Source organism: Lepidothrix coronata, unplaced genomic scaffold, assembly GCF_001604755.1.
Source record: "Lepidothrix coronata isolate B3197 unplaced genomic scaffold, Lepidothrix_coronata-1.0 Scaffold19, whole genome shotgun sequence".
Taxonomy (NCBI): Eukaryota; Metazoa; Chordata; class Aves; order Passeriformes; family Pipridae; genus Lepidothrix; species Lepidothrix coronata.
In genome coordinates, this window is record NW_016690199.1 from 35,949 (window position 1) to 107,074 (window position 71,126).

General features: G+C 42.8%; 2 protein-coding genes and 1 long non-coding RNA gene across 13 annotated transcripts; 1 reads left to right on the forward strand and 2 right to left on the reverse strand.

The window, feature by feature from the left end:
- Positions 1-5,382: 5,382 nt before the first annotated feature.
- Positions 5,383-11,578, reverse strand: LOC108493723. Of its 2 annotated transcripts, none has more exons than XR_001873568.1 (4): positions 11,398-11,578; positions 10,280-10,419; positions 8,741-8,775; positions 5,383-5,660 (listed from the first exon to the last, which is right to left on the reverse strand). It is a non-coding gene; the product is annotated as an uncharacterized LOC108493723 (long non-coding RNA). The 2 variants fall into 2 exon arrangements; XR_001873569.1 differs by having other exon boundaries at positions 8,741-9,188.
- A 9,459-nt stretch (positions 11,579-21,037) lies between these two features.
- PCNX4 (pecanex homolog 4 (Drosophila)) lies at positions 21,038-37,822 on the forward strand. 9 transcript variants are annotated; one of them, XM_017807615.1, is made up of 12 exons: positions 21,038-21,228; positions 24,375-24,427; positions 25,072-25,798; positions 27,442-27,621; positions 27,710-28,224; positions 29,037-29,137; positions 29,286-29,408; positions 29,649-30,012; positions 33,195-33,298; positions 33,750-34,786; positions 35,319-35,505; positions 35,857-37,822. In XM_017807615.1, exons 3-12 carry the CDS (start codon positions 25,110-25,112, stop codon positions 36,106-36,108), a joined length of 3,552 nt encoding a protein of 1,183 aa, XP_017663104.1. In that variant the 5' UTR covers positions 21,038-21,228; positions 24,375-24,427; positions 25,072-25,109; the 3' UTR covers positions 36,109-37,822. The 9 variants fall into 9 exon arrangements, with proteins under 9 accessions (XP_017663104.1, XP_017663099.1, XP_017663108.1 ...); XM_017807610.1 differs by lacking the exon at positions 21,038-21,228 and adding an exon at positions 21,698-21,845; XM_017807611.1 differs by lacking the exon at positions 21,038-21,228 and adding an exon at positions 21,876-22,469.
- A 1,833-nt stretch (positions 37,823-39,655) lies between these two features.
- On the reverse strand, positions 39,656-57,230 carry DHRS7 (dehydrogenase/reductase 7). 2 transcript variants are annotated; one of them, XM_017807593.1, is made up of 7 exons: positions 57,085-57,230; positions 52,188-52,340; positions 47,130-47,236; positions 46,565-46,804; positions 42,196-42,318; positions 40,574-40,789; positions 39,656-39,869 (listed from the first exon to the last, which is right to left on the reverse strand). In XM_017807593.1, the coding sequence occupies exons 1-7, from the start codon at positions 57,212-57,214 to the stop codon at positions 39,834-39,836; spliced, it is 1,005 nt and encodes a 334-aa protein (XP_017663082.1). In that variant the 5' UTR covers positions 57,215-57,230; the 3' UTR covers positions 39,656-39,833. The 2 variants fall into 2 exon arrangements, with proteins under 2 accessions (XP_017663082.1, XP_017663083.1); XM_017807594.1 differs by lacking the exon at positions 57,085-57,230 and adding an exon at positions 53,210-53,255 and having other exon boundaries at positions 39,658-39,869.
- Positions 57,231-71,126: the final 13,896 nt, after the last annotated feature.

The window sequence follows — 71,126 nt, forward strand, 5'->3', positions numbered from 1 at the left end:
TGATGGAGGTTTTCTCACCCCAGCTGACCTGCTTGAGTTCAAGAAAAGCAGCTCCACCACAGCCCCTGCAGTGCAGAGCATTAGTGGGGTACCACCACCTCTGAAGCTGACAGTGCAGACCCAGACAAAAGTGGCCAAACAGCCTGCAGACAGTTCAGCAGGCAAACTATCATTAGCTGACTGACAAGAAAAGGGATAAACCTTCAACTAAAATCCCAGACAAGGATTTAAAGGCTCGCAACAGGGACATGATCAGTTCTTTGGCTGGGTTCAGCCAGGATTGTCTGCATTTACTCATCAATCTCTTCTGAGGGAAGAATCTCAGAAGAAACAAAATGTTCTCAGAGCATCATTGTTGAACTTCACTCAGAGCTTACTTCCTGCTGGGAATGGAAGTGCCTCTGCACACAGCAGTAGAGTTTGGGCCCATGAACTGCACTGGGGCTACAGCAGAGTTTTGATCCCATATATGCATTGAAACCAACAGAATGCTTTGATAAAAGAATGCAGGAGTGGCCCTCGGTTTTTCTGTGACCCCTGACTCCGAAGAGCGGCAAAGTCTCTCTTTAGTACAAACACACTGGCCCCCAGGCTTGCTGCATACACTCCCTGTAAGATACAAAATGAGAGCTTAGAGCCTGCAGAGCACAGACAGATCTGCTACAGAGGCCTTGCTTCTCAACTGTCCCCTGGGCAGAACTGGAAATGCTGGAGTCTGTGTCTATTGCCACCTTCTTTAATTCTGTATAAAGTTGATTGTCAAAAAAAAGCAAACAAAACTTTGACTCTCCCCATCTGTGCATGCACACAGACATTTAGAGAGTCCTGGTACTGCACCACTTCAATAGCTTTTGCCTGCAAAGTGTCACGCTTTTCATCTACCATTTAATTCTCCTAAATGGATGTTACTCTCCTTCCCATTATGGATCTCCATTGCTTCCATGAAACATTATTTGCATAAAAGGAACTGAATAATTGATAGAGGATGTGAGCAAGAGCCAGCAGACAGCTTGGTAGGGGTTTGCTGGTAATCCCAGCGAGTCCAACACATAGCTCATGGCTCGTTTAATGGGATGGAAGCTGACAGGGTTTCCTTGTAGCTCTGCCACAGAACTCAGCGCTGCTGCATGACCTCCTTGTACTCAGCTACTTTGCTTGTTGATCTCACTGCTCTTTCCCTCCATTAACAGGAGAATTCTTAAAGCAAGTGATACAGTCTGCTACAGTCTGTGCTCACCAAACGCTGCCGCAGCCGAGGCCTGGAGCATTTATTCTATTGCTTTTATAAAATAAAAAGGAACAAAAATCTTAAATTCATCATATTATTAAAGGCAAAGCCTGGGAACAGTTGTTATTTACAACTTTTTTTTTTTATTCTGAATTCAAATCTGAGTTTGATTTCAGGGCTCAGTAGGTGTGGCTTTTCAATATTAAGATTTGGGGTTTTTTTAAACAGTCCTTTAAAACTGTAAAACTCACTCTGTGAAGATTTTTTTGCTCCTATTCTGCAACATAAGTCTTTTACTGAAAGTCTTCTGCATTTTAGATGTCTCCACTTAGTGAGATGACTGTCAGAATGAATATCTAAATTTCTGAAAAGAGAAAAAGCCGTAGAAGTAATACATCTTGTAAATAAAACATGTTTGGCAGCTGTCTGAAAAAGATATCTAGAAATAAACTAAAATCAAATAATTTTTCTTTTAGAGCTTTCCACATTTCTATAAAGTCTGTACTTTTTAATGACAAGCAGCAGTATTAGGAGAGCCTGGAAACAGCTGGAACTATTAGTATTTTGTTTGGTGAGGAGCCGCCTCAGCTGCTCTGACAGGCAAGCTGCCATTTTCAGTGTAATCACTTTTGATTCTAAAGCACTTGCTTTGCTTTTAACTTTGTGCAAATCCCTCTTGATATTTCTCTTTTTAAAGCAGATGCATTTCCATGTGTCCATAAAAGTTACCCTGACAATTCAGCCCAGTGTTCAGAACGACTTCCCTGATTCCTGGTGGGGGATTCGTGAAATGAGGCTGCTTTGTTCATTAAGGATATGTGTACATAATGCAAAACATACTTTATATCCTTGACCACTGCACAGATGTTTTTGTTCTGAAAGGCACTCAAAGTTTCACCGACTTAATTAAGCTTTTTTTTTTCCAATTTGTAGAGCAATTTATTACGAACTCCTCCTATTCCTGATGAATATGCTATTCCATGGTTCAAATGTTACTCTTAAAGAAAGACTTTACAGTGTTCTTTGAAGAGAAATATTTGAGAGTAAAAAATATTTTTTACAACAGAAAATCATGAAAAATAACTGATCCAGATACGTCTGTTCATTCTGCAATTTTCTCTCTTCAGAACTGTGCCTGATGTTTTTTTGGAGAAAAGGCTTTCTGCAACAACAAACCACTGCACAGCACATCTTGTTAACGTCTCAATATTTTATTCCTCAAAATGTTTTACACACGCTTTTTCTATTCTTATAAAAACAACTCGCAAACAAAATACATATCAGTAGCATTTTTAAATTTCAATTCTTATTCCCTCCCATCAATTTGGCTGAAAACAGGTATTTGCAAACACTGGTAGCCTAATTTCTTATGGCCTTTCATTTTTTATGAAGTGTTTTCAAAAGACTTCAATCAACCTTAATGGTGCGTTTTTAGTTAAGGAAACAGAATGGAGAGAAGTCAATTTAAGCTCCCCAATGAACAAGTGTGTACAGAAGAAAAAGCCATAAATGGGTTTAGAAAACAGAGCCAGTACAAGCAAAATGCAGCAAGCAGAGCGCTCAGGGAAGCCAAGATATAATGGAAAGAGTAAAATACTGCAGAGCTTTTTAAACTATATACAATTGGAACAATGGGCTGGACCCAGACATCCATGTTAAACTGTTAGGAGATAGGTGAAAAGCAAGCTGCAATTCTGTTAGCAGGGCTGGAGAATATGAGAATGAAAGGGCTTAAAGCTGAAGCAAATGAATGTGGGGTAGTTTAGCAGCATTAGAAATCAAGTCAAAATTGGCATATTTCACTGTTTAATGTACCATGTGAAGAACCATCTTCTGGCTTTCTGTATTAAAGGATTATTAGTACCAGGCTCCCTAATGAAGCTGCTTTTATGCCACCTGTAAAATAATAATATCTTTTTTTGCACACTTATTTTTACCAAAATTCTGTAAAAGCACGGGGTAATTAAGTAATGTAGCCTCTGTGAGAATACAGTACAGATCTACAAAACATATAAAACAGAAATACACCTGGGAAACTATCACCCAGCGATCATTTAATTGTCTCTCATTATTTAAACATGCCATTAATAATACATAGAACATATTTTCTCAAAAGCATCACAACCGCACCGGTAAAAGGGTGACTACATAAATATTAAAAATCCAGAGACTGAAATAATTCAGCCCTGCTAAACCAGAGTGATGCACTCTGTCTGGGCCCCACCACTGCTTTCAAACAAACTCCCGTACAGGGTCCCGGCGATTATCGCCCCTTGTAGCGCAGCGTATCGGGTTCTACGTGGCTTTTATGCCTCTCACAGCTGAGTGCAGTTGTTTTCAGTGTCTGCCTCACGGTAGGATTCAATCCATTTGGGTGGCTTAATGCAAAGATTTCGTAATGTACACAGGGATGAGCAGCGCTAAGGCAACGAACATCGTACTCATTATTCTTTTAACGGGAATGTCAACAAGGAGAGGAATTAGAGGGGAAATCGTTGTAACTCCAAAAGAACATCTGACTAACCACTACAGATGACATGTTTTTTCCCTTTTTATCCTCTTCATGATCCATAAAGCGGGATTTTTCCAAAACAATTAATTTGGTTGCCAAACCCTTCTTAATTCTAAGGAGATTTAAAACTCATCTACTTGGAGTCTGTCTCATGGAGTTAGACACAACCGGATTACAAGCTATTCCATCATATGGCTGGTGTTAGCCCAGTTGCTGCTACGTGGTACCTAATTGGACTGTTTAAAAAAAAAAAAAAAAAAAAAGAAGGAAGACATATAAACCTCCAAGTCTTCTTTACACTAAGCCCATGCATCTCTGTATTTTATTATTTGTGTTACTTTCTCCTCAAAATAAAAGCTCAGCAGCCCGAAAGAAAGAGCTTCCAAAAACTCCTGAGTAATCTTGACATCCAGCTCCCACAATTAATTTGCTTTAAATTAAAGGGGCCAATCGACAGCACTGGGCTTTCCAATCCTACAGCAAAACGGAGGTTTAAGTGGTAAAATGGTCCTTCTTTGTGTCTAGTGTTGGAGAGCATATGGCAAATTTCCACCTAACAACAGCCTTGGTTTGCAACACAAACTAATTCCCATGTTAATTCTTTTAATTACTGTGTGTGTGTGTTTGTGCACACACGAGTCTCTGTGTTGTTTTGTTTCTTTAAAGGGAATCAGTGACCTTAAAAAAGCCAAGGCAGACTTAAATCTCAATTCACCCCTTTGTACCATCACTGACTTAGGGTTGGGGTCATGGTGGTGGCTTTGTCCTCTCTGCTGGTGGTGAACAATGTTCTGTGCTTGATCTTTGTGGGCCAAGATAGGGCTAACAGTTAGATAATGTCTATACTGGGTGCTGTGGCCTTGGGCCTCTGATGATCCAAACATGCTGAATACAACATGACCCTCATCTTGCCTTTATGTGGGAACTGTAGGGCCCAGGGAATACGGAAGAATATCCTGAAGTCTTGACCTGAGATGGCACTAGAAACATTGTCCCTTCAATGCTCTTACTTGGTAACAGTTTTCTGATTTATCAAACCTAAACCAATTCCAAAAACTAGAAGCTTGTGCCCTTTATCATTCCCTTCAATCATCCTGTCCCCTCCTAACTCTGTGGCTGGACATGATATTGACTGCACTGGATGCATCCTCCCTTCCTTTTTTTCGTGTTGGCTTTTTATGTCTGTTATTCCCAGGGTTAAATATAAACTGAATTCATAGGAGTAACACAAACAAAAGCAACCTGGAATGACCTGATTGCTCAATATGCACTGGCAAAAAGACATGAGGCAGCCAAGGAATTTGAAAGAAATAATGAATCAATTACAGAGAATGGAGTAGAAGAGGTGTTTGACTTGCAGTTTGAACTGATTATTCGAAGACTGAATATGGTGCAGTCCAGACAAAGTATCTGCCTGGGAAAACCCTACTCATTTTGCAAACAGAAGGCAAGAAATATTATAAGTCAAAGGGATGCTGATGCATGTGAGGACAAACCATTCAAATTCCATCAGAGCAGCTGAATTTTTACATGCACTTGAATCATCTGTTTAGTTTGTTGTGCAAGGAAATAAACTGCTTAAATCTAGATATTTAAATTCAGATAAGCTCTTTTAAACTATTTTATTAAAAAAAAAAAAAAAAGAAAGAAATGCACTGGCATCAGATTTCCACCTTTGGGTTTCAGTTTTCCAGCTTGTAATAAAAGTTCAGGTTCTCCTGTGTCTACCCTTGTCCCAGGAAAGGAGTTGTCCCATAGCGCCTCTACCCCGATGCTGATCCTCCTGGCAGAAGAAGGCTGAAGTGTGAGTTTAGGATTAATTCCAGCTCCTGAATCCAAGGTGAGATTTTTCTTCCCAATCTCCAACATGCAGCTTTGACACTCCCTCTGCTGCTCTGCTCAGCAGAGATCTGTTTTGCCCTGACACAGAAAAACACAGGGAAATTCCATTATCATTTCTCATCCTCACTCTCTCCAGGGCTCAGAGGGAATGCCCCTTCCTCACTTCCTTCTTTTTGTGCAGCTCAATCCACATTTACCAGGAATAAATAACGATACCCCCTTCCCATCACTGTTTTTTTCAGTACGTTACCAGAACCAAACAAACTGCGGCATTTCCTAAAACATAAATCGTTTTTAAAAAATTCAGGCTGGCCAGCTGTTTGGAGTCTCCCAGCTAGGAATGCTGCCTTCAGAACCCACACTTGATGCTCCAGCACGGTCTCTGTGTTGCTCACCCATCTGTCCATCTGTCTGTGTGGCGTGTCGCCAGCTCTTAAGTTGGCCCGATCTTTATCCAGGGTACCAAAGCAACACGGATTTGGACTGACAGCCTCAGTAACTGCAAGTGTCACTTCTTGTGCTCAAAGTCCCTCTGCAGTGACAGCACTGCCTTCCTTGCTAGGCTGCTATCTCAGGTTGGTATTTCGCTCCCGTTGGCCTTTCTGCTCTGTTTCAGAAAACGGCAGAGAGATGTGGATGCAGAGCCATAGAGCTACTAGTGAATATAAAATAACAGACCCTGCATTTTTATATACATCATTTTTACATATATAAATGTGTTTCTTACACTTAGGAGTTACATATTTGAGGTACACAGACACGTAAGAAAATTCAATTGTTATATAATATCGAAACTCAGTCACAAAACTCCCATCGGTCTTATTGCGACAAGAATTTGCCCCTAAGGGTAATTTTGGTAAAGCTGTTTTAAATCAAGCAGGACCCAAATTTGCAGTCATTAGTTGAGTAGTACCACGCTCCAAGGAAGTCCCACCAAAATAAATGAATTTCTAATAGAGACATTATCCATTGTGGTTCTGGGAACCGGGTTAAGGTTCTGAGTGCAGTGAGTGTGGTTTTGCAGTATTTTTCTTTCTTCTGTATAGTTCAATACAGGAATGATCTTGTTGGAGTTGCAAAAGGCTTCTTGTTGGGACCATCACCATTTATAAATAACTTCTAAAATCCCTGGCTCAGAAGCAGCTTGTTTTCTTTACAAATTCCTCTTAATTTCAGTGGGCATATTTGCTCTGCAACCCTCACAAAGCAACAAGGCACTGCTTTTTTTGTCTGAGATCTGAGCAGTTTATGACTTGGGTTAAGGAGAGCATGTACCAGATTGTCACTGTAACCGTAATTTATCTCTCAGACAATTGTTATACAGTGAAACATAGAAGTTTAAATCTTTAATCTGAAAATAATTGATTTAGGTCCTTGTTTGCTATGATGACCTGGTTTATGCAGAGTTAATTGTATCTGAGTGGAGAGATCTTACACTAACTTTCTATCAATTAGCGTTATAATTGAACATTTACATTTAGAGCCTTTTTCATTAAAATAAAAATCTTTAAAAGGAAAAAGTGCCCCATGGAAAGAAAACAGCAAGATAAGACAATTCCATTGGAAAATTGCTGTCAGGGAAAGCTTGCATCACTTCTGTGGATGTACCACAGCCCCCCCATCTTACAGCTTTCATGACACTGAGCAGAGGAGTCAGGGCTGGTTCAGGGAAGGTTTGTTGGGCACCACACGGGCAGTCAGATGGAGTGCAGGGTCCCCCTGTGTCCCTCTGCACTCCAACCTGTGCTGGGGAACAGCAGCAGCTGGGTCAGTGTTCTCTATCCTGGCAGGAGCCAGAGATAAGGGCAGGGCTCGTTCCCAGGCACCATTACTTACTCTGGCAAACCAAACCAGCTACAAGAGCTCTGCAAGCTCACTGTACTCCTGTCTGTGGGAAGAAGGCTACAAAAGTGAGACCACTTCAGCACTTCAGGAAATTTCTGAGTCATGTACCGAAACCTTCCCGAGCCTAACAGAAAGTTCTTTAAAAAGTATCACTGGTGAGCTGTGCTTTCTGCAGAGGGACAGGGGTATAATTAGACCTGGATAACTATTTCCAAATTTCCCTATTTTCATTCTTTCCATTTTTATGTCTTTGTTTTTATTTTTAGCTTGCTTGTATGCCCTGTTCTTTTGTTAGCACAGGGTCTCGCTGAGATTCTTCATCAGATTAAGCCTTAAGAGAAAACACATGCACAGCGTAGCTCACAGTTTCTCTGCTGTTTCTGTAGAGAAACAACACAAAATCTGCAGCGGCACAGAGCCGTCCTCAACCACCCTCGTCCTCACACCGGCATTCAGGCTCTGTCAGTCTCCTTCAGGGGCAGTAATAACGTTATAATGGGACCCGGAGACAAAACTGTCAAATTCTTTCCAAGACAATCTTCCAGGCTCATCAGCATAGACAATCATTCCTTTCACTTCTGGAGTAATAGGAAGATTTTAAGCAATATCTTTTGATTTGAGTTGGACTTGGAAAAAATGACATAGCTGGGGGCCTTATTTGAAAATGCAATGAGACTGAAATGTAAAGTGCAATTTCCCATGCAGTCTGCTGGGAGAATGAGGCACTTGTCCCAGTTCTCTTAATTGTCTCTGATTGCTGTTTGTGTAGCACAGTCACTTCCTCGTCTTCGAAATCACCTTCAAGGGCTCCAACATTTTTCACTTCACTGTTTTAAATCAAGAAGGGCTAAACGCCCACCCATTCAACCATTATGCCTCTTTTATGTTATTTGTGTGGTTTATGCTATTAGGCTTTAAAATTTTGTTTATTTAATTGGCCTTAACAAGTACTTAAGTAACAGGTTTGAGGACACATCAGTGGGACTCGGCACATGTTGATTAAGGTGTGCTTAACCTGACCAGTTAATACTTTGTACCATTTTCCCAGCAGCCTGTTACTGTTATGGAAGAAGTGCTAATTTTCCCAAAATGGTTAGACCTTGATTATTATGTTGTTTCTTTATTCACACGGCTTCATTATTTTGTTGGCTCTGCTCTGTGAGAGATGAAGTAGTGCTATTATTTCTACTCCCAGCTCCTTTCAGTCTCTTGCAATCATTTAGGCACACGTGTGACATTACTCAGATAAGCAATTCTGTTTGCCTTCAATGAGAGTGGGCAGATGAATACACTCTGTAAAATGAGCTGCTTACCTTCAGGGCTGACCACAGGATTTTCTGGCGTACACCTGGGAATGAAAACGAGAAACAGTAAAAATCACAGCTGTATGTCCCACCAAATCTGCTGTGTTTAAGTAAAGAGCTTTCATTCACAAGAGATGTTCTGTCAGCTGGAAGCTCTAGAGCCTCTTTCATGTTTTGGGGAGCCTGAAGCAGCCAGGTAGTTAAAGGAGGAGAAAAGGTAAGGTATTCACAATGAGTGGAAGCCAGGGAGGCCACTTTGGCCTCTAAAACTGGAAAGTCTGTTTCAGTCTGTGGCTGGAATATTAGAAGCTGGTACTTCCAAGTTAACCGACACAGCAGAAATGCAACTTAGCTTTTTACATCAAATTATTCATGAAAGTCAGCAGGAGCTGGAGATAAACTATTCATTCTGTGCATATCTATGTGAAAGGGACTCTCAGGAGAGCTCCTCAAGGTCCTGCCAAGAAAACAAGTGAAAACATTTTAAGAATGGGAGGAAACATTTATAATTGAAATCACCAACAGCACACTTTGATTAGTTAATTCTACCAGAATAAAGATGCCACCTTTCCTTAGATGAGGGGGTGGCACAAAGGAGAGCAGAGGAGGGTATGAGGGCAGGAGGAAATGTGGCTGTCACCCCAACATATTCTGCCAGCCTGCTTTTAAACATGACACCACAGGACCTCTGTGACCCTGATGCTCAAATCCTGACCCGAGAATACCCAGACACACCTGCCACCTCCCTCCTTCACTTCTTCCCTTGCTCTCAAACAATACTACAATGTCATCACACCACTGTCAGCATCTCATGGAGATGCATCTTATCCAGCAACTCCTACCACCTCATACTAATCCAAAGGGTTTCCAAAACCATGTATTAAGTAGCCCCTGATTCCATAACAGCACAGTTGCAAATGAAAGGCAACATTGCAGACAGAAGCCATCTCCTTTTTGTCCTTCTTTGCTGGAGAATTAAAAAGTGGAAATGGTGATTCAATGTCACCTTATTTTTCCATGGCTTTTTATTATTATTATTCCAACTACCATAGCAGTTCTGTCGGATCATGGCTCTGAAGGAGCTGACAACAACTACAGATGGGCAAAGCCCAGCAGACCACAGGGAAGGAAATAATAAAATAAGCCTGGTTAGCACGTGTTTGGGGAGACTCAGAACACCTGCACTTTCACCTTCAAGAAAATAAAACTCCATTAGTATTAAAGACAGTGCCAGTTTCAGATCACTTAAGCTAACTTTGTTTTTTCCCCACAAAAAGAAAGTTAGTGAATTTTCTTTAAAGCCCCTAGTCTAGCAACAAGGAAAGCGAATAAAGATGTGTTTAAAATGAAAGCTTTTGCTTTAAATACAGCATTCAAAATGAAAAGTGTTAACTGGTTTTTGTTCTTTGTCTTAAATAACATGTTAAAGTGTTTCTTAGCAGTATTGGTGGCAATGGGAAGAAGTCAGGGTTAACTTGGCAGAAACCCCAACCCACACTTAGCTGCTCCCTTTTGTAACAGTGAACAAAGGTTTTATTAACATCTTACCCCTTGTTGGGCTCAAAAGTCTCTTTTCAACAGAACAGGAGCCTTGGGTCTTCAATTTGCAGTTCTGTGGAGGGGATTTGTGCCTTCAGAATCGGCATGTTGTTCAGCATTTGCTTACATTTATCCCCTTCAAAAGTTATCTATGAGAAGCAGAGATTTTTTTTTTTTAAATCTGTATTTTTAAATAAATCACCGTGTACCCATAGTGTCCTCTTCTCTAAAACTGGATGTCCTTGCCCCAGACTCTGAGCATCAACCCTATCCCAGTCCAAACCCAAAATGATTAATTCACTGCCTCTTGAGGACCCACCATACTGCCAGTCCTTGCTCCTTGCTGGATTTAAGATGAGGCATTTTTGGAAGGATAATCTGCTGTCACCTGGCAAGAGATATTTCAAGACTGAGCATCTAATAGTCACTTTTACAGAGAATCCTGCAGTTTGCAGTCCTTCACAGTGAGGTGGTGATGACATCCAAGGCATTCAGACCTCCCTCACAAGCACAATACCCTCTGTTTGACTCGAGCCCTAAGGTCAGCCTTTCTCATGTGTCAAGGCTTCCTAATCCACTTTAATATCCAAACACGTCAGCATTTCCTGATGCATTTTGTGCTTTGCTTCAAGGGCACAAAAGCATGTTGTGGGAAATGTGTTCCCTTCCTTCATGGAAACAGCCTTTAACCTTGTTCATGCTCCAAGGAAATGCACCTTTGTGGCCTCAGGGCACTGTGAAGAAGCATCCCCTGTGCTTTTTGCGTCCTTTTGAGTGCTTGATCTCACTGAAAAGATGGAAACAAAGAGACTGGCGTGCTTTTTTAAATGGGAATCAAAAAAATCCCACTTATTTTGCAAGGATTTTTAGCAAATTTAATTTTTTTTTTCAAAGCAAATAGCAATTTCTCAGCTTCTTCAGCGAGGTCTGTGCTTCCAGCTTGTGTTCCAGCTGCTGTAAAACAAGGAATAAATGGGGCTGCTCTCCTACCTCGAGAGGGCACCACGAGACAGTTGAAAAAAGGAATGGAAGCAAACAAGCTTTACCTCAGGCAAATATTCCTGTCAGGAGGATGTTCAATTAGAGTAATTAGCAATAATCACATAAGCAACAGGATCTTCCCTTACCTCCCTTCACCCCTCGGAAGAATGGAGTCTGCTTCATTAAAACCTCCGCTTCCCCCTTAATCCCAGGGACCCGTTCATGGGGGCTTCCTTCAGAAGGAAGGAAGGAAGGAAGGAAAGAAAACCAGAGGACCTGGATTCACCAACGCAGCTTCCCAGTGCTGCTGCCAAGACGCCGGGTCAACGTGTTAACTGTAAATGGGAAAAAAAACCAAACGTATTAAGAATCATCTGACTTCAAAATGGAAGCTTTAAAAGAGGGGAAAACTGTTAGACATTAACAGGACCTATTAAACACACCGTGTGACTGCAGCTACACTTTCTGTGACGACTCTGACCCACTTACAAGAGATGAGCTCTGTCTATAAAGCAGGATTTGTTTTTTTTTTAATAAATAATTTTGTGTTTTCCTTCCTACCACCTGGTATCCAACCAACTTAGCTGGACAGTACCTAATTTGCAGGGAGAAAGCTGAAGTTTTGGCAGATTTGCTGAAGGTCACATGAAACCACGTGTGTTTAAAGAAAGGAATTTTTGACTTTTTTAGCCTGGGCGCATCTCAATCCAGCATCTTAAACTCAGGGCCATTCTTCCATCCTCCAAATCAAAATGTCCCGATGGGGAGGTGCAGGAACTTGCAGGGAATAAAGACAGAAAGGCAGCCCCAGGCAAGGCTGGGCTGTGTCCAGACACACAAGGAATGGAGCTGAGGGGTTCAAATCTGCAGCCCAGATCTCCATGAACCCAAAGTGAGTCATGCTACCATGCCATGAAGACTTTCTGCCCTGATTTGCTTCAACAGTGAAGTTAGGAGTGAGCATATCGTAAATACCCTAAATGAATTTCAGCAACATTTCTACTTTTTCTTTGCTACATCCCTTTATAAAGTTATTCTAGTTGTACACCCTCTTGACAAATCTAATTTTTGGTGCTATTGATAAATTTGCAGCATAAAACCTGAAAGAAAACAAAGAAATTTCAAACCAAAGGAAGTAAATTAAATAAAGTAAGTAAACTGTGTTAATTACTCCGCGAGTCTGGGTAAAGGAAGGTAGCTAGAAGGTTTTGCATGTGCTTAAATTTCTCCGTGTGGATGAAAGAACAAGCCTGGTTTCTCCTATCTCCAAACATTTGAAAATAAAGGCTGCCTCCAACACAAAGACATTTTCCTTACTCACTTCCAAGAAACCAGAATTGTTCTCTTAATGTCCTTAGTTCACTGTCTGAGACATCCAATATAGACTGGAAAGTTTGGATTCAAGGTAAAGCCCAAAGTAACAAATTTCACAGTTGGGTGTAAATCCCTGTCGTGACTCAATGACTGTCCCGTGAGAATGGCAAAAGTAAAGGAAAAAAATAGGAGTTCTCTGACAGCTCCATTAGGCTCCAGGTCCCTTCTATCCCCAAAATAACATGCAACAGGATAAAGACAAAGAAAAAAACTGGACATATTTAGGACATTCGGCAATCTGATGGCGATTCCAGTTGGTGACATTTCACAGCCAGGATTTTGCTGTATCCTCTGTACTCAGGACACCACATGGACACTTTGCTTCTCACCATTGGTGAGCTGAGGGCAGAAAAAGTGAGGCCTTGTTGTTGGAAAGAACAACCATGCAGAAAAAAAACAGGATACAGAGGAAACCGTGAATTTCAGTTATATAAATAAAGAGAAAATAAGTAGTTCATTCATAACCACGAGGATTCCATTCACACATGTTTCTTTTGGGGCAGAATTACTGTGATTGAAACAGAAGTGCTATAAATACCACATTTTAAGACTCAAATTACAACACAGAGAATTAAATAACTGCAGTTGCTCATTTCTGTATAGATTTACACAGGTAATACTTGTATGGATTGCTTTTGTCCTCGTTTCAGATTTCTGACATCCTCCAGAGCTCTGGATGATGATATGGTCCTACAGATGTGAGGGTCATGAAGTTAAAAAACTAGACAACTAATGATGTGTGCATTTTGTGGGGACCTCAGATACTTCAACCTCCATCCCTCCAACTCTGTCCCAAGCAGTTCTTTATAAAGATTTCCAAATGGCAAACAGCAGTCTCATCAAGGGCAACTCAGAGAATTGCAAAGTCCTGCACACAGAGATTAATAACCCCAAGTACCAGTAGAGGATGAGGCCAACTAGTTGAAAAGGAGCTTTGCAAGGAAGGCTCTGGGGATCCTGGTGTTCAACAAGCTGCCCACGAGCCAGCAATGTGACCTGGCAGCAAAGAGGGGCAACAGCCTCCAAGGCCACATTAGGAAAAATACCTACAGCAGGTCAAGGGAAGTGATCCTTCTCCTCTCCCCAACACTAGTGGGGGTCACATCTCCAGAGCTGGGTCCAGTCCTGAGCTTTCCAGTACAAAAGATACATAGACATACTGGAATGAGTCCAGCAAAGGGCCATGATGATGGTTAAAGGACTGGAGAATCTGTTATATAAGGAGAGACTGAAGGAGCTGGGACTGCTTGGTCTGGAGAAAGACAAGAGAATCATATTAATGTATATAAACACATGATGTGAAGGAGTAAGAAGAGACAAACTCTCCTCTGTGGTGCCCAGTGAGAGGACAATGGAAATGCAATGGACACGCATTGCAATAGAGGAAACTCCACTTAAATATGAGAAGTTTATCCTGAGAGGGAAGTCAAACACTGGAAAAGGTTGCCCAGAGAGATTGTGGAGTCTTCCTCCTTGATGATACTCAAAATCTGACTGGACACAGCCCTGAGAAACTTGCTGTAGTTGGCTCTGCTCTGAGCAGTACTTGGACTAGACAACCTTCAAAGGTCCCTTCCAGCCTCAACACTTCTGTGATTCTGTGACTGCCTAGCCAGTTTTTTTTTCCCAAGTTATTGATGTGTTTTGAAATAGGAAGAGCCACAAGCTGTACAAACAAACTTCTGCGCCTGGAAAAGCTGAATTAATTGCTAGAATCACACCAGTCAGCTGGAGAGAACGCAAGTTTCTGTTCCATGGCCTGCCAACATAAACATTATTGTTGCAGAATCCGAGCTGTAGCCGTGGGCTGTACGCCAGATTTCTTGATGTGTCTCCTGAACGTTGACATTGTATCAGCTCCCTGATAAGAGCTGTATGGGATAGCAATGGGAGAGGCTGAAATGGGGATTGAGCCCGTGCCACCAGTTCTCCTGCGCCAAAAGGGGTACAGATGCCTCAGCCCAGCCAGAAAATCACCCCGTGGCAAACAAGTGCCAGACACGGGAAAGAACTACGGAGATGGTTCCAGAGCACCCAACAGAGACACCTGGCAGAGCTGGCCTTCTTGTACTCTGGGGAAAACTGCCAGCAGCCCCCAGACCCTCCTGTTCATTTCTAGTCTTCCACCCAGCCCCTGGACGAGAAGCATTTCATGACCGTTCATTTCAGCAGAAATATCGTGCTATTCGGTGACTGTAGGGGGAGTGGGAGCAATGGCCAGGCACCAGAGCAGCAAGAGGGATAAGCAAGACTGAACAGTTCTAGAAGGTGTGGGCTGGCAGTCACATGTATATTTGCTGTGGCAGGAGAGGGAGAGGATGAAGAGTTGGCCCTTGTTAGCACCACGCGGTGCCATGGGCGTGGGGGACAGCGTCCTGGGGACATCCACACTGTGGTGCAGCCATTCCCACCAGGGTGGAACCATCCAAACCTCTTCATGGATGGAAAACAGGAACGGAGAAAGAACAGTCCCTCCCTTCCATTTCCTGGTTAAATGATGAGCTGTTTGGTCACAATAAGGGAGATTCTGTTGCCAGCTTTACTTGTTTGGCAGAGGGCTTTTTAAAGCTGCAGTTCCTGGAATACATTTAAGCTTCTATTTTTTTTCAGGCCTAATGATTTCAGAAAAAGCAATCTAAATATAATTCCTAAAGACACAGAGCTGAGAAGCAAAACTCTTCACATCTCAAAATCGTTGAGCCTAGCTTTTAAATCCATCATGTAAGTTAGGGGAGGAGGTCTACCTAATTATTTCATCTGCAAAGACAGATGAAAATACTATTCTAAAGTACGTGGAGTGTATTCCAAAGTCCAATTTTAGGTCTAATAGTGTGCTCTGTTACATCAATCATCATATGGCTGTAGGTTCCATAGATTCAATTGCAATGCTTGTCTGCCCCCTTCTATAATGATGACATGAAACAAAACAAACTGGAGATAGATACTAAGGAATTATTTGTTTTGAAAAATGATTGCACATTTTTAATCATGTTTGCCATGGTTAGTTAAGTGGACTTGTTCAGGAACAAAATAAATTTTAAGGTTGGTTTTATTTTTCATTTTGTAATATACTATGTCTCTGAATGTTGAACTATAATTTATTTCTAACCACGGTGGTGTTTTTGTAGGGCACACGATAAACATCCAACAAAGCACGTCCTCTGCATTTTCTTACTGCTCAAGCAATTTTCACTTCAAACCATGTTATTCTTTAGTCTTTGCTTTCTTGTCCAGTTCTGCACATCAGATGTCTATAATTGCCATCCCCCAAATTGCAAACACAGCCTGTTTATTTCTCACATCCAAAACAGAAGCACAAGAATAAAGGTTGACTAACACAACTATAATTGTTGTTCACTAGAACAATCCACCGAGATGCAAACCTAGCAAAGTTTGTAAGCATATATTTAATTTAAAACATGTTAGCATTTCCATTGCCTTTGAAAGAATATGTTTTTTGTTAAGGCTTCTCTATAGAAATTCTCACACTTGAATTACCCACAGGCTTAAAGACCTTCAGTGGATTGAGGTCTGAGCACCTCACAAACTGAGCAGACCCACTTGCACAGAAATTAAATTCCTTTATTGTCTTTACGTTGTAATAGACTCAAACTTCAATTTAAGTTTTGAAGTGGAGAATAGAAATACGACATACATGTTAAGTGAAATTTCAGATATAAGGGTTTCTAATCTGCAAAAAGCTTCACTGGAAGTGGTTTGTTCTCAGCAAATTACCTGTGACAAGTCAGGATTTCACTGATCAACCTCTCAAATATTCAGTGTCTGTTCAGAGGAGTATCTTAAAACTCATCATGCCCAGTCCTTGACGAGGAACAAGAATTCAATTCAAACTGAAAAGAGGCAGTGCTGAAAGAGGTTCTGACATTCAGAAAGGGTAGGAGGATAAAAGAGAGAGAAAAATGACAGACTCAGTCTGCACCATTACTAAAATTAGATCACTTCTTTTGTTCTCCTGAACCTTCTGCTCTATTTGCCAGGAATCATATTAGCAACAGAAACTGTGAGAATCTGTCCAACCTTATTAGAGAAGCTGGACACAAAGAAATTATGAAAATCTTTTCTAGATGTACTTGCACATAAAAAGAAAAAAGGCAGAGTTTTAGAATTCTGCAAGATTAGATCAAAACCCCATGTCAGAAAAACTGGACATCAAACTAACGAAGCTTAATTAACAGTATTGCAGTGTGCTAAGCACCAGCACGGCACAGGACTTTACCACTTGTCTCTCTATATATTGTTCTACTACTTAGGACAGACCTGGATAGCCTTAATCAGAGGCTGAGCTCTTCTCAAGAGCAACCAGTTCACCCAAAATGTTGCTCTCCTGTCTAAGCATGCTGTACAATACCGCCACCTGAGAGAACTGTGAAGGGCCAGTTCTTCTCCTGGGAAGTATTGGGATGGTTGGCAGTGAATCCTTTCTCCACATGGATCCTAAGAGTCTGTAATGCTGTAGGGACAAGAGATGATCCTGGTGTATACCAAGGCATCAGGGCTGAACTCCTTGATATTGTGGGAATTTCACCTGAGAATCCTCACACTGAGATCTTCCCTTGCTGCCCTGCTTTCTTGAAAACATAATTAGAAGCAACAGGTAAGGACTAATTAATACTTTAAGTCAGGCACACAAGGGAAATGCTTGTCCTTGGTTGATGGAATCAGACTCCTTCTCTGGTTTGATTGACTAGAATAGGAGATAATGGCTCTTCCATAGTCTTGTCTGCAGCTTCATGGTTAGGACATCTTTCAGGAACAGCACAGTGAGCCAAGAAGGTCCTTGGCCTCCTTCCTCTTGGGGTGGGCAGACACCAGCCCCCCTCACACAAAGCAGTTCCTGGCACCACACCACTGCTTTTTAGTATTTGTTAAGCAGGTACCAGCCCTACCAGGGGCATCCCTGCTCTGAGTGGATCAAGGCACTTCATGCACCATCACAAAACAGCTGCACTAAGACAGCAGCTCAGACCTGCTCCTGCAGAGATGTTCCCTAGTGACCCACATGGCAGCTCTGCACTCAGTGGGCACCCAGCTCCCTCCAGAGAAACCTCCTTCACTCCATTCCCAACACTGCACAAAGCCCAAATGTCTTACTGAGATCTCTGAATTTTCTTGGTCAAGAATATTTTTAAGTTGTTGCGAAGTTGGATGCCTTACGGTGGTGACCCAAACCTGGCCTTTAACAAGTAGCACGTGTGCGTATGACCATTTTTAATTGGGTGAAGTGCTCAAGGACACAGGACACGCTGCCTCGTAGGTGATACGAACATTCCTACTGCAATGGAAGCTACAAACTGTCCTGGAGCTCCAGCAGTAAAGGGTTGTGTGTCGCTGGGGCGGAGTGTCTCACACACGATCTGTCTCCGTTTATAACCACAACATCCGTGTGGCCACGGACTGTGGTGTAAATGACAACTGTGAAGGCTGCATGGCCACAGGACTGTTGCACCCTGTCAAACTAAAGATGCAGAATATCCCAAAGTCAATCCTGGGCTGTCACTTACGATTCCAGTGGTACCACAAATCTGCAATTTGTAATTCTCTCTCTGTCCCTTTCTCCTCAGATCAGTGACAGATTCTCAAAACACAGCAATTGAAAGAGACTTCCACGGGAAGCGAGTCTTTCCCAAAACATAAAATATTTAACTAGATTGCTTCCAGAATCGAGATGTTTTCGGCACTAGATGCAAAGAAGGGAAAAAAAGGAAAACCTTGCCGTGTTAAACAAAAAGAATTCCACTCCCAGATCCTGATTTTAAGAATATCCTACACAAACTGAAAGGAAATCTGCAAACTCAGACTGCTTTATCCTTCCCTGGGAAGAATACAGTTCTCATAAAATCCAAACCACGTTACACACAAAATTAAATTTATAAGAAACACATTCATATTTTAATATTGTAAAAAACAGCTAGATAGCAAGTCTGAAATGACTTGAAGCATATGCTTAGCTGCCAAACAGGGAGGGCAGCTGAATGGGAGCTGACACTTCAGTTGACGAAACTCATTACATGGATGTTCCCCTTGAACTCTTAGTGGTCACTCTTGAAAGTCATCAAAAGCCTTTGCCTTTGGGAAAACACAGGTATCTTCCACGTGTAGGAAAGGAGTACCTTTCCATAAAGTTTATTTTAAAGGGATAAAGTCACCCAGAAAGAAGCGAGCTCCTTTGCATGTTTTTCTGCCAGCCTAAGGCCGTGTGTCAAAAGGCATTACTTCCAAGGGAGCCACAGGAAAGTAGTCATGGATAACATACATCCAGCACATGCAGCTTTCCACAGCTACACAGACAGATACATCCCTGTAGGATGCAGGACAAAAAGACTGAGTAAAACATTGAGTCAGACTTCACTCTGACATCTCCTGTTTGGGAATGCCAGCCTACAGATTGCAGTATAACAATAATTAACTTTGGGCATCAGGAGAAAGAGAATAAACAATTCCATGATCTAATTTGAAAGTAAACTTCTTTTTTACCTAGCACTAATTATCTTTAAAAAATAATTTCCTACAAGCTCTCTCTTCCTTAATAATCAATAAAAGCAAGAAAGCATCTGTTTCTCTTACCCCTATAGCTGCACACAAAGATGCATCCCAAACAGGAATCACTTTTTCTGTTTACCTTTAAAGAGAAGAGAGGTCAGCAAGAAAAATATTTACACCTGCACTCATCACTCTCAACAAAGTAAACATTAAAAATATGGAAATGTGCATATTATTATTATTATTTGGGGAGTCAGGACTAATAGTTTTTTCACAAACTAAAAATAAGCAAGCCAAAAACAAAGTCCCAAATCCGGAAATAATTGCGTCATAACCAGCAAAGGACAGCTGGAGTTTGGCAAAATTCACCTAAAAGAGTTTACTCTGTTTTAGCAGGTTTTATCTTATTTTCAATGACCAAGAAAATTCTTAGAAGTCTTAAGAGAAATAAATTACTATGCTCCATTCTCCAGTAAATATCTTGGAGTTTGCACTGACTGAAATTCCGATTTATTCTTTTGAGCAAGAGCGAAATCACAGAAAATGATTTCTCAGAGTTTTGAAGAAGCTTTCTCTGAGTTCTGAAGCACAAGTGACAGAACTGGCAAAGAAACAAATACAGTGTCTGCCTCCCCCTGCTGCAACTGTTATTTAGGCTTTACATATTCCAGAAAGGAATCATCATCTTTACAAAACTGTAACTGAATTGGGAAACTGGGACAGGACGAAACTTGCCAACTAAAAAGTAAATACCTGCTACCAGCCTTTAGGGAATCGCACAGAGATGCTATTTAATGCTTGGAATACCTGTGAGATGTACAAATAATTTTAATTGGATAGCAACAGATACATTTGAAAGACAGGGTGAATAAATATTAGATCAAAAATACTGAAAAAAACTTGTATTTTTTTTAGATACCTTTATTTGTCTTCTGAAAGGAGTCATTGGTATCACTGAACTTCATTTAAAAGAAATTCAGTAGAGATAAATGAGCATTTTCCTTTCGTGGTGTTTCCAAGGTCTTACACTGAACATCGCAATCTAACTGCCTTTTTATTATCTCTGAAGAACAAAGATATACAGACCTACAAAAAGGTTATGATGCTTCTGATAAGACCTGATTGCAGTGAATCCTTTGTCTATCTAAAATGCCAAGCACATGCCTGTGTATTAAATTAGGGATTCACATTAAAATGGATATAACCTTTATAACAATTTATATGATGATTTTTAACAGGTATTAAGGTAGACATTAATGCCCTGGTGTTCTAATGAGTACAGCGAGTTATACATTTTAGTATTATTGGATGTAAATTATATTAAGCATGATGACTCCATTAAATATTCCCAATGTTTAATAGGCACAATTTGAAGTAGTAAGCAGCATTGCAGTATTGGGATTTATATTTCAATTTCCCAGAGAGTGCTCACGTTTTAATTAACCTAGAAGAAAACTGAGAATGCATTTTGTTCTACCTGAGGCTAAAACCAGTGTCCTTATCTTGAACTAGTTAGACATAAAGGAAGGTCATTAATAGCCAAGATTAAGGGAACTGTTAAGTATTTTGGTATTATGTCAGAATGCTGTGGATTGAGTATTTGTGATTAATGTTTTAGTATCATATTAGAATGTTGCATATTGGATCTTAATGTTAAATGTTGCAATAATTAAAGAAAAAACTAATGTGGTCGGGTTTGCACTTTTGTTAATGTGGGAAGATTATGAATAGGATCAAAAAGGCGATGAAAAGTAAAGGCTCCAACACTTCCACACCAACTTTCAGCGGGTCGGAAAGACACTTGAGGAAACCCAAGCTGCCTGGGTGACAAATTATTCACTGAGGGGGTTCCCTCGCCCTTCTCTCCACTCCGGGAGCTGCTGCTCCGGCACAGCTACAGAGACGCCTCTCACCGGATTTTACAGCACAAGGACGATGGTTGTGTGTGGAAGCCGAGCTGCGAACGCCCCACCTGGAGGGGGCTGGAGGGCAGGTTCTGTGAGGAGCGGCTGAGCGAGCCGGGGGGGCTCAGCCTGGAGAAAAGGAGGCTCGGGGGCGACCTCGTCGCTCTCTGCAGCTCCCTGACAGGAGGTTGTAGCCAGGTGCGGGTCGGGCTCTGCTCCCAGGGAACAGTGACAGGACCAGAGGACATCGTCTTAAGCTGAGCTAGGGGAGGTTTAGGTTGGACATTAGGAGAAATTTCTTCACAAAAAGAGCGATCGGACACTTGAACGGGCTGCCGTTCAAGGGAGGTGGCGGAGCCGCGGTCCCTGGAGGTGTTTAAGGAAAGACTGGATGTGGCACTCAGTGCCATGGTCTGGCTGGCACGGTGGTGTTGGGTCACAGGTTGGACTGCATGATCTCAGTGGTCTTTTCCAACCTAATTAATTCTGTGATGCCGCCGCGGGACGCGGGCTCGGGGCACAGCCCGCTGTGAGGGGGCAGGAAGGCGATCGCCCCTCACCGCCCCCGTGCCGACCCCGCCGAGGAGCCGCCCGGGGCAGCCCCGACGGCCCCGCGAACCGGAGCCATTTCCCGCAGGCAGCGGGTCCGCGCCGGGTGCCTCAGGCGGGCAAAATGGCGGCGGCAGCTGAGGGGAGGGAGCAGGGGCGGGGAGAGCACGGCCGCGCTCCGCCATCCTCCTCCTCATCCTCCTCCTCCCGCCGCCGGCTCGGCCCGGTCCCTGCTCCCCCTGCCCCGCTCCGAGCCCCGGCCACAGGTAGGTGCTCGCCTCGCTGAGGCTCTTTGTCGCGGGTTTGCCCCCCCCCCTGCCGTGCTGCCCGGCGACCCATCCTCTCCGGAGCTGAGATCACAGAGGTGTTTTTTGCGGTCGCTTGGTTGGGTCTTTTAATTTATGTGCCATCCGCAGATGAGGTGAGACCGAGGTGGGTTGGTGGGAAGAGTGGCGGCTCCGGTGGGAGCCCGCCTGGTCAGGGGCAGAGGTGCTTCGGGAGGAGGTGGCCTGTGACCTTTCCCAAACGTGGTCCTGAGATGCTCATCCCAAAGCTGGATGGGGAATGTTGTCCCAAAATGCTGCGTCCCCAGCCTCAGTGGGGGGTGGCATCAGCGCTGCTGAGCAGAGGGCCCCAGCCTGCTCTGGCTGGCTCCTGGCTGGAAAGTTGGCCTGTGGAATCGTTAACCAGGGATGTCTAACCAGTGGGATCTCTGACCGGGGGTGCAGGTGTCCGGGCACACAGGTGGGCACAAGGTGCGTCTGGGTTTGCCTGGACTGGGGATGCCACAAACTCTTCTTTATCTTCCACCACCGTCCACCCTCCTGTGCTAGCAGGGGGTTTGTAGTCCTCACTTACCCTCATGTGAAAACACCTGGAAGACCACCGGGGTAAGTATTTTTAAGACTTATGTGTTTCAACTGCTTAGGTGGCAGTCAGCTGTACACATATTCTGTAATCTGCTGGAAATAAACCCAAACCAAATTGAACTGGCCCACCACCAGCGTACATGAAGGATGATGTTCATTTAGACCAAAATTCGTGCCCTCCTGTGAATTTCTACCTAAATTTGAGGCAAGATTTGCTTTTTTTCCTTCTGTAATAGGAACAAAGAGAGGATATTGCAGGGGAGAACTGGTTAAGTGACTGTATGGTGTTGAAGCCCTTTTGCCATCCTTGTTGTGGCAGTATCCAAGTCGCATGGATCCCCGCTGGTGATGACAGGCTGTTGTGTGAATTGTTTGGGTAACCAGGCAAGTTGTCAAAGTGGGACCAGGCCTGTATGTCAGGAATGTATATTGAAGCCAGGTCCTGTAAACACTCACTGATCTATGGAGTCTTGTTGCTAGGGCTTTGCACTGGAATAAAGAGACACATGAGTCCCTCTTTGAAGTCCTCATGTGCTACCTGACTATCTGGAAGCCAGGAGGATGGTTGTGGATAGAGTTTCCGTAGTTTGTGAGCTTCAGTCTCAGGATTTTCATTTATAAATAAATTCACCTCTTTCCATGGCTCGTTTTGGAGTGGAGCCAAGCAGAACTATATTGTTTATGTGTGTAGATTTTTGTGTCTCACACAAAGATGCCTATTGTTTACCCAGAAACTGTAAGAGGAATGTTTTGTTAACATTTAGTTAGCAATATAAACTGACAAACACAAGCGCAGACCAGAAATCAAAACAAAAATAGCCCTTCTTGGAACAGAAAAACACAGCTGCCTGAAAACTGTTTTTCAAGGAAAACTATGCACCTATTGGTTCCAGGTTTGTTTTAAAACTCAGGTTCTGTCATTTATGTGCCTATAAAACTTCAGTTGCCTGTAACTTTACAGCAGCTTAGTCTCATACCCATGCACCCTCTAAACAATGCTTATTTTTCTAAAGAAGATTGGCTGAATTGTGATTTTTTTTTTTTTAAATTACATTTGAAATTTGTTTTTGGTTGGGTGTGTCACTGTTACATTTTCAAATTCCTGAGCTGACTGGGATGAATTCCCCTCTCCATTGTCAACATGTGTCTTTTCCATTAGGACTTGCTGCCTTCTCCTTACTTTAAGAAACTTTCAGTGGCTTGAAATACTGTGACCAAAAAATCCCTGTGTTTTAAATATTTTATATTTAAAAAAAATAAATTCCACGTCCTACATGGAGAGTAGTTACAGAGCCCGTGGGGTCCTGCTTTTCATGGTGGAGTGTATTGAATTAGTGGACCCTGAATGCAAATTTCCAGTCGTGATAATGCCCGTGAATGACCTTTAATCTCTCAGTTGTGGTGTTTCTGACTTCATTCTGTGATGACCAGCATCTACCTACAAATAAAAGGGGTAAATTGTTCTTAGAAGAGCCCAGAAGCATTTGGTATTTTAGAAAGAAGGGATCACAGCAGTTTGGCAACTCCATGGCAGCAGGGTGTTTAATTTTTAATGCAATGATGGCAATAGGGGTTTCTCAGACTGTACAGGTCCAGCAGAAGAAAGTCAGAATTTCAGAACTTGCACATCTCCTAATGCACACCAACATCTCTTTTTTAGAATTATTATTAATGAAGTGCTTTGGCACTGCGTTTCTGTGCTGGCTTTTTCACCCTATTTCTTAGCTTGAGTATTTCTACCTGTCATTCATAGACTCTTGCTTTCATGACTAGTAGCACAGAATTATATTTTAATATCATTGGTACCACCTTGCATTCATTATTTCTACACTGCCTGATCCCCTCTAAATGAGTATTTGTACCCGATTCCAGTTTGATGGGTCATTGTAAGTGTTTACAGGTTATCTTTTGTTTCCTTTTTTCCAGCTTTCTCCACTGACATACAGAAGAATATATGCTGACTCTGCTACAAACCACAAGTACTGTATTTATTTTTTTTTTATTTTATGTGTTTTAGGAAGCAGAAAGCGAACTCTTTAGTTCATTGTACTGCTGAGTACAGTGAGATCCTGTTCTGCAACTGGGCTGTGTAGGGAGGACACTAACAATGCTGATGTGGAAAGTAATTTTTAATGCTTCTACTAATATTTTCCTACATTGAGTTTGTTGCATAAGGCTTTGATTTTTACAGGGACCTCTGTGTGCCTGTAGCCTTGCACTTATGTGGCTACTCACTGAAATCCCTGACCCTTCTGTTTGTATAAGGAGATCCTTAACAGGATTATTTGGAATTAGAGCTCTGTGGCAAGATGCGATTGGAATTAGACCAGGTGGGGAAAAGTGTCACTTTTAGGAAGGTTGTTCTGGTGTGGAAATGAGCTGGTTTTATCATCTCCCAAGAACAGGTTATTTGTTTTATTCAGTGCCTAAAGCTTCAGATTAAAGAATATGTTCACGTTTTAAAATAGGTGTTTGCTTAGTAGTTGCATTCTGGCAGATTCTAACCCTGACGTGTCGGAATTCCACTGTAACTCAGTAAATAAAAATTAGACACGAGAATCCCCTGGATTCTGAGCTGCAGAATCAGTAATGTTTCCGTATTTTCCTTTCTGTTCTCTCACAGGAAAGATGGCCCTCAGCCAGCATTCCTGAGTCACAAGGATGGGGCCAGATGTACCTCTGCTCAACGATTACAAACAGGAGTTCTTCTTGAAGCGCTTTCCTCAGACTGTGCTGGGAGGTCCCCGGCTCAAATTAGGCTATTGTGCCCCTCCCTACATATATGTGAACCAGATCATTCTCTTTCTGACACCATGGGTTTGGGGAGGAGTAGGAACACTCTTGTACCAGCTGGGAGTCATGAAGGACTATTGCACTGCAGCATTGTCAGGAGGACTGATGTTTGTCACTGCACTTGCTCTCCAGATGACAAATCTACATGCAAAGCAGAAAACAGTGACAGTAGAGAGAATGCAAATTCAGAATACCCTGACAGATGAAGATGAGTTTGAATTTTCCAGCTGTGTAGGTTCAGAGACAGTAAAATTTATTATTCCTGGCAAGAAGTATATAATCAACACTGTATTTCATTCCCTTCTGGCAGGGGTATTGTGTGGGCTGGGAACTTGGTATTTGCTGCCAAACAGAATAACCTTGTTATATAGCAACATTGGAGGAACTGTTGTGATCTTTGTATTTGGATGGGTGACCATATGTATAGGAGAGTATTCATTAATCATAAACACAGCTACTGAAACAGCCACTTTCCAAGCACTGGATACTTATGAAATCACTGCTCTGATGAGACCTTTCTACATTTTTGTCTTTATTGCAGTGGATCTTGCACACAGGTAAACCTAATAATGCATTTAGCTAATTTAAGTAGTGGTTGTTCTGTGTATTTTTGATGAGAGAGATGAAATTATTCTTCTGAGGAAAATTTATTTTGGGATTTTAATCAACTGTAGGAACTTCGAAGAAAGAAACCAGATATGTGTATGGTGAAAATTGAGGCTCTGTGCTGTGTATAAAAGGTTCCTAAATTTTTATAGCATTCCATGTAAATTAGGAAGAACAGTTAAAGCAGTTTGTACATATGATACAGGTAAAATTGTCTTCTACCATGTAATTTTTAGTATTTTTGTACCAGAGCATTTCCATCACTATCCTTTTAAAAAATGTGTTTTGAAAACACATGTTCCTCACCTGGAATTGTAGATCTAAACACTGCAGACTTCAGGAATACTGCATTTATGTCCAGATTTCATCCCGGAATATATTCTCATTTAATCTCTGCAAAACAATTGCAGAGTGTTTTAAACAACAGGCAAAAAAAAAAAAAAAAAAGGACTCTAAATTTGGTTTTAATGAATGGATAAGCAAATGCGAGCATTGCTATATCTTGGTTGTATGGATTTTGAACTTGAATTTTTAAATGCTCTTGTAATACAAAAGAGCTACAAATAGGAGACTTCTATATTTCTGTTTTTCAGATGGCTTTTTCTTAACAAGTATTTGCAGAATCTCTTAAAGCAAGATGCTTTTAGATTTACCTTATGCATTCATTCTCCCTGTCGAGTGATATTTATATCACTTTGTCACATGTACATATTTTATGGTTGGGGTACTTCAGATGCATTAAAAAAAAAAAAAGCATGTTTGATTTTACTAGTTTTGCACTTGGAGATGTCTGTGTTAAAGATTTACCCTCATTTCCACTTCGGTTAAGTTAGGAGAATTATACTCCAAATTCTTCTTTTAATTTCCTGAGGAGAAGATTCAGACATTGTCTAAATTCCTGATAAAATTCCTTTGAGGCTTACTTGCTTATTTATTAAAAAGTAGAGAGAAACCAAATATCTTGGCAGTCCACCTTTAACTGAATTAGCTAGCTGGTGAACTACATATGACACAGAATTTATGCAGATTTCTGACACTGATCTTTGTATTTTTACAGGATGATTTTGACACTTTTATATAGAAAATAATATTTTATATTCCTAAAGAGAGTTTAGGTGTACAGGCAACACGCCAGTTCTTCCAGTGTTAAGACTTACCTCTTGGGTCTTGGACTGGCATAAAGTTTTGCTTTTGTGATTCTGAAAAAACACTTTGCATTTTTTTTGTTAAACTATTGAGGTTTTGGAGCCTGTGGACCTTTCTTTTTGTGTAAGTATTTCTTCAGTGTATTATCACAGCAGTATCCAAACAACTGGGATAATTACATCACTGCATTCATCTGCGTAATCCAAAGACTTCAAATCTCTTAAATGGAAAATTGGGCTGTGTTCTGATGTTCTAATTAATGTGTTACTGCCCCAAGCATAAATGTATGTCCTTATTTTTCCTTTTAAAGCATCGTAATTGAGGTTTTGTAGGTTGAATACGTAATGGTTTTACTTTGGGATTTGCTGTGTATTTAAACGAAAAGCCTTCCCACACATAAGTTACCCTTCCCTTCACAGAAGTCAAATCCATTTCTTCTTTTATCCAGGTTTGCTGTCAACGCACCCATTCTAGAACAGACAAACCAGATTTTGCACATCCTATTTCTTTTCCTGCCATTCTTGTGGGCAATGGGAATTCTGCCCCCGCTTGACGCACTTTTTCTGTGGGGAATGGAACAACTGTTGGAGTTTGGACTAGGAGGTTCACCTATGTCAAGTAACACAAAGTAAATGTTTATATGATTGTAAAATATATCAGTATTGTTCATAACCTTTTTCTTTTCAAGCAAATCTTTTTTATTTTCTCCTTCACAGGTTATTAGTAATGTTTCTCATTTCTGCTGGAACAGCAATAGCATCGTATTTCATTCCCAGCACTCTCGGTGTGATCCTCTTCATGACTGGATTTGGGTTCATACTGAGTCTTAACCTAAGCGAGATTGGTTTTGCCTTCAATCACACCATGATCAGCCACTTAGCCTCCAGCAAACCTAAAAATATGCACAGAGGTCTTAGGATGCAATTTGGGTGGAGGGAATTTATTTTCTATTTGACTGTGTTGACATTTGCCCTCACGGAAGCGAGTCTGCTGCACCGATTTGCAGGCTCTTCATCATTCTCCCAGGCCAGTCCTCAGGCCATAGCAAGTTACATTCTGATCCTATTACTTATAATTATGTGGATTCTTAGAGAGATTCAGAGAGTGTACTTGTTTGGAGTCTTCCGAAACCCCTTTTACCCAAAGGATGTCAGGACTGTGACTGTGTTCATGGAGAAGCAAAGAAGGCTAATGAAAGTTGGTGTTGTCAGGAGGATTTTACTAACACTAGGTAGGAATACACACTGTCTGTTGTTTGTTAGATGATGCTTGTAGGGAGATTGAAACAACACTAGAACTGCTGTATGTGCAAGATTCTATAAATGAGCTAAAAAACCAAATAGCTTGAAATACTTGTTGATGTCTTGGTAAATTGTGCATTGAGGTCAAAGTTACTGGTCCAGAATATTTGAAAGTGGTTTTATTTATTTTTTTTAGGGGTGAACCTAAAAAGTTCAGCTTTTTAAAAGCCCAGCTCAGAAAGCAAGGCCTTTTAAAGGATTTTAGTTATGGCTTAAGTACTCACTTTTGAAAAAAATGGCACTTGCAGATTTTTTAAAAGGTTCTCACAACAAAGTGATCTAAGAGTTTTCAAATGACTAAATATTTGGTTCTTACAACTTGCTAGGAAAGGGAACCTCCTTTCTGGTAGGTCAGGGAGAAATGCATCTGCTTTGAGGGAATAAAAATTTGATTTAAACTATTTCATAAAGAAGCATTAATTTGGGAAAGTGGATTGATGACTGCTATTCCATGTTTATTTTTACTTATTTGAGTATTCCCATTCTCTTGGAGAAACAAATAAAGGCCAGAAAAAAAGTGATAGCAAGTAACAACTGAGCACTGATGTAAATGTTTGCTGTCCTGGGCCATTAGTGCAAACAAGCTGTTCGATATCCTGGGAGTGTAACACAAAGAGGAGTTTGATAAGGAAGGGAAGAGTTTTTTTATTAAGATTTCCATTCTGCAATAAGACTGCTTACCTCTGTAGACTTTTATTATGTTTTTGAAAGGAAATCAATGATTGTTTTATTTCAATTCCAGTGTCTCCGTTTGCTATGATAGCGTTCCTGTCACTAGACCGTTCGCTACAAAACCTTCATTCTGTGTCTGTTTGCATTGGATTCACGAGAATATTTAGGATGGTAATTTGAATTTTAAATCTGTTAGCCTAAGAAATGCTCTTCTGCGTGATTTAAGTATTAAGGTGGCTTGGAAGAAACGTTCCAGGTCATGAAAGCAGAGATAAATAGATACATTTTTAAATGTGTGTCTAACATATCTCTGTTTTAGGTCTGGCAGAATACAGAAAATGCCTTACTGGACATTGTGATTGTGTCAATAGCACAAATGTTGGTGTTTAATCCAGACCTCTGGTGGAACAGAAGCCTTGATACAGGAATCAGACTCTTGCTGGTAATTGTCATAATGTAAATTTAAGCAGGTAGTTGTCACTTAAAGTCCTTATTTCCTTGCTTTCTCCTATTAGAGAATTACAGAGCCCAGAAGCCAAAAACTGTGTACTAAGATAAATAGTAACACCAGTCAATGATAGCCATGCTTAATTTTCATAAAATCATTGTAGCCAAGGCAGCTCTGGCGGTGCTGAATGTGACACGGGCTACAAATGACATGCTTGTTGTCTGTACCCCACAGGTTGGTCTCCTCCGGGATCGCCTGCTCCAGTTTGTGTCCAAGCTGCACTTTGCCTTGGCCATTCTCTTGACATCGTGGACAGAGAAGAAACAGCGCCGGAAATCCACCGCCACCTTGATCACCCTCAACGTGGTTTTCTTCCCCATCCTGCTGACCCTCATCGCCATCTCCGCCCTCCTTTCCTCCCCGTTGCTGCCGCTCTTCACGCTGCCCGTCTTCCTGGTCGGGTTTCCCAGGCCTGTCCGGAGCTGGCCGGGACCTGTGGGTGCCACGGCCTGTGTGTGCCCCGACACCGTGTACTACCAGCAGCTGGTGCCCAGCCTGGCTGTGGCCCTGCAGTCTGCACTGGCCACTGGGAGCCTGGGTAGGTGCACAGCAACACTGATGAAGCTAAATACCTTAGGAAAGGTGATTTTGCTGGAGAATGGGAGAACCGTGGTTTAAACCGCGTTTCACGGCGTGGGTTAAATCTGATGCTCAGAGATTGTTCAGTTGAGGAAAAAGTGGGTACTTTGATCCTTCTCGTACAGTCAGCCAGCGATAGGACGAAGAGAAACGGCCTCAGGTTGCACCAGGGGAGGTTTAAGTTGGATATTAGGAAAAATTTGTTCACTGTAAAGATTGTCAAGCATTGGAACAGGCTGCCCGGGCAAGTGGTGGAGTCACCATCCCTGGGGGCGTTCAGAAAACGAGTAGATGTGGCACTTGTTGCCCTGGTTTTAGTGGACATAGTGGTGTTCAGCCAAAGGTTGGCCTCTGATGATCTTGGAGGTCTCTTCCAACCCTAATGGTTCTATGACCTCTACTTGTTACATTCCCATAAAAAAAACCCCTGTGGTTTGTTCCCTTTAAGGAGAAATTAAATGGTGATGAAACAGTCTCAGTCCTAATGTTTTTATACTGAACAAAAAGGATGGAATGCGTTCATCCCACCTAACTGGAGGCAATAAATTGAGTTCTCTTGCCAGACAGCACAGAGAAGGATGTGTGTCACACTGCTCTCTGTGGCTGTGTCCTTCTCTGCAGCAATCCCATTGCTCAGGATCCAGAAGCTGGCTTTGCTGATTTGGTTCTGTTACTGGGTTATGGTGAATATGGACTGGATGTTTATAAAATACATGATGTAGCACAACTAGCAGTATTCGGTTGAGAGCAGAACCAGTTGGTAAGACTTAATGTCATATCTTGTGCAGGCAGTCGGGGCAGGATTGTAACAGCACTTGTGGGTTTACAGCCTGTGAAAGGCATCGTGAGGGGGATTTCACAGAATTACAGAAACAGAGGTGAAGAAATGCCTGGTCTTTTTCCCAGCTGGAGACAGGATAACTGTTAAAATTGCAAGCTCGTTGTCTCGAGGAACAGCCTTTGTGTAACCTAAATAATCAGAAGATTGCTGCCCTTAGACAAGAGGCAAGTATTTACATAAGCCTCTTAGGAAATGGCTTATGATTAGACAAAATGGACTAATATTTGAAGGCAGTGGAAGTTAGCCTTAATCATGCCTTTTTGAAGAATATAACCAAGTGCTTTACTTTTACATTTGCTGCACTGTTAGTACTGATTAGAGGGAGGTATTAAACTAGGAAGTGTTTTTCCTCTAGAGAGAGATACTTCAGTTTGCCTACAGCATCAGCCCATCTGTGTTTTATATATACAATAGATATATTTATATAATATATATATATTTATATCTCTCTTCTGTGTTATGTCTATACATATTTTTATAGGGGTTTTTTTCCCCTTTGCCATAATGACTGTGATGGCATGTCTGCCTCAGAATAAATAATTTAAAAGACTAGTCCTGAGGGGGGAGAAAAAGTCTCTTCTTTAATGGGAAAATCTGTGAATGAACGTCTTCAAGCAAGAAAAAATGTGGTGTTCTCAGATGAGTTCAAAATGAAGCAGTACCACTTTGTGTGTCACTAATTTAAACCCGTACTTTTTCTCTGTGTAAAGGAGTTTTAGTAGCTTTAACAGCTAGCAAGAAAGGAATTAAAATCTTTGCAAAATGTTAGCAAGAAAATGCACTTCATTAGCTCAGTGGGATAGAAAAGGTTACTTAAATTTTAACCACAGCTTAATGGTTGGTTTCACTCATTTCATCTTACAGCGTTCTAAAACTGAAATTCTCTGTGCAAGTGAGTGGTCACTGGACATGAGTGACAGCAGAAGCAGGTCATAAACTGGCAGCAAAGTCATGCTTAAGGATAGAACCATTGTTTTGGGGAAGTTGACATTAGGCTATAATTCAAATACAGTATAACAACCAGTTCTTAGAAAGTTTGGCCTTGCACTTTTTATTGAAATAGGTAGAAAAGAGAAAAGGTACCTTTTGTGTGGCTTTTTTGGACACAAGTGTCATTAATTTTTGCAGTGGGATTTTTGAGTACTAACTGCTTTGGTGTCGTTCAGAACCCCATTTTCAAATTCCAGTTTATTTTGTGTGGCTGTATTTTTGGCAATGTCAAGCTTAATACAGTGGGATCAGATTTATTTACGCACAGACACACAAAGGTGTTTCAGAATGACTGCAGATGATTTCCTCTGTATCTGCTGTTCGTGCTCAGTGTGCCTGATGTTGATTCACAAATATTTAAGGATGAGCAGGTGCTCTTGCCGTGTCTCTATTTATGTGTCGGTAAAATGGGTGTGGTGTTGTGTCACTGGTGAGCTGACACTTGGCAGAATCATTTACACTCTGGATTTCACATTGTAGGGGATATTTTAGGAAGAAATATAGAAGATACTTCAGGATAGTAGGAAGAAATTTTCACCTGTGAGGGTGGTGAGGCCCTGGCACAGGTTGCCCAGAGGACCTCTGGTTGCCCCATCCCTGGAAGTGTTCAAGGTCAGGTTGGCTGGGGCTTGGAGCAACCTGGTCTGGTGGGAGGTGTCCCTGCCCATGGCAGGGGGTTAGAACTGGATGATCTTTAAGGTCTCTTCCAACCCAAACCATTCTGTGATTCTGTGATTTCCTAATAAAGCTGGAACACAGACAATCAGTTTAGGAACTGGTGCTGTAGGTAACAAATCCTGATTAGTTATGTATTTATTTCTCCCATAACAAATAAACTTCTTACTCCACAGCAGATTGGGCCATTGGGGTACTCCTGTGCTATATCATGATTCTTTAATGCATTCAGTCATAAGAATTTTAGGTCTCCAGAGAACATCAGTGGGAACTGAGTGGTTGGAAACGCAGCCAAAGATGATCTTTAATCATGAAAATCATCTCTACAAAGGGAATTAAGGGTGGGGTTGCTTAACCCTAGTGCAGTATTAATATTGTAGCCTGCAGTTGTGTGAGGGTTTCCCAGTTTTCCACAGCTTTTCTCAAAGTTAACACTGCAGTTTCAAGATCCAGCTTTGCAGCTGGTTTCTTTAGGATTCTAAGGTCCTAGTTAGCCAGTTTTAACTGGTTGTGATGTTGATGCAGAAATATTTTGTGTTTGCAGTTGAATCCTTCCATTGGCAGGGAGAAAAGGTTTTCATCACTATGATACCAAAGTAATACATAGTTTTTGTTGTTTTTTTTCCCTTGTCTAGGTCTCTCTCTACCTGGATCACATTACTTGTGCCGCTTTCAGGACAGGCTGATGTGGATATTGGTGCTGGAAAAAGGCTTCACGTACTGTGGTGTTAACATTAAGGTAACTCTGCTGAGCACTGAGATATTCTTGTTTGGAAATCATGAAAACATTCTGCTGTGTAGCATTTCATCAGTGTAACTGATTTACCTGATGCTATAGTTAATTTTTTAAGATGAGGGTTATACTAGCCAGTCATGTGTAGCACATGTGGAATTTATCATCCAGCTTGTGACACAGTATCTTCAATAGAATGGCTGATAAGATCTGGATGGGGCAAAGATTCATTTAAGACATTGATCTGTGTCTAGTATTGCAGTGAGTGCTCTGTTATTGCATCTGCTCATCTAGCTGTTCTCTCCAGTTAGATTTATAGGTTCAGTGGTGGAAAGTATTGACAATGGCACTTATATTTTAATTCAGAAAAAATGTTGTTGGAAGCAAACAACTTGCTAGCATATAAAGACATGTCCTGGTGCAGACTAAGAGGAAGTTGTTTTCATGTGTGCTTTAGGGGCTAGAACTGCAGGAAACGTCCTGTCATGCTGCTGAAGCTCACAGAGTTGACGAAATTTTTGAAATGGCTTTTGAACATCAGGAGCGCACGAAGATTCTCTCTCCCAACCCCCATTTTGGACACATCCTGACTCCTTGTACTGTGGTACCTGTGCGGCTGTACTCCGATGCCAGGAACGTGTTATCTGGAATCATTGACTCTCATGAGAATTTAAAGCACCTGAAAGATGATTTCATTAAAGTGCTCGTGTGGATGCTTGTCCAGTATTGTTATAAAAAATCAAAGATGTGGGAAAGCCCAGGCAGTGCCAACAAGAACAAACAAGGATCATTTCCAGAAAAACAGCACAGTGGTGCAGTAGGAAGATCCAGGGCTCCAAGGGAAGACGACAGCTTTAGTGTGGATACAGTGGAGGACTGGACTGATGATAGTGACATTTTTGATTTTGAACCCAGTGGCAGAACAAAAGACAGAAAAGAACCTGGGCAGTTGGGACTGACACCAAAAGTGCACCTGTCCATTCCAGGGTCTGTGGAAACACAGAGCCAAGACTTCACAGAAGAAATGTCACCAGAAGATAAATTGTACAGGGCTGTGGTGCTTGGGCTGCCTGCTGTAGACAAAGGGAAACAGCCAGAAGTGTTGTCTCGGGTTGAATTCAGTTGCTCTTACTCAGAGCTGTTGAGCATCCCTGAGGAATGGAGAACAGCACCGGTACCGCCTTCCAAAGTCAGTGAGATGAGGCAGAGGTTTCCAGAGGAATGGTACCACTTCGTTCTGAGTCAGCTGGACTTTTTCCATCTGAAAGAAAAACCTTCCAATTTACTTGCAGACCTCATGGAAGATAAAGCTTTGAAGGACTTGTACATCCAGGGAGTGCTGTCGTGTTGCTTTGGTCTGTTTGGCCTGGATAACGCTGTGCCTGCCCCGAGCCACGTGTTCAGGGCCTACACTGGGGGCATTCCCTGGTCTGTGGGTTTGGACTGGCTAACAGGCAAACCAGAGCTATTCCAGCTGGCATTAAAGGCATTCAGGTAAAAGAAAAACATTCCCTCATATATATGAAAAAATTAGAGAGTCCTGTGCTTTGGAAGTGAATACCACTTCATTGAAGTTATGTTTAAGCGGTGTCATTTAAATGTATTTGTAGCTTCTTCCTACATAACCATTGCCTGTGACCCCTGGCAGTGAAGCCTGTGGTATGGAGTTTTCTTCTTTCCTCCCTTCCCCACAGCAGCTGTCTCCAATCTGCTGTGTTAAGCGGGGAAAAAACAACCCATTTTCATTGTCCCCATATCTAAGAGAATTCCGATGGATTTGGATTTTGGCATTTTCCATTATCAGGCAGCAGGAACGGTGTTGGAGGGGAATGAGAGAAGCTTAAGCTGATATGTTTTAGATCTGGGTGGGCTAAAAGCACAGCCAGACCGACTGGCCGTGGCTCAGCTGACAAGCAGTAACTGACAGGGTTTGGTGGAGCCTTTTTCCACCTTCTGTGGCCTGAAGAGTCTTTCTCCCTCCTGTCTTTGCTGCACAAGTGACCATGTGGTGTTCTGCACCTTTCAGATACACTTTTAAACTTATGGTGGACAAAGCCAGCCTGGGTCCGGTGGAGAACTTTGAAGAGCTGGTGAATTATCTGGAGGAATATGACAGCGATTGGTACATTGGGCTGGTGTCAGACCTGGAGTGGCAGCAGGCAGTTCTGCAGGAAAAGCCATACCTTTTCTCACTGGGGCATGACCCAAGCATGGTAAGAAGAAGAATTACTAGTGAGCAAGGTCTAAATTTGGTTTTCCTTTCCACTGTTCTTTCTTTTCCCTTTGTAATTGTGTTCCCTGATGCTGTGCAAAGTTTATGTTTGTACTAGAGAGGAACTGACGCTACTGTTGTTGAAAATCGCACCACAGGTACAGCAGCATTTCCTGATTATCTCCCTAGATGGGAGAGTCAAAACCAGGAGACTGGTTTATGTACTTTACTGTGTTTAAAGGGATGATATTCATGGCATGTAGCCCCAAGGTGTCATTGAGCCTTGTAACCAAACTGCTCGTGTCTCGTCTCGGAGAACGCGCTGGCCACCGTGATCTGTTTGTTCTCACAGGGAATTTACACAGGGCGAGTCCTCACCCTTCAGGAATTGCTGGTCCAAGTGGGAAAGCTGAATGCTGAGGCTGTCCGAGGTCAGTGGGCCAACCTGTCCTGGGAGCTGCTCTATGCCACCAACGACGACGAGGAGCGGTACAGCATCCAGGCACACCCGGTGCTGCTGCGCAACCTGACGGTGCAGGCTGCCGACCCGCCCCTGGGCTACCCCGTGTACTCCTCAGAGCTCCTGCAGCTCCCTCTGCTCTAGAATGTCCTTCTCTTTTTTTATTATGACTGTTGTTATTTTGTATTTTTCACCTGCATGTTGGGAATCAAATGCTCGTGCTCCATTTGTGCACTACAGATCAGGTCTTTCTCTCGGTGGCGGTGCCAGGCCGGCGCATGTCCTTGGCACAGAGATGGTGCTGGCCAGAACCTTCAGCAGGCAGGAAGCTTGGAATTGTTTTCCTGTTGCTGGAATGTGAGACACCATTGCCTGTGTGGCTGACGAGCCAGATGCTGAAATTCTCTTCTCCAGTTTAGAGGGGAGCAGCACGATTCTGATCATTAACTATTTTTGGTGCATTTTTACTTTTTTTTTTTTTCTTGGACAGGTGACTTGCACTGCCAGTCAGGTTACAGCTCCCTGTAGTACTGTCTACCCCAGAGTTGGCAACCAAAGTGTACATAGGACTATTTATATGAGGGGTTTTTTATTCTGGCCATTTTTTATTGGACTGAGTTCAGTTCTAGCATTTGTTATATGACTTTAACTGATATTCCATAGTTGTTTTAAGTTCTCAGCCATGCTTTAACAAAAGTGAGTTCCAAGGGACAATTTTTACAAAAGTATTTGTTTTGGTAAAGAGAATTTATATAAAACAGTGTGTGCTCTGACACACTGATAACCTGTGTGACCTACTGATGAAAGAAGTAAATGTGTGTAATTAGGAGAGTACAAATGGAATAATTTCATCTCCTTCCAGTATCCATATGTATGATATATATTATATATATTATGTTATTTGCAACCTATATCCACCTCACTAACCAGTCTTCCACAAATACAGTGAGAGCTTGATGATGGAGGGGGGGAGGTGGAAATCCAACTGTCTACGCCAGAAGTAATTTATTTTTTTTAACCTTACCACAGGTTGGAACAGACTTTGGCAGCTGGTTTGCAATATTAGTCTCCTCGAAAGCAGGTCTGGGTCCAGTCTCCAGTGGCTCATTGATCCTGTTCACTACCACCCCTTAGTACATAAATGTGCTTTCTCTGTAGGTCAGCAGTTACAATGTAGGTACTGCTGGCAAATGCTGAGCAGGGAGCAGGTAATTATATTTCCTTAACCTATAGAATGAATTTAAATCAGACCTGCTCCTTAACTGAAGTAGAACTGGTTTAGAACACCCAGCCTAGTCTGATTTGGAGCATGTTTATTACTTTTACTCCTCATTGTCACAAAGCAGTGTACTTGGGTGCTGGCTGTTTCTTCTGGTCAGTCACTATAAATGATTTTTAAAAACTATGCACGTGGTGTAGTGGAATTCCAAAGCAGTCAGGAGACACCTGTTTGGTGCCATGCTCGGCCCTGAGCAGCATCTGGAAATTCAGAGTCATGGAAGAGATCTGGAAGGGGCTTGTAGAGAGAACCTATTTCAGCTCCCTCAGAAGGAACTACCCTGGCAAATGTTTACTCTGATTTAAAACTTCCAATACCAGGAGTGTCACGAACCCCTCAAGTAGTTCACTCCAGTTCTCTGCTATTGCAGCAATTGGAAAGTTGGGAGTTATTTCCTGAATCCAATTAACCCTCCCTGCCTCATTGTAAACCTCTTAATACTTGTCTTCCATACGGTCACAGAAAATTTAATGACCTTTTTTTTTTGCAGCAGCAGTCTTTTATTCAGAGATAGCTGTGATTTCTGCCCTCATTCTTTGTCTTTTGTAAACTGAATAAAGTAGTTGAGAAGAAAAATGAGAGCTGTGATGCTTTTCCCTTGGTTTCCTCGGGTTCTCTCCATATGGTACCCACCCTTCTTGAGGAGTGTTGCTGGTAACTGGCCCCGGAGTTCCAGCAGAGATCCTGATTGGTACCAGATGGAGGAGCACAATTAGTGATGGGCAGAATTCCTGTTTGTGCACAGGAATGTGGGGCTGGGCTGTAATGCCCTGCAACATGCTGTCCCCTGCTATCACAGGCAGCGTGTCCCATGCCCCTCACTCTCTGCTGCACGGAGCCATCGGCACATCCCACATTTTTTGCTGCAGTGTGATCCCAGTTCCCAGTGCCCTTTCCTGTTACACTCTTTTATATTCTTTTTTGGCAGAAACAAAAGTTACAGCCTCTTGTTCTGTGCAGCTGACTGCCCCTGTTCAGCATGTTGGTTTGTTTGCCTGCTCTTGAACCATGTCCTGTTTGGTTTGGAGCATTTCTTTGATTTACCAGAAATTCAGGAATGAGGGCACCTTCCAGCCTGGCCCTGTCTGCGTGCACAGGCTCCTGTTGGGGTTACCACTGTACTGCACTCAGGATGCAGGCCTGGGCTTGGCACAGGCCACCCCACCACTTCCCCCTGTGACCCCTGAGAGCTGCTCTGCTTTGTAACCACGTGTGTGCACCAGCTGTACTCAACTCCTACAACACCTCCTTGCTTTACAGGCTGTGATGTTCAGCACACAAAGGTAAGTGTAAGACACCTTCATCGTGGCTTTGGAGAACCTTTATTTAAATGACATCAGTTTTACATCCTTAGTAGAGGCTTCTCATCCCCTTTTTTGAGGGGGAAGAGAAGGTGGGAGGGAGGTGGGAGCTGGTGTGTTGTCAAGTGGAATAAACCTTCCACTCATGACATTTGCCAGTTGATTAGGGGTTTTGGTTGGGGTTTTTCTTCCCAGACAGTACTTTCCATCTTTGTCATGGCATAAACATGATTTGCTCTGGTTGGAAACTTCCCATAATTTACAAATGGGTTGTTAGTCTTTTATTATCACTCAGTGAAGTAAGGATTTTTCTTACCTGGATAGTGTGTGGCCAGAGGTACATCCAGAGATTACTGAGGAGTTTGTCAACAGCAAGGTCACCAAGGGAATAAGTGCAGGTGAGTTAACCAATGCAGAGGAGTGGTACCTTAGCCAAGGGCTGAATTAGGTGTCAGTGCCATGATAAACATTTTAAAAGTGCAGTTCTTGCTTCCTCATGGCTGCTGCCGCTGCCCAATGCACCACCAGTGCTGCTGAGATTGGCCTCTGCTCCGTACAGGAACTAGAATCCAGCTTCTATTTCACACTGTAATTGCCAGAGGCTGTCCTGCTGCAGGAACATTCCCCGCTCCTCTCTCCTGCTGCTCTGTAGTTTTAACAAGTGCCAGGTTTAGCACAGGGCTAAGCACTGCCTAAAATGGGTTGCAAGAACAGCATTGCTCCCTCCCTTCCCCACTGCCCCAGCCACTGTTTGCCTTCACCAAAAGCCACAGGACTGAGGCCTGTGGACCCCGGAGGGGTGCCAAGACCCAAAGATTAAGTAACTTCTAAACATTGTTTCAGAACTTCAGGGATTTAGCCCTCAATACACATTTTCTTCCAGGAACACTTCACAAGCACAGACTAGACATTTGGTTTTTTTGCTCAACGAGAATTAGGAATGAAAGGGAGGGAAACAGGATCCTGGGGTATATAATTTTTAGGCTGCTCACCAGGTATTTGCCAATGTCATAGAAGCAGAAAAACAGCATCACAGCAGCCCAGCCTCTCGTGTGTCTCAATGCTTATAAGCTTAAAAATTCAGCCCGTGGGAATTTTGACATGAAACAGGTGTGTTTAGAAAGAGATTTTTATTTAGTCAAGTGTGGCATCAGCTTGATAGATTTGTCAAGATACAGGATGATAAAGATATAACAAAAAAAAAAAAAAAGCTGTTGCTTGCAGTCACGCAGTATGAAAAGTTTCTCAGCCTTAGCACAAGAACAGCACAATGTCGTACAGGCCCATCCTTATTTATTCTTTCTTGTGTAAGAGGCATCAGCATCCTGAAGGGAGAAGACATTAAATCAGTATTTCACCCCCCACTTTCTGCTGTGTTAAAGTTCTTCACTCACAGTGTTTTTTCTTTGAAAGAGCTTGTGACAGGGGGCAGTTACACTGTGGAAGTTGGAAGTTTCATTTTTGCATTTCCTGCTTCTGGAGTACTTTTAATGTGGGGTTTTTTTGTGCCAAGCTCAACAAAAACAGAGTAATAATAAATAGCATCTACCAAGCAGTACTGCAGGGACAGAAGGCAGCACATCTGTACCCCGGGGCTGCCAGAGTGGGTGAGGAGCCCTGATAGACAATAGCACTGTGTGACACCCTCCTGGGAGGTGCTCAGGTTACGTGCCTGACACGAAAACTAGACACGACCAAGGGAGATTTTTTTCCACAGTCCTAATTCCAAGCTGCATTAAACAATTTACGCCAGTGACTTATAACTCTGCGTTAATGGAGAGCCCTGAACTTGCAGCCCGTGTGATGGAGATCAGAGCAAGGCCTGGGGCACTACAAGATGTGCTGACTTTGCTGTGCTGTGACCACACCGTGTAACTCTACACCAGCAGGCTGCAGGGATGGACTCTGGTCGGGCATCAGCTGCTATGGAAGCGAGGAGGAAAAAAAACCCAAACAAACAAACCAACCAGGAACGGATCCAAAATGCAATCCCAACGCTCCCTTGGCGAAAGAGTCAGTCAGCACTTACCACTCCACTCTTGAAGTTCTGTATCCTCCTCTTGCCCATCCTGTTCATGAGCCACCAGGCCCAGGTGGGCGCGTACTGCCACAGGTAGCACACGGCCAGGTAGGGGTGGTCGCTGATCCAGGCCTCCTTCAGGTCGTTGGCCGTGCTCACCAGGGTGAGCCGCGCACAGCGGTCCGTGGGCATCTTGTGGGACTGGTCACCGCTGTTCTCCAGGGACTGGGCGGGAGAGAGGGCGAGCAGGGGTTAGAGCTGGATCCCAGGGAATGACACAGGCCGAGCTCTGTGTGACAGGCGTACTCCTCCCAGCCTCCCCAGCCAGTACGGCAGAGGCTGGGGCTGGTCTTCACTGTGGGAACACTTCCCGCCTTCCTTTGGCTTAATTAAAGCACCCTTTTAATTAATGCCTTGATTGATGGGTCAAAGGTTTAAAAAAAAAATAAAAATGGATCTCCAAGTTCTGCCCTGCTTCAGCACAGCTTCTACTGGATGGTGACACAGAATATTGGAACAGGTTACCCCCATTCCTACAGCTCCAGGAAATGGGAACACCCCATGGGAAATGGGAGCATTCCCAGCTTTCTGCCCCCTGCTATGCTACAAGTTACTCAGTAACCAAGTTGGTTGATGAGGACACATTCCCCATTAACTTAAATATTCCTGCCAGCTCTCCCTCCATGGGCAATCTCAGCCAAGGGAAAAGCAGGAGGCTGCCTTGGAGCAGGGATGTCTACCCCAGGTCTTGTCCCCACGTATCACTTAGTGAACATAAACCACCCCTGTGACCTTACACACATTTCACTGCGGCACAAACACACTGCTCTAGCAATCTGTTCTTGTTTCCCAGGGCAAAAGCAGTTCTGGTCTAGATTTGCTCTTTCTCCCTGGTCTTCTGCCACGCTGAAATCTGAGGAATGTGTTTTGCAAGCCTTCCCCATTGCTCAAAGAGCACATCTTTTCTTTCACGCAATTATCAAGCTTTGCAAGCCAAAAATCCTTCCAGAACTGGATTCAGCAATGGGAGAACCCCTGCCCCTCACTGGTGGGTTATCCTGAGCTTCAGATTGATTGAATTTAGGGCAGATTACAGTTTGATGTATCACAGTGGCAATTTTTTGCCAGCTGCTTTGTTAGGACAGCCTTTATTAAAAGCCATTGTGCAGTTGGAAGGTTTTGCTTTTCCTCCTGGAACAATCCCTAACAGGAAAGGAATGCACAGCTCCTGTCAGCTGAGCTGGGGCTGTGCCAGCAGCAGCGTCACCCACCAGGGCACAGCGTGACCAGGGCAAACAAAACCCTACCTGTGCCCAAGGACAGTGTTCTGCAGGCAGAGCTGTGTCCAGAAAAGCCTGGACTTTCCCCCAGAACTGCAGCACAGTGGCTGTACAGTAAATTTTACCAGACTTGGGTTGTATGTGTTGGAAGAGAGAAGGCATAAAACAATTATCAAACTCAATTTTTTTTTTTTATCATACAGACTTGACAGTTCTGTACCACTCAAAGCACTTCTTGGTAAAAAGATGAGGTCAGTGTTTGCTGGGAGGAGAAAAAGAAAAGAAAACCACAAAAGGATCACTGGCCCTGCAGCAAAAGTTGGATTTCTAACAACAGAACTGAGTTCTTACCTTTGCAAGATTCTCTGTAAAGACATTTTGGATAATCTTGGACTGCACAGGCCCTGGGCAGATGTTGATGATGCTGATCTCAGGGTAGTCAGTCAGCTCAGTCCGTAGGGAATTAAAAAATCCCTAGAAGAAAAGAATATAATGAAATCTTCCTTCTACCATGTTTTTGCAAGGTTTAACTGACTACCATCTTTTCATACTAATTCATGCTGTAAAAATTTTACAGTATTCCACTAAAATTCCTACTACTTTCTTTGACTTTCCACTATCAATGGCTAATTTAACATTTTATCAGCAGTTACAGACATTGACATACAAACCAGTGTGCAGTGTATTGTGTATTGGGAAGACAAGGATAATTTTGGTGAACTACAACATCCGGATTCTGCTGTCCCTGTACTGAGGACGAGCTTTGCTATTGAGCAGTGGAAATGCCACCAATTCTAAGAACTACAATATCATGGAAATTACCTTTTCTAGGTGATTTGCTCTTTGTGGTGAGATTAAAGGTTTTATATGGTTTCTATCGGTTAAGTGGCTTTACTGAGTCAGTGGCTGGTTTTATGTAAGAGAAGGAAGAAAACTTTTCAGCACAGCAAGTCAAAGGTGCACCCTGACAAATTTAGAGGGGGCAATTCTGCACCACTGAATTCACTGCAAACTTTGAAATCTGCATCCACACAGACATAAATCTTATTTCAGCTCAGGAATATGACACCAGTGTATCCAAGTTAAACTGTAATTACAAAAACTGCAAGTACTTCTTTTCTTTAAGCTAACAGGATACAAGTTTTCTGAAGCTGGGTAGCATTTCACATTTACATGGCAACTGTTATGGGAAACACAAGCAATTCTGGAGGGCACTAGTCAGGCACTGGTCAAGTAATGATGATTTAGCCAACACCCCATCGTGTCTTACCTTTGGCCTGCTTAGTAGCAGTTCCCTGTATTTATTCCAACATGAAATTTTGTGTCACAGCAGAGACAGAGAGTGAGCACAGGCTGATAAACTCCCACTGTAGTAAAATGTTATCACTTGTACTCCCCCCCAGCTTGGGAAGAGGGCTGGCTGACCCAGAGCTCCTCACTGAGTAGCAATGCAGGGCTAAAAACAGTCAGATACGAGGCTATGATGACACAGAAGCATCAGCTGGGACGAGCCACAGAAGCTCTTGCACACTCTGACCAAGAACACGAGCTCCAATTTTCCAATTGCTGGTGGCTAATTCCAGTTTATGGATTGCACACAGGCTTTGCAGTTCAGTTCCCTAAAAACCCTGACAGCATATTTAAAGTCATAAGTACCTGCAGGCCCCAGAGCTGGTGTCAGACCTTCCTTCACAGCATGGTAGCAAAGCCTGGAGAGGACCAAATTCTAATCTTAAAGACATTTATGTGCCCAGAAATCTGCTCCTGGACCACAGGAATCTGCCAGCAACCCAGATTTTTTGGATTAAAAAGCCAGGCCCTCCCTTGGATTACCTCCTGCCCTGAGAGGAGCCTCCTCCAGCCCACTGAGCACCTTCAGATGTGGCACCAACACAGCTGTGAAAACCAGAGTCTGACATGTACTCAGTCCCCTCTGGAGGCTCTATATACAGTTTGTACATGCTCTCTAATTCCAGCACTTATCTTTGATATCCAAAGATAGCTGGTAAGAAATTCCTCCACTTCCTCCCGGGAGACAAGCTTTAAATTCCTAAGAAAGAAAAGCAGTTGCTCTCTTTGAATTCAGGCAGGGACAGACCCAAATTTGGGAGCAGTAAAGGAACTCAAGTGCAAGAGGAAGAACCTGAGTGTCTCCACCAAGCCCAGACTGCAGCCAGCTCTGCCACACAGACACAGGGTGTGTGGGACAGGAACTGCTCCCAGCCATCCCTGGGCCTTTCCAGCTTGGTGAACAAATCCCAGAAGATGCTGAAGAAGGCAAGGCTGAAATGACTCCTATGACAGAAACATTTACAAATTCCACTGATGACCAGAGAATTGAACAAAAAGAGGAGTTTTTGCTGCTCAGTGCAGACTTATTAGGCAAGTTCCTGACGAAGGGACACTTCAAAGGCCATTCTGATCCACTCCACGTGCCACCAATTAGACGAATTACAACTGGATGAATGGCACGGGATCTCCATGAGCATCATCTCACCAAGAGAGAAACTGCTTCAGTCAGATGCAGACTCCCATGGACTCAACTCACACTCTTACAGCATTGAAACAAAGGATAATTTCATCACTAGAACATTGTTATGAAGAATTCCAGTTGGCATGAATCAAAGCGTGATTGTTTCAAGAACAAATTCTAATTCTAAGCAGAATTCCTTCCTTCCTTCCTCCTCCAACTGCCATTTAAAAGAATTAAAAAAAAAAAAAAACAAAAACAAAACAAAACCAGCAAAAGGAGGGACTTTTCCACAAAAAGTATGATTAAGATTGCAGCATTAAGGGTGTCAGCTGTGACAGACTCCAAGGCATGAATTAAAAAAAACCAAAACCAAACCAAAACCCATAACAGATGAATTCATGTCAGACAGGCTCACATACTTAATAACTCGTGGCCAAAATGCAACCTTCATTTCAAGAAGGTCTTAAAATACAGGTGGATACATGCTGGGAAAACACAACAGGAAAAGCATCACTTTAAGCTTTGTCTTATTTTTCCCCTCCCTTCTCTCCAGCTTTGTGGGTCCCTTCCAACTCAGAATATTCTGTGATATCTGTGATTTCTTCTTGGTCACCATCAGAGATGGGCTACAGTGCTATCTGAAGAGGGCTGCCACTCTTGTAGACTTCCCTTACCTGAACTGTACTGGTGAAGTTCAATATTCAAAAAAAGCTTTTCCTAGTTTTTGGGGGGCTTCCTGCCCTCACTTAGCCTTAGCTCCAGACCAGGAGAGACTCTCAGACAGAGTCTTTTTGAAATCTATGCTGCAAATCACAAGTTTCAACACCTGCAATTTGTATTTGTAGAATTACTGTGAAAAAAACAAGAGTGGAGGTTAAAGCCTGGGCTGGTTATTGAGCAGAGGAAGAAGCTAATGAAGATATAAGCAGTTCAGAGAGCGTATTTTAATTAATTTTAGAAATCTATCTCTTTAAAGCTCTGTCCACCCTCTCAATCTTAACATGAGATTCAGAATTCCAAGTATTTTTAAAGCAGCACATGAATTCCTTGTGCTCTGCAATTAATTAGCCATGCTTAGCCCAACTGCACCACACCCAGAGAGAATTCAACCAAAAGAACATTTAATAAATAAAGGAGCATGAAGGGGATCCAGGCTTCTGCTCACTGCATTCTTCTAATTTAAATCTACTAGACTTCACCCAAAAGTTGGTCTCTAATGGGCAATTTCAGCACTGCTACACCAGTGAAGAGCAGCAGATCCCTCCCCACCACTAAGTGAAAACTTTGTCAGCAGAGACCTGTCACCATTGTCTACACCTTCATTCTTTCAGGTGGCTTTGCAGTGTCAGCCACTTGTTACATTTTTGTTGTTGTTAGTCAAATCATCAAAAAGATACTGATCCCCCAGCTTAAGCAGTTATTTACTCTGTTGACGTGCTTAAATGCAGCAGGGAGGGCGAAGGTGCCACTTATTTAAACCACCACTGAGCACAGCTGAAGTTTGTTTTACTGAGACCAAAAGGTACATTAGCAGGAAGACAAACAGTGGTGAAAGACGAATATGTCTAAACAAATTTACCAGTTAAACAAATGATTCCTCAACTATACAGGCAGATACTCTTCTGAGCTCCTCTTTTATGTTTTTCCACTCAAGTGACGCTACTTTCAAAAACCCCTTCCAAGCAATACTGAAAGTTAAGTGTTAGGCAGAAGAAACTTCCTAGGACACTGTGAGCTGCCAGTTCTTCACACCAGAACAACATTCAGAACTGTTGGGAAGATTCGTTCAGATTTTCCCAGATGGATCAAAAATTCTCCTTTCCCTGAGTAGTTTGCTTTACCACTCTCTGTTCTCACTTCACTGTCCTAAAGATTTCCTGTAGTCTTAAAACTCTCACCAGTGACTTTTCCTCCTTCACTGAGTTGAGAACTTCTATACAGAATAATCCTCCTCTTTAGGTATTCCCTCATCTGAGGGCCAAGGTCTTGTGTTTCACAGTGGAATTTTACCCAGGTAGTGGTTAGAACCAACTAAGATGGCACTTGAATTCTAGTCAGAAAATAGATCTATACTGGGAGCTATTTTGCATGTCAGAGCAAATTAATTTCAGGACTTTCAATACCTGAGGATGCTGTGTTTAATTTCTTGGGGGATTTGTGTTTTCTGCACAGAATAGTCCTTTGCCATAGCACTGACGCTGGTCTACTACACAGCAAGACTTAATTAACTTCCAAAATTTAACTTACCTGCAGAGCGTGCTTGCTGGCACAGTACCCAGTGGCAAGAGGAGCTCCCATGATACCCATCACACTGCTCACAGTAACAATCTTTCCTCTTTTCCTCTGGATCATGTGATTCAGGACATACTTTGTTAAAGAGATTGTACCTAGGTAGTTGAGTTCTATGATGGCATTGTAGACATCCAGGTTTGTATCCACAAACAAGGAGCGCTGGGAGCGTCCTCCATTGTTGACCAAAACATCAATCTTGGGAAAGATAAAGATAAATTAATATATTTCCTTTAGTTCTCGTGCTTCCTCAGCCAACTCAGTGACACCAAATTAGTTTTTAGTTATGCCCAGGGATTATTTGTTTGCTGTTGCATCTCTGCAAAGCCTGCTGAAACCCAGAAGCAAGCAACAGAAGGGATAAAAATTCAAGGACTTTTTGGCAAGTTTAATATTGATACTGAATACAGATGTAGACACCAGTGAACTTATCATACAATAAAATAAAAGTAGAATAAGAACATAAATGCAGGTCTAGGAGGCAGAAAAGAAAAAGCAGTTTAACCCCAGAAGCATGCCTTACCTTGCCAAAATGCTTAAGAACACTGTTGGTTGCAGCTTCATGAGAGGATCTGTCAGTCAAGTCAAGACGCAGAACAAGGATATCTTTTTCACTCAAGCTGCTGATCTCTAAAAACAACCATGGAGTGAATGGGAACCAGTAAGAGACGGCTAATGTAACAACTGTGGGAAATGTAACATGCTTTTACACACCACATTTTCAGGAAAAAGACACCAAGAAACTGTAACACCAAGTTGGAAACTAAATGCTTGCTTCGTTTTCATTTTTATCTCCCCGAAGAATCCATTTTTAACCTGTTCCTACCAGGTCCTTCTTTTCTCATCATTATGCTTTTGTACATGAAAAGCCTGGACTTTATCAGAACAGGCTTGTGTAGCTCCACACAGACAAATCAATTCTCCAAATAAATTGCAACAGCTGGGAGTAACGTGCATCCAAATTTTTCTCTGAGCCAATCAGAAGCACAGCACATTGGCAGCCCTGACATTCTGCTTGGATGTTAACAGGTCAAGCACGTTTATTCCTGATAACAGGACTAGCACAATTTAGAGCCAAAACACAACATGCATACCTGAGTAGCTATGAGGCAAAGTCTAGAGGAGCTGGATTATTGGGGCATTATTGGAGGAAGCAGGAGGGTTTTGTTTAACTGGAAGTTTTAACACATCCGTCTCCTGAAATAAAAGTCAGCTGCCATCAAGTTCCAGCCCTCATGTTGAGTGCTTCTACCACTGTCTCTTCAGAACAACTGACCTCTTCCATAGAAAGCATTTCCTGAGCACTGATTTGTTACCCTGGGGTTTCAGGACAGATGACTCACAAAAACAAAATCACTTCCGCCTTTTTTAACTACACGTAGCATGACTTTTTGTTTTATTTATATTAGTTTGATAGTGCCATTTTTGTTTCTAAATCATTTCCCAGCCACCACTAAGTGGACCTGCTCCCCTTCAAGCAGCTGAACTCTACAGAGAGCCTCAGGCCTTGATTTTTTAATTACTACTTCTTGCACACACAAGGAAGGTTAGACTTTGTCTTAACAGTGATGAAGAAATAAAGAGGTTACTTAAATCCACCAGTTGCCTCTGTTCAAAGGTCATTAGTACTTAAGCCACTGGTTAAAACAAACCCATCTGTCTGGTTTAACGCTACAAGTATTTCCATTTATTGCTCCCTCCAACCCCTCCATGTGTATTTTCCCTCCAGTTTCTTCCAGAAATACAGCAGTAAAATCCATGTAGTTTAAGCTGCCCTCACAGACACATCTCCACCTCATGCTGCCTCAAGCAGATTTGCAGGGCTGAAACCTGTCGGGGTGTGGAGTGTTTCTGCCTTGGATTAACAAGACCACACACTCAACCCAGCCACAAAAACTACACAGAGGAGAAAGAAAAGAGCAGAGGAAGAGACACAGACTGCTGATAAGGAAGGAAGCGCTCTTTTATAAGATGTGAGAAACTTCTGACATCAGAGAATTTCAAACCAGAAACCTTGTTTTGGAGTAATCTGGAGTCCAGTTTGATTTCCACTCCCCAAAGCACTCAAACTGTATCTCTCTAGCAGCTTCCTTAATTCTTTTCTAGGGTGAGGAATCCTTACTCTAGGCACTCCTCATACACAGCTTTCACAAAACTTCAAACGTTCCTGTTCCCCTTTTTTCAAACTGCTTCTCCCATTCACTCATCCCATTTTTTTTTCTGGCTGGGCACAGCACTGTGCCCAGTGCCAAAGGCATGGGCACGTCCCAGTTTATACACTGCCAGAATGATGTTCTTCATTGCTTTTACTAATAACCCCCAACATTCCACTGCCTTTTTTTGCCTGCTACCAAACTGATGTGTTTAAGGGAACAATAATGACACCCAGAAAAAAAACTTGGTCCCAAGTGGGAGACCTTAGTTCAGAGTTCATTGTTCAGGTTTCAGATCAACGACTCTTTTCAACACATGTGAACCCCAGATCTCAGTTTCTCATAACATGACAAACACTATTGCTCAGTGTAGTGTTTTCCAGCTCTTCAGCATTTCCTCTTCTCTTATTTCTCCCTTGTGTGATGCCATTAGACAGAAGTTGAGCTTTTAGCAGAGGCTGATCCATGTGATTTCCTGGGGTCTGTTCCCCAACCTCCATTACTGCACAATTCTTGAACTTACAGATTGCTGTCACTCCATATTTAAATCATATTTGAGCTTTGTCAAGCCAGGAAACATCCCACTTACTTGTATTCTTTTTAGGGCTTTTGAGAGAAAGCAGCCTCCAACATTTCTGATAAAATTCAGCTCATGTTGCAGAGAGTGGTTGGGGGAAATAGAGAAGCCATTTGCAGGAGCCTTGTAAGTTATACAAGTTGTTTCCTCTCCCTCCTGCACAAGTGCAATGAAGTGTTGAGCTGGCATGTGCATGACTCAACAGGTATTACCATAGCTCTTACAGGGCTTTCCTTCTCTCTGTCCCTCAGCTTTTAGGCAGTGTAGAATGCATAAACCTGTATCACAGGGTGGTGTCACTAAATTTTGAACAAGACATATGTGCTTGTTTCTGACACCCAGTTCAGCTGTTGCTGTGTACAGCCTCTCCAGCAGCCACGTCACAGCCCATTAGCTCCAATTATGCCCCATAATTCAGCCAAATTCACGTTGATGTTACATGTGAATAATCCACCCCACGCTGCTCAAACCTTGCAGAACAGTCTTGAACTCAACTGCAAAGAGAAAACGCGCAGGTGGAAGCAGGGACAAGCCACCCAGGAAGCACATGGACCCACTGCCCAAGCATGCAGGGATGGAATCGGGAAGATCAACAACCAGGTGGAGCTGAAACTGGTGAGGAATGTGAAAGGCAACAAAGGCTTCACAGGCACAGCAGCAACAGAAAGGAAACCAAAGACACAGTGAGCTCACTGCTGAGCAGGGATGGTGAGGGGGAAGTGAGGAGGGGCTCAGAAAAATGTCAGGTACTTATTGCCTTCTTTGCCTTAGTCTTCTCTGGCAAGATCTCCTCTCAAGTCTCCCACACTCCTGAGGCTAAACTCTGGGAGAAATAAATACTAACAGAGTCAGAGGAAGACAAATTAGGGACAAACTGCACATATAAGCAGGGCAATATATACATCCGAGATTTACAAGAGCTGACTCATATCACTTGTCTTTGGAAGGTCCTTGGTAAGTGCAGTAACTCCCCAGTGACTGGAGAAAATGAAGTGTCACACAGCCTAACCTCAGCCCTTGGGAAAGTTATGTGGCAATTCCTCCTGAAAGCAATTTCCAACTACATGAAGGAGAAGTAGGTATGTGGGAAAATCTGCATGGATCTAGCATGGCCATATACTGCCTGATCAACTTAATTGCTTTTTGTGATCTGTGGTATCTCTCCCTGATCAATATATTTTAGTATCTGCATTAATGAACCAGATGAGGGGACAAAACACAGGTTTTGAGAAAATTTTCAGTTAACATCAAGGTCAGAGTAGCAGTTGCTCTGCTGCAGAGCAGGACTGCCATGGAGAGGCACTTCCAGGGATGGGGCAGCCACAGCTTCTCTGGGCAACCTGTGCCAGGGCCTCACAGGGAATAATTTCTTCCAAATATCTAATCTAAACATATCCTGTCAAGTTAAAGACATTCCCCCTTGTTCTATCACTTCATGCCCTTGTTTTGTTTCTGTGTTACTGAAGGTTTCCAATATTCCTACTAATCAGACCTTTAGTTAAAGGTTAAAGTTTAGCAGCAAATATTTGCAAAGCACAGGGTTACACAAGACTTTAAAGCTCATACATAGCACAGCTCAGACATTCACAGGGTCACTTAAAAGTTGGCAGAAGCAGAAATCATCTCAGATAAGTCTGTACTCTTGGTGCACGTGAATTGAAATAATATTTCTGGATATTCCCTTGACACATAACCCTCTCATACAAGTATTTCCTGAAAATGCCTATCCAGGATTAGAGCTCCTGCCAGCCTATCTTGTGTTATCAGTTTTGCAATGATAACAAACAGCCACAGATGCAGATGTAGTTGCAGACTTCTCCTGACCACTAAACACAGCACTGGCATTCTGTCACAACTGCCACCCTGTCATCGCACGTCCCCTGCTTCTTTTTAAATGTAAGCCTCTAAGTGGCTGCTTTTTGGAACCATCAGTAAACAAAACTAAGGAGTTGTGCATTTTTGAAAGTTCCTTGAGAGATTTTCTGAGTAGGCTGCTGCAGCTTTCAGCTTTCTAGAAATGTTCAGGTGCTAACCCAAGGAAAACATTTCAGTGTTCCCTAGCACGCGTTCCAAGTAGACTGTAGACATTCTATCAACATTACTAGGAAGGAACTGCTGGTGTGATAACAGATTCCCTATAAAACACTGCATCCTGAGCTGTAGAGGATAAACAGCCTGAAAGAGGTGTAACATTAACCATGTTCAAAACCTCTGTCAGCGTGAATTAACTGTATATCCCTCTCACTGCCAAAACAGAAAACAGGAGGGGAAAAAGAGAAACGGGAGAAATGAAACCAGACTACTGACTCCACAGGCATATGAAAGATAAATGGAATAGTGAAACATTCCACTTCACATTTGTCCCTTTTGATCTACAGGAGATCCTTTTTCTTGCACATTCTTAAAACAACTTCTCCTGAACATTTCTACTCGTTCCTGTTCTAAAGAGCAAACTCAGTCGTCGCTCTGCCTGTAACACACACAAACCTGAAGAAAGATTTCTCAGCAGGGTGCACCTGCATGGTTTGGTTCTTTACAGGATGATACCCCTGAGATTGTTTCCTCCATTCCCCACAGTATTTATTGCATTTCTTAATCTAGTATCTTACAAGACCACTTGCAGTTGATAAGGAGATTTTTAGAGGCTTATGAAGGAACTTGTAATGCAAGTCCACATAAAGGCTTCTCGCTCAAAAAAAGAAAATATCAGCTTCAAAGGTACAGTGAAGCCCTGTACAAAGCTGACTTTCACCATTAAATTTATTTCTATGACATGTGGGTTAGTGTTTCTGTGGCAATTCCACCACAGTAAGAGTGGAGCTGTTTGCATGAAGTAGTAAGTTGTACTTACCAAGGCATTTCTTTTTCACTCTCTCCAGCTCATCCTCCCTTCTTGCAGAGATGGCAAGCAGGGCTCCTATCTTTGCCAGCTGGTAAGTCAGTTCTTCTCCGATTCCACTTGAAGCTCCTGTCACCCAGACAACTTTGCCACGCAGCTCATTTTCTGTCAAAGGAATCAAGACAGCAGTTTACACATTGCCAATGCCAGGATAAACATCTAACTCACTGCAGGAGTACAATCTGATACTGTTTTTAAGAATTCTGATACTGTTTTTAAGAGATATGCTCCAGTTTGAGGGCATTACAAAATCCTGACTTCTTTATTTTTTAGTCACATGAAGTTGTGAAATTGTTCATAGTTGTCCTGTTGCCATTTGAACTTTGTCCCGAGGGTAATCTGAATAAACATGGATTATTTACCTGATGGAAGAAATTTGATTGCATTTCTGCAAGCCATCCACACATAGCAGCTCCACTAACCTCATCAAACAGAGCTTCAGAGGAAAAGGGAAAAGAGAATTCTTGGAAGTGACAGGAAACAGTTACTGTATTGTAAATCCAAAGAAAAGCCTAAGCAAACCCTTCCAAATAATGTTTCATCCCAATAACATTTCTAAGTATCTGCTGACAGAACAGAATCCTCTGAACAAAGACAGCAGATCATAAAAACCCAAATGGGTGTTAATTCACTTTGTTTTGTATCTGATGCAGGTTAATTCCTGCACTGGCCAGAGCAAAGCACACAGAGTTCCCAAGGTGTAAGTTCACGTGTGAATTCCCCCTGTAGTCACAGTTCCTGCCCTGACACGCTTTTTTAACCTGCAGTAAAAATAAGAACATCTTACTCCTCTTACTCCTTTGCTGATAGGCCTGTTCCCCCTTGTTAACAATCATTCCCACTCCATGGTACACCTGGGTACTGGGAAAAGGCTTAGCTTTCCAGACATGTATCCAAAACCATCAAATACAACAGACGGCTGAAAATCACCCATTTAATTCTAGAACACGATTTAAGGATGAATGATCACTCACTAATATCACAGCACTTTCCAGAATGTACCATTGCCTGACACTTGTGTTCTCCAAGATCAGTTTTAGTGAACAGTAGTCTTGGGGAAGATCTGTCTCACTCAGAGCACTGCTGACAGGAGCTCCTCCTTCTCTTTCTCAAGTTCGTGAAGAGGAGTATTTCAACATCTAGCCAGCCAATAAGATGTCATGGCATAATTCAAACAGCAGAGCCAAAAGCAGTTCCTGAGACTTCAGGCCAGTTCCACTCTGAAAAGGGCCACAGTAGCATTTTTCAGCTTTTTAAGCTGAAACTCAGCCATCATTTAATTTAGCAAAAGTACTTCTTTTTCACAGCAGCTGGTGGCTGGCACTGCTTTTACTTCCTGCTTACTCCAGGGATTCATATCCTGGTTTTCTCTACACCACACTGCGTTTCAAATTTCTACTTTTGGAGTCTTAATGACACAAAACCCACAAAGACATCAGCACCAAAACCTTCTACTCTTTTGACAAGAGCAGAGAGCACTCAAGACTGACTGTCAGAGCTCAGCTTGACTTTGTGGGACTGGCAGTGAGTGGTATTTGTCTTTTTTTAAGCTGACTGTATTTCAGCCAAAGAAAAATCCCTTGGAAAAACAAGCTTTTGTGGTTTGGTTTTTTTGTTTGTTTCTAAAAACACTAACAACAGCAACAAGAGTCACTTCCCAAAGGAGAGATGTATTCTAAGGTTATGAGCTTGGGAGGTGGAAAGAGATATTGCTGAAGCTGTAGGAATATCCACTGTATTCATCATTATACCAAATGGCTGCTGCCTGTAAAGCTTATTCACACCCTTTTCCTACAGTTTTATTCCAATATATTCCCAATTCATTGAACTAATGACAAGAAAACACAAGTAGACAAACACTACATGAACAAAACAACACATGGACATACTTTCAGCCCTGCTTACCACACTCATTCCTCTTGCTACTGAAAACAAATCCGCTTCCTCCTACCCCTTAGTTTCCCAGTTCCCAACCTGTCTTGGGCAGCTTCACAGCAGTTATTCAGGATCTTGTTCTGTGAACAGAATAATTAACTGAGATAAGGCAAGTTTTCCACCAATTCCCCAGCGCTGAGTTACCCAGCACTGAGCTACTGAGAGTTACCATAATGGAAAACCTCAAATCCTGGTGCAGAACAAGTATCAAGCCATCAGACTGCTCCAGAGTAAGTGTCCTGTTGTTACTGGAAGTAAGTTTAAAAATTAACAGTGTGAAATTAAAAAATAAAAGCAGATTATACTATTACTAACCATTAACTACTGTGTTACCAGGCACAACAAATGAAAGGTCGGACAGAGTCACACTGCAAGTAATCCAAAAGGTGGGTTTGTAGCTCTATTTAGAGGGGTTTTTTTCAAACATTGTATAGCTCTTATAGCACAAGGCTGCCATGTCATTTCATTCAGGAAAAAATATTTGAGGTGGGGAAGCTTACAGCAGAACATCTTCCCCACAGACCTAAAGAACCACACCATTATTCCCAAATTTAGGAGTAGGCTTTCATACATAAACAGACCCCCTTTAGCCTGATAATACTGGATTGCTTGTAAAAAGCACAGGGTTTAGAGTGACTGTTGTCCAGCTAAGGAAACACAACACACAAGGAAAGGCACCCAGCACCCAGAAATCCTTCTCTCCTGACCACAAACATACTCAGCAGGTGGGAAGCAATCCAGCATCTGCCAATAAAAAAAAAAATCCAGAAGTCGATTTTCTCTATAGAATTGAATCACTGAAATGGAACCAGTCCTACCTACCTTGAAGCCTTTCTCTGTAATTACAGTTTACAGCACAAGAAACATACGAGATCAGTCTGCTTTCTGCCAAATATTTTCATGTCCAAAAACTTCAACATCTATAATAATGTTGTAGAAGTGATAACACGATATAATGACTGCAAGAGTGACAGCTCTAACAACAGCTTTAATTAAAAATCAAGGGGTTTTTTATGGGATCCACATGTAATTTATGTAGACACACTACATTACATGCACAATATTGGGATGAGTAAGAGACATTTATTTAAATAAACATCTTTTCCAGTGTTTGTCACTTCTGTTCTCCTACCTGATTTCCCAAATGGTACCATTTCAGCTATGTATTTTGCTCACTTACAAGCACTGAGGCTGGGGGTAGGGTGGGGTGCCAAAGCACAGCTCACCTCTTACGTAGTCAAATTTCTGCCTGATTCTTCTTGTATTACATGTTGAAACAACTCCATCAAAAAATGACTACATTGCTCTTTATATGGTAACTTTTAGACACTACTTAAAAGTTTTCCAGGCTTCCAATAATTCTCAAGGCTACATTCAGTAATGCTGTCTACCTGAGAGCTCCTACACCTTGATGTGCATTGCACGTAGATCCCTCAGGACAGAGCTTCAATTCTGGTTGTACTAGTCAGGATTTATCTTGTTTCTCTGTAAAGGTTATGGAAACACTCAGGGCAAAGTCCACACATGAAGGCTTTTTGTAGTTTCCTTACAGCAAGGGAACTATCTTCCTGATGGAGTTAGTATAAAACCTTGGGATGCATATCCAAAGTTACACAAGATTGTTCACACTGATTTAAATTTAGTAATTTTTAGAGCTTTATTACTTGTGCTAGTCCATGTGATGGAGAACAGAAAAACATGCACATTTGCATGCTTCAGTAGCCTTCTACTGAAAGCAAAACACAGGGATGTCTCAACGAGTTTGTCCTTCTCCTCTCTCAGGCCATTCCTAATGCCAAATTTCACCTGCACCACCACTCACCACCAAATCGCAGTCCCAAGCCAAACCTTACTCCATCATTCCTGATCCACCTTCATTTGATGCAGTCCTATCTCCCTGTCTCAACCCAACAACCAGTTTCAACTTCCACATGGGACATCTTATAGCGTCCCTCATCCCACCTCATCCCTGCCTCCACTCCCTGCTTCCACCTCAACCACCCGCACCCAGCAGCTCACAGCAGCCCCAGATCACCACTGCTGGCTAGGCTGAGGGGGAATATCCAGAAATTTATGGCTTTTCTGAAAAAAAGCCTCTATTAAGCAAACAAAGCCTATGATTTCCGAAGATCTTTGTGCAGAAGTGGGAAGAATTGCAGTCGGATTAGAAAGATCAACACTTGAAGAACATAATTCCTCAAGAGCTAGAACTGAAAGTCCCTGTTTTGGCAGCATTTCATCGAACTTTTGTACCCACGGGTGACAAAGGCAGCACCGTACAGAAACACGTACAGCCCCCGAGAGCATCGCGTGGGGCTGGTCCCTGGCACCGCTCAGGGCACAATCCTCGGAAGAGGAAACCCCTTTAAACCCAACATCAATATTCACGTTTACTTCGCAGTAAACACTTTCAACACCCCTGCGAAACCGAGACCTGCTTGCTTGGAGCTGTCAGGACGAGACGAAGCAGAAGCTAAAACAGACGACGAAGCCGCACGCCCGTCCCCTTCCCAACCCTCCCCTCGACAACACCCCCGCTCCCCGCGGGCCCGTGCCAGGACTGGGAACCTGCCCAGAAACTGTCCAAAACAAGCAAGTTTTGGGGCAAACGGACCCGCGGGGACCCCACGGACGCCGCGGCGCGGCTTTTAGGGAGCTGCTTTATCGCCACGGGAGGTCTTACCCAGGCATAGGGGCAGGTGAACTTGTGGTGTTTTTCTGGATAAGCCCACGGGACAGCCGGCGAGGGTTGGTGCCACCGGGCAGCGGCGGCTCCCTGGGGACTCCCCACGCGCTGCCGCCACCTCAGAGCAGCAGCGCCGCCCGCCCGCCCGCCCGGCCCCGGCCACACCGCGGCGCGGCCGCTCCGCTCCCCCCTCCCCGCCCCGGGGGCTGCAGGCGCGGACGGCATTACCTGGCTTCTTCCCCCGCCACTCGGCCCACAGCAGCGTGAGGTCCCCGTCGGCCCGCAGCCAGCGCAGCAGCTGCAGCAGCAGCGCCAGGAGGGCCCCGCCCGCCAGCACCAGGCACAGCGTGCACGCCATCGCCTCAGCCGCGGCCGCAGCCCGCCCGCCCGGGCGCCCCTTTATCGGGAGCCGCCCCCGCCGCCCGCCGCCAGCGCCGGCCTCCTGCCCGCCTCCCGCCTCCCTTCCACTCCCGAGCCCTCCCTTCCACCATCGCTGCGCTCCCTCAGAGGCGGGAGGCGCTGCCGGCCGGTCAAGGCTGCGGCGATAAGCGCGGGGTTTGCAGGGCAGAGCCCCCGCGTGTGGCCGCGGGGTGAAGGTCGGGTTCTGGGAGCGGGGCGCTCTGTTTTCCCCTCCCCGCCGTGCCCCCAGGCGAGCGGGGGCTGCCCGGCCTTCCCCCGGGGTAAACAGCGCTGCCCGCCGGGCACCGGGGCGGCCTGCGGGGCTTGGCGCCGGTGTTCGGGGGTCAATCAAACACTGGTGTTCGGAGGTCAGACACTGGTGTTTCAAGCACCCATGTTCGAAGATAAAAGAAACTGGCCGTTTTCCTGGAAAGCCCCGTGGCTGTCCCTTGAGGAACCCGGCGATTAATCTCCCCACGGGGCCTTCCAACCCACCTGCAGCCACCCCTGGCCCCTGTCACAGACCACAGGCTTTCCAGGTTCCTGCGGGAATGCTGCCCCTGGATGTACCTCCTGCTCTACCACCTGTGAACGCAAACCTAGTTCTCACATGGACCCAACACTGCACACCTTGGATTTAACCCCCAGGCTCAAAAATCCGTGGTGGTGACGTCTCTGGTCATCACATCGCTCATCTACAGCTCTTCACTTACCAGTGCTTATGTGCAGAGGGGGAAAACTCCGTTCTTAGTGCTTTGGTGTACCAAAGTCTTTCATAACAGGAGGTACAGATGCAAAAAGGAGGCTGGACAGGGACTTTTTGCAAGGGCTTGCAGTGATAGGACAAGACGAATTGCCTTAAAATGAAAGCAGGTAGGTTTAGATTAGGTATTAGGATGAAATTCTTCCCTGTGATGGTAAGTGAGGCACTGGCATAGGTTGCCCAGAGGAGCTGTGGATGTCCCATCCCTGGAAGTGTTCAAGGCCCAGTTGGATGGAGCAACCTGGTCTAGTAGAAGGTGTCCCTGCCCATGCCAGGGGTTTTGGAATGAGATGATCTTTAAGATCCCTTCTAACCCAAACCGTTCTGTGATTCCATGATTTTATGAAAAGGGTAACTCATAATAATTCCTGCCTTCTTGCCAGACACTTGACACAAATGCATGCAGAGCTTATGTAGGACAGGACACACAGCCAGTTCCCAAAATCTTGCAGGTTAAGGGCTGTAGAAGACTTAGCACAGGATGGTCGTGTTTACAACACACAGCTGCCTGATCTGTTCCAGCTCCACCAATGACCGAAGGTTTCATGAATCAACTCCTGAATTACCACATTTGCATTACAGCTTTTTGAGGCAAAACACAGCCATTATCTACCTTTGAACCTTTAGGTTCCAACTGACTCTTCAGCAAATCAGTCCAAACCTAATCCATACGACAAGGGAAAGGTGACAGAAAATAAAAACACACCGCCAACATACTTTCTATCTGTAAATAATACAGATAGAATCCTCAACCATCTCCAAACTAATAATGGTAAATTAAATGGTTGTGGTGTTTTAGAATAGAAGCAGGCCTTTGGAGGTTAGGAAGGAAGTCAAAGGAACTATGGCTGTTCACAGTTACACAGCTAGGGGTTACAGCTATTCTTTATATTTCTCTGCTTTTTCCTGTTTTATGAGTGGAGAACTATTTATTTTGTGTTAATGCAATGCACATCATAATAGAACCTTAATGTCATACAAAACATAAATATTATAAACAAATAGCAAGTAATTTGAAGTGTTTTCTGGGTCTTATTTCCTCCTTGTGCTAAGTGCAGGCGGTGCACACGCAATTGTGGAGCTTTGTGCCACGGCATACCTGAATAGGCACTACAAAGTCAGAAAAGGATGCACATTGAACCTGCACAGTATATTCCCAGTGAGGGTTTTCCCAGATATCCCCAAAGACAAGGTATGTAGCAGCTCAGGCTGAGCACAGAAAGGATGAGTAGGAGGAGCCCACGAGGTCTCAGCATCCTGTGATCGGTGAGTGGTGAGAATTTATCCTGTTCACTCTGTACTTCAACCCTTTTACAACAAAATGTGTAAAACAGATTTCTCCTGTTTAAAAAAAAAGGTTCAGTTATGGAGTTTTTGTGCATTTTGTGCACAGTTGCCATCAGTGGGGATTTTACTGCCTGCCCCCAGACAGGCATAAAGTTCCTGCTCGGTGCATGAAGGAATGCTCAGTGTCAACCTGAGCTTGGGAAGGAGAGCACTGGGAAAAGTTGCAAGGTCCTTTACAAGGTGATGTCCATTTTTGCAGTTTTCCAACTTATAAAAAGCAAATGTGCTCCTCTCGTTAGTATTATCTTAATGATAGATAAGTATACTAAAAGAAATATCTATTCAAGTCTATTCAAAAGATTTCTTTTGAGATCCCCACCAGCAGTGAAGTTACCATAGGCTGCAGCTTTTACACGTGGCTGCTGTAAGACATGCAAATCATGCCAGACTGACTGAGAGATTTCTGCTTAACCCCAAAGCAATTGGCAAAAGATTGATGGGCATCCAGGATTGCCACTTCCAGTCCAACCTTTGTGGCCAGCAGTGCTCTGGCCTTCCTTGCTGAAGTTCAACATTGAGTGTGGACAGTAATATAAACTCTTTTTGTTGCTTCAGGGACAGTAACTACTTAGAGAAGAGCTGTTTCATGAAATACCAAAGCAAAGTGGAACATCTGCCCAAGAAGGCCAATGACATCCTGGCCTTTATCAGCAATAGTGGAGCCAGCAGGACCAGGGAAGTGATTGTCCCCTTGTACTGTGCTGGTGAGGCCACACCTCGAGTGCTGTGTCCAGTTCTGGGCCCTTCACTGCAAGAAAGATATTGAGGTGCTGGAGCAAATCCAGAGAAGGGCAACAGTGGAGAAGAGTCTAGAGAGTAAGTCGTATGAGGAGCAGCTGAGAGAGCTTGGGGGATTTAGCCTGGAGAAAAGGAGGCTCAGGGGGGACCTCATCACTCTCTACAACTCCCAGATAGGAGGTTGTAGCCAGATAGGAGTCAGTCTCTTCTCCCAGATAACAAGTGACAGGACGAGAGGACATGGACTCAACTGCACCAGGGGAGCTGGTGCCCAGGGAAGTGGTGGAGTCACCATCCCTGGAAGTGTTCAAGAAACAACTGGACATGGCACTCAGTGCCATGGTTTAGTTGACAAGGTGGTAATCAGTCAAAGGTTCGACTTGAAGATCTTGGAGGTCTTTTCCAATCTTAATGATTCTACGATCCTATGACCTCTTAAAGGATCACATCATAACAAAGCCCTTGGATTTGACTAATGTCTGAATTCCCAAGGAAAACAAAAAATATTTCCCCTTTTAATGCCTGAACTTAGTTTCCACATGAGAAGTTAATTTTCACTTTCTGAAGAGGCCATTGCTGCTAACAGTTTTTAAAAGTCAACCAAGGTCAACCTGAACATCAGCAGAATGAATGACGGTTCTGTTGCACTTTGCCCTGTGGCTGATGCAGAGAGCACTTTGGAGTTCAGCAAACATATCCCAGTATCTGCACAAAGTACTTAACCGCGGTTGGGAAGTGCAAGAGCCAATGCAAAGCTGAAGTACAAGGCTCTGAAAACAAAATCACGAACAGTTGCTAATGTGGGAGGTCACAGTCTTGCTCCACACCCTGCTGTGACCCTTGCTGAGGTTCCCGTGTTTCCTCGGTGGCAGCAGATAACAGAACAATTAAACTCGGCACACAATATGATAACATGCCTTATTCTTAACATAACTTATTCTCAAGAGTTACACTAATTATATTGACACAATTAGTGTAAATAAAAGCAAGATAAGCTGCCTTCTGTCTCTAAGGCAATATGGCAGAAATAAATATTTGATTGGATTGCTCTTTCTCTGTATTTATATTTTACTCCAGCTGTGCGGTATTGAGAAGACCTTGTGCAGAAGAGGAACTGGAGGATGGAAGGACTGAGAGCTGTCCTGCAGAGAAAGATTTGGGGATACTGATGGATGAAAAATTGGGCATGAGCTGGCAATGTGAGCTTGCAGCCCACACTCCCCCTCTACTCTGCACTACTGAGACCCCACCTGAAGTACTGTGTCCAGCTACAGAGTTCCTGGGAAAAAAAGATGTGGAACTGTTGGAGCAGTTCAGAGGAGGGCCATGAAAATGGACAGAGGGCTGGAGCACCTCTGCTATGGCAAAAGGCTGAGACAGTTGCAGTTGTTCAGCCTGGAGAAGAGAAGGCTCCGGGGAGACTTTATTGTGGTCTTTTAATATGTAAAGGGGCTTTTAAGAAACGTGAAGTCAGACATGTTACAAGGCAAGTAGTGACAGGACAAAGGACAACATTATTAAACTGACAGAGGGCAGGTTTAGATTAGATATTGGGAAGAAATTCTTGACTGTGAGGGTGGTGAGGCCCTGGGACAGGTTACCCAGAGAAGCTGTGGCTGCCCCATCCCCGGAAGCGTTCACGGCCAGGTTGGACAGGGCTTGGATCAACTTGGTCTAGTGAAAGGTAGATGGCCATGGCAGGGGGGGTTGGAAAGAGAAGATCTTTAAGATCCAACCCAAACCATTCTGTGATCCTATGATTCTATATAATGAGTAAATTTTCACAGATTTATGGGTGAGGTGCTTCCTCTTGGAATGTTCACAAAGTGGGCCTCACATGACTTGCTGCCAGCCCTGCTAATAGTATTGTGAGAGCATTGGGTGTAAGTATTTTCCACAGTACTGTGATGCAATTTCTTTGATCCATGTTAGAGCAAATAAAGCTCCAGTGCAATTATCTGAGATTATTTCAGTGTCTGTGTAAAACATAGATTTGATAAATGCTCTTACTTCACTAAATTATTTATGAGGGTACAATAACACTAAAATGAATTGCAGTAAGTAGAGCAGCACTGTATTCTCTGTTCCTGTATTTCCTCTTTCACTGTGAGCACAACAGAATAGTTTATAAGGAGAAAAGCTCTTTGCTTAGTTTATGAAAACAAAACTTTTGGGAGAATCTGTCATAAAATGAATGATGAGTGAACTAAGGCCATGCCTCCAGCCTCTCAGCTTCAGAACATTACCTGTGCCATATGGTTTAGTGTTTCTAGAAGAGGAGACATAAACACACATCCAGGCAAAGACAGTCCCATGTAAATGTAACAGAGTGCCAAAAATACTTCTTACATCCATCTGTCTGATCAGACAGTGGGTATGTACCTTCTTTCTGTAGTTTTTATTTTATACCTGGTTTAACTGCAAATTCTTATTTAAGGAAGTGTTGTCTCTTTTGTAACAGCATTTACTGAAAACCTAAAAGTGTATCTTAGTTAAGGGACATCCATTTGTGCCTTTTAAATGTGGCAGTCATTGTGATCTGACACTGATTTGAGGTACAATTCTGCTGACACTATGTCAGTGAAATTGTTCCTGTTGCTTTTAGTATGTTGTTCCATCTTCATGTTGTTTCACACATAGCCCCTTCTGCCTGCTGCCTTTCTCAGGCAATTCAGAGACTTGAAGGAAATAACTTCCATCTTTTCTTCCTTCAAATCATTCTTTATTGTTACTTATGACTTGCATCCATTTCATTTCAATTTGTTTAGTTAAACTTTTCTGTGTGAGCTCCCATCAAGTTAAAACTCGAAGTTTAATTCCAATTATCATAGAATCACACAATGGTTTGGGTTGGAAGGGACTTTCAAAATCACCCAGTTCCAACCCCCCTGCCATGGGCAGGGACACCTTCCCCTAGACCAAGTTTCTCAGAGCCACATCCAGCCTGGCCTTGAACACTTCCAGGGATGGGGCATCCATGGCTTCTCTGGACAACCTGTGGCAGGGCCTCACCACTCTCAGAGTAAAGAATTTCTTCCTAAGACCTAATCTAACTCTGCCTTCTGTCAGCTTAAAGCCATTCCTCCTTGTCCTGTCACTCCAGGCCCTTGTCCAAAGTCCCTCTCCAGCTCTCTTGGAGCCCCTTTAGGCACTGGAAGGTGCTCTAAGGCCTCCCTGAAGCCTTACCTTCTGCAGTTTGAACAAATAGAACAAGCTGAACTACTGTGTCTTCTATCCATTTTTACAGCAGTAAATATAACTGTCAGCACTGCTCCCTGGCCACTGCTTTACAGTTTAGTACAACCTGTTCCCAAGCAATAGAAGGTAAGCCAGAGAAATTGCTCTTTTTTTGCTAGAATAAGCTGCATCTGTACCAGTCAGTCAAACAGGGCCAAGGCATGGAGTCATACACTGGCATCTGATCATCCATGCTTTCGATCTGTCATCGTGGTTCATGGTATGGCTTTGCACACAAACACCAGCCCAAGGAATGTGGGGTATGTCTGAGGGACATCAGTTACACACACAAGCCAGGTCAGTCCAGTTGGTCTCAGGACTAGAAAGTCCATAGATCATTTTACTTACTAGCAAAGGCATAGCAAAGATGGTTATACAAGTCTTTGTGACTGTTTAGTTATGCAAACCAGAAGTTAAAGTGATGTAACTGTGAGTAAATCATTCTCTCCTCCTCTCTCCTCCCTACACTTCACTGTTTCCTCCTTCAGAAAAAAATATATATAGGAAAACATCTGATTACAACAGAGCATCATAGAAAAATACAAAATAATAATAATAATATAAAAATACACAGTGGCAAAACAAGGCTTATTCAGACAGCCAGAACAAAAATAGGAGCATCTTCAGACACAGAAGTAGATGATTCCTGGTTGTTGGTGACTTCTTGTGGCATTCCCTAGACAGGATTTCCTCAAAATAAGAAGCAAGAGCCATTTTCCACTTTGTTCTTGGGGTGACCCTTGTGTTTGGAGCTGTAAAACTCTGCAGTGATCCCTGCCACCTGCAGCTACGCTTGGCCCTGCCCTTCTTCCCAGTTTCACATCCATGATTTTTCAATTTGATTATAAACTGCTTGGCTTTGGTTTTTGTTTGCAAAGTGCTCCGTGAGCCTTCACTGGCACCTGCATTAACTGCATCTGTTTAATAGGGGGCACACTGCTTTTAAAGGACAACATTTGCCTCCAGACAAAGAGCTCCTGCACATCAAGTCTCTCTCCCTGGCCTAACTGGATATTCAAATGAGACTTAAGAGACCCAGATGTGTCCTTCACATAAGGGTCAACTCTATTCAGCTCTGCCTGAGCTCTGCATGTTCATCTAGACCCCATTACTTTGACTTCTCTTTCTATTTATTGACATTAAAAGCACTATTACTCAGAGAAGTAATAAAACGAGAGATCCAGGAAAAAAAAAGCAACTTTTTCTGCAGGAGATGGACCTCTCTTTATATGAAGATAAGGTTTGTTTATTATGATGGGACAGTGATGGAACCCAGAGTCCTTGAGTCATATTATCCATTTCTTTTTCATAATATACTTTCTTTAGTTTACATTAAGAGGTGTGACTAAATCACCTGTGTTTATATAAATATCAGAAATACGGAACATGGTCAGGTGAATTGACAATAATGGCACTTTGTTTGTGTGACATTATTTCTACATAATTCCTCATGATTATTGGAATGAAACATTAGAAGAAGTCAAGACAGAAATATATGAAGGATTTTTCCTCGGAGGAAGGGCTATGGGTAAGGGTAGAACATACCTGAATGTACCGTGCCATATGAATAAATCATGTCTGGAGAAGTGAGGGAAAGCCAATATTTCATCAGAGGGCTGGAGCACCTCTGCTATGGAGACAGGCTGAGAGAGTTGGGGCTGTTCAGCCTGGAGAAGGGAAGGCTCTGGGAAGACATTAGAGCCCCTTCCAGTGCCTAAATGGGCTACAGGAGGGATGGAGAGGGACTTTGGACAAGGGGCTGGAGTGACAGGACAAGGGGGAATGGCTTCACACTGACAGAGGGCAGGGTTAGATTAGACATTAGGAAAAACTTCTTCCCTGTGAGGGTGGTGAGACACTGGCACAGGTTTCCAGAGAAGCTGTGGCTGTCCCATCCCTGGAAGTGTTCAAGGCCAGGCTGGGTGGAGCTCTGAGCAACCTGATCTGGGTGTCCTTGCCCCTGCATCTAGTCCCTGACAGACTACATAGCCTTTAATGTCCCTTCCAACCCAAACCATTCCATGATTCTATATTCTGCTTTAAAAGGACAGCTTTCTTGCTTTCTTGATACAGAACAAACCGTCTTCTGCTGGTGAAGAAGAGATAGACATTATCCTTGATCTTTAAATTCTGATTCTTAGATCCCTGTTTTGCATCCATCATCTTGGGGTGGTTTTTAAGGTCACCAAATCCAATGGAAAGATTTGCATCCCCTTTCCACATTTGGAATTCTCTCTCTGTATAAATATATACAATATTTATTCCACTTCAACCTGTTGTGATGAATCCAGAAGGGTTTCTTCCTGTGTGGACTCTCTCAGCACACTAGTACTGAAAGGACTGCTCACACGGAACAGGGAAAACTTTCTATCTTGAAGCTTTAGATACTGTGAGACAGAGGAGGAGGAAAAGAAGGTGGTTTCCTGGAGGCTGATTCTGCAGAGCTTTGTCTCCCTGATCACCTGTCAGCAGAAACAAACTCCACCGTGGGGGTGGCCAAGGAACATGAATTAGGAGCCTGCTCTGAATCCTGCCCTGAAATATTTTCTCTTCCTTCATCTCCTTATACAGAGGTAATTTGTGGAGTAACTTATGGAGGGAATGTCTCCCAAAACCCATGAAAAGAACCAGTCCTTTAGTAACTGTTATCCAGTGACAGAATCAGATAACTAAAATTCCTTTCCTAATCCCCAAATTATCTTTTTCCCTTTAATAATTAGTACTACTTTTTGGACAGCCTCTTAATAGTGCACATTAAGTGCATTAATAGTACTTTCCCTTCATTTTCATCAATGTTTTCCTCTTTGGTTTTAACAGAGAACTAAATTAAAGTGGATTTTGTTTTGCATGTTTTAAACTGTTATTGTTCACAATTCCAGCACAAATGTGGGACGGGGTTTGCTCTCCGGCTCAGGCCCCCTCTGCTGGTCTTCTCAAAGCAAAACACAAAATACCAGAGATTTTTCATTACCAACCAAGATTTTTAAGAGAAAATTCCAGATTTCTCTTTCTAAACCCTTTTCTACCAGAATATAAATCATAAGGAAGATCAGCTTTGGGGTTGTGAACTCAGCATGGGGGAAGATTTTTAAATTAATTCAAGAAAATAATTGCATAATCAAGCATGTGAACCTGTGGAATTTCTCAGGCAAAAAGTCCAAAAGTGAGCATGGCCCAAAAAGCTGATCCCAGTCTGATCTGGCTCTTAGCATCACCCTGTGATTGGCATTTTAATGAAGATATTATGTAAGCTCTAGAAGCCACTGGAGATTGGGGGGGGTTGTGTATCTCAGCTAACAAAAGCCATAGGCAGTGTTTCTGCTCAGACTGTACATATTTTAAGGAGATGAAAAGGTAAGGAAATACAGTGGCTAAATATTAGCTTCCATTTCAGCAGCACAATAAAAGAGAGAGCTGATCTAATTATTCTTCTGGGGAAGTCCCTGGGTGTCAGAGAAATGAACTGGAGCACAGTGCTTTCCTGATCAGGTGAAGGACAGGACGTGCTGGCAATTGGGAGAGGGGGAGTTTGGTGCACCTGCTACTCCAGCAGTTCCTTTCTGCTATCCAAAACCAAAAAAAAAGGAGCTCTAAGACTGCTCTAACTAATACTAACACCTAAAAACGTATCCTGCACTGCCCAGGATCAGGCAGAAATGTATGGTAGCATGGGTGTCAACCCAGAGAGGTTCAGGACAGTCACAAAAGACAGTAATGGTTTGTTTTCCATAGCTGAGATCTGTAATGATGCTAAAAATCACTTTATATGTCACAGCAACAGGCAAGATACTGGACACAGGTATTTCAATCAAAGCTCTGTAAGCAGCCTCCCGTTACCTTTCCTGGGTAAGTTCTTCAACATACTGGAGAAAGTGCAGTGGAGAGCTACCCAGAGGGAGAGAGACTTAGAGATCCTTTGCTCAGCTGTAAGGAGAGGAGGATAAAGGAAGATTTTACTGCTGCTTTCAACCACAGACTCTTTTCAGAGATACGTAGTGATAAGGCAAGAGACGACAGACACAGATTGCAACACAGGAAATTCTGATGGGAAACACAAAAGCAGGTGCACAGACAAGTGGAACTTCCCTTCTTAAAGATATTTAGGTTGAGTATTAGGCAAAGGTTCTTCACCCACAGCGTGGTTGGGCACTGGAACAGGCTCCCCAGGGCACTGGTCACAGCACCAAACCTGACAGAGTTCAAGGAGCGTTTGGACAACGCTCTCAGGCACAGGGTGGGATTGTTGAGGTTGTTCTGTGCAGGGCCAGGAGTTGGACTTGATGATCCTTGTGGATCCCTTCCCACTCAGGGTATTCCATGATTGTATGGCTCAGCTGGACAAAGACCTAAGCAACTCCTCACTGGACCTGCTTTGAGACAGGAGCTGAACTAGATGACCTGCAACAGTACCTTCCAACCAAAATTATTCCATGATTTTATGATAAATGACTGCTGTATCATTAATCCAGCTTAAACTGATGGAAGTTACTATGACAGTACTAATGCTTCCCCAAGCAAATAAGAAATTTAAATCCAATCTAGACTCACTGAAGTCAGGAGGAATCTTGAATTTAACTTAAGGGCACTGAATCAACTTCAATGCTTTTAGGATTCGTGTTCAGAAAAGATACTAAACTTTATTTTTGTAGATGACACTAGATATTACTTTTTTTTTTTTTTTTTTTTACTGTGGGTTTCTCAGTAGGCTGCCTTTGCAGCTCAATGAGAACTGCTCTCTTTTGAGCATTCACAAATCCTTCCCAGAGAGTCACCAGCAGAGTGAGGGGTTTGCTCAGTGCTCTGAAGGGGTGTAACTTTGCTTTTCAGTTTACACTTGCAGAATTCCCGTTTGCTGAGTGTTATTGGTAATGAGTCTCTCTCATCTAATGTGGGTTCAGCTCAGGTCAACCACTATATTCGTGTTGAGACACTGTTTTATAATAATTGAAATTTATGTCATAGAATGGCAATCTTGTGACCTCTGTAGGGTGAGCTAATGGTTCCAATACTGTCTCCAGCAGGCTGCTGTGAATTAACATGGCCAGAGCTTTCCCTTTTTCACCTCATTGTTTTTCTCATCTTTGTAAGACAAGATTTTTCCTTATTCCTTAACTTGTCTTTTACAAGGGGTCATACTATTTATCTTGAGCATAAACCAGAGTAAAACAACACAAAGGAATAATTATGACAAAATAAATGTCAAGGACTGGCCAATTATTTTGATTATTCCTAGAAAGGTTAAAAAATTAAATCAGTGAGTTTGTAAAAATATAGTATATGCCTTTACACACACAAATAGGATGGAAACATAGATTTGTCTTAATAACTACATGAGTGATATACCACAAAGAAAGAAAAAAAAGCAAGGAAAGAAGCACATTTCAAATCCTTAAAAGAAATCACATTCCCAAATCTCACAAGAAGTAGTTGGCCTCCTAATCCATGGGATTAACTGAAATTTCCTGAGAAGGGTGGAGGCTCAAATTACCTCCAAGTAGCACCCATGTTTTGAGCAATACTCTGATATGAAGCTGCACTTAAACACTCTACAAAAGAACACAGGCTAATGTGACCTGCAACACGAGATTTTCCCTTCTTGGTAGGTTCCTCCTCTTGAAACTCTCAGCTTGATCTGCACAACAAGCAGTTTCTTTCCTTAACGGCCCCTGTTGCTTTGCTAACATTTTGTTCTGTACCATCGCCAAAGAAACACAAAACCGTCATGGTGAGGTGAGGGTTGTCATAAAAATGCTAAAAATACAAATTACAAATTGTTTTGCTCTCCTACGAAAACGATCACATACAGCTTGTGATCTCATATCCATTTTTACCATGTCCCTTATGCCAGCAAACATGAAACAATGTCTTTACTTCTTAGTCATACCACATCAGCACCTATGTAATAAAACTAAATTTAAACTTTGGTTATATTGTCAAGTAAAAAAAGGCATAAGTGGCAAAATCCAGCTTCAGAACAGGACTGCCCTTTAAATCTGGGACTCTCCAGAATCCTTGGTACTGTGGAAAACTTATTTTGCAAAATACTAATTAATCTTTAGATTTCAAATATTTCCACGCCTTGACTATTGGATTCTGACACATTGCTTTTAGCTTAATTTAACTGTTTAATTGACACAATAAATTCATCTCCTCAGCTGTGTCTGAGCTAACAGGCTTGTTAAAAGAGACATAAATATATGAAGGAACATAGAAAAACCTAAGTTGTGTTTGGTTGTGCAAAGAGCATGAGTAGACCCAGCTATTTAAAGAACAAAAAGACTGGTAAGACAAAAAAATGGGAGTTTACAGAATATAAATCTTATCCTCCCATCAGAACTAATCTCCTTCACATCTGGAAATTCCAGTCTTTATCAAATTTTAGAATCTCTTGCCTGAATGTTAATAATTATAAAACTCTTAAGAACATCATAAGACTCTTGATGACTCAGGATGAAGTATTCTTATGCATCAACAGTCTGACTTGTAATTTCAGCTGTGATTGCTAAGCTAATTTTTAGGTTAAACAACTGACAGTTGTGGGCAGGCCCATTAAAATTGGCTGGGTAACAGCGGTTTTTACAACGTGCTAATGACTGAGGGATTGATCCTCCAACGCTGAGGTCAGTGGGAGCTTTGTCACTGACTGCAGGGAGGGCACAGGCCTTCCTGCACGGATTACTGACAGCAAAGGAAACCAGCAACTCCCATACACCTTCACATTTTTGAAAGAGAAGAACATCTAATGCACGGAATAGGCGAAAGCCCGGCTGATAAAATATTCTGGGTGTTCTCTACTTCACAGCTTGCCTTACAGCAAGAGAAGATCTTGTCAAGAAAAATAAACTGTGAGAAACTGAACACCAAGACACAGGCACATCTTGGTGTTCAGTGATGAAGATTAGCTGAAGTGTATCCCCTTCAGGTTGGAAAGAACTGTGGAAGGTATCCCTGCCGGAGTCCTGTTGTGTGAGAATCTGACCCAGCCTTCAAAATACTTCAAATGAACTTCTGTTTTCTCCTAATGTGGCTTTCAGCTGATTGATGGTTTCTGTGTTGAAGGGAAGCACAGATGATCCCAAAGAGACCATATGCATCACACCACCATGAAGCTGGTGGATAGCACAGGGACAGGCACCAAAATGAGTTGGCATAGCCTGGCAGGTCGTGCCAGCGCTTCTTCAGACATCAAACATGGCTGGTTTGTCCCTTTCTCCACACCAAGTTCAGGACACACAGCCTTTCTACCAAGACTTTTCCGTTTCAACTACTGAGGCAGCTGAGATTCTAAAGGGAGGGGGGAAAATCAGTATTTAAATGGTTCTCTTTTCCCCCTCATTTTTCATTTTCTTTAAAATGCTTGTAGACCGTACTGACATTCTTTTTTAATGTCCCCATTTCACATGAAAAGCAAATTTTCCTGGCCACCAGGTCTTCAGTGACATTTTGCTACAGATGGAGGGAACCACGTAAAATGCAGGTGATTCACACATGAGCTCTGAATACCTCAACAAACTGCATTTCTTTTCCAGAGCTGTCTGGATTTTTGTCATCTTACTTTGGGCTTTTGAAGGAAGTGGGAGATGCTTTTGTCATATTACATAGAGAAAAGAGTTGGAGAAAAATGGAGGGACAAAAAAAATAACAATATTATAGAATATTGAGAATATTAATCTATACTAATTTATATTAAGTATTTTAGTTTTAGTCTTTACTATCTTATATTCATTTATATTAATATATTTTATATGCCTTATATTTTTATTGTGCTTATATTTTTTATGCTTTG

Bases quoted from the DNA above. Each gene is read 5' to 3' on its own strand.
- DHRS7 (XM_017807593.1), bottom strand. From the start codon at position 57,214: ATGGCGTGCACGCTGTGCCTGGTGCTGGCGGGCGGGGCCCTCCTGGCG. The intron at 42,319-46,564 runs GTAAGTTAAATT...CTTTTCTTCTAG, and splicing joins CCAGCAAGCACGCTCTGCAG to GGATTTTTTAATTCCCTACG. The intron at 40,790-42,195 runs GTAAGAACTCAG...TCTCCCGCCCAG, and splicing joins TTACAGAGAATCTTGCAAAG to TCCCTGGAGAACAGCGGTGA.
- PCNX4 (XM_017807615.1), top strand. From the start codon at position 25,110: ATGGGGCCAGATGTACCTCTGCTCAACGATTACAAACAGGAGTTCTTC. The intron at 33,299-33,749 runs GTAACTCTGCTG...TGTGTGCTTTAG, and splicing joins ACTGTGGTGTTAACATTAAG to GGGCTAGAACTGCAGGAAAC. The intron at 35,506-35,856 runs GTAAGAAGAAGA...TTGTTCTCACAG, and splicing joins TGGGGCATGACCCAAGCATG to GGAATTTACACAGGGCGAGT.